The sequence below is a fragment of the Mastacembelus armatus genome, chromosome 4 (genome assembly GCF_900324485.2).
Source record: "Mastacembelus armatus chromosome 4, fMasArm1.2, whole genome shotgun sequence".
Lineage (NCBI taxonomy): Eukaryota > Metazoa > Chordata > Actinopteri > Synbranchiformes > Mastacembelidae > Mastacembelus > Mastacembelus armatus.
In genome coordinates this window covers 20752860-20810348 of record NC_046636.1, presented here as the reverse complement: position 1 = coordinate 20810348, position 57489 = coordinate 20752860, and the positions used below count along the sequence as shown (strand labels likewise).

The 57489-nt window shown below is 41.4% G+C and overlaps 1 protein-coding gene across 2 annotated transcripts; it reads left to right on the top strand.

Annotated features, from left to right (window-relative positions):
- Positions 1-26643: 26643 nt before the first annotated feature.
- lnx1 (ligand of numb-protein X 1) lies at positions 26644-56985 on the top strand. 2 transcript variants are annotated; one of them, XM_026305373.1, is made up of 11 exons: positions 26644-26931; positions 30642-31166; positions 45985-46232; positions 47994-48149; positions 50112-50320; positions 50409-50825; positions 51664-51798; positions 53520-53697; positions 54813-55059; positions 55654-55812; positions 55950-56985. In XM_026305373.1, the coding sequence occupies exons 2-11, from the start codon at positions 30652-30654 to the stop codon at positions 56083-56085; spliced, it is 2400 nt and encodes a 799-aa protein (XP_026161158.1). In that variant the 5' UTR covers positions 26644-26931; positions 30642-30651; the 3' UTR covers positions 56086-56985. The 2 variants fall into 2 exon arrangements, with proteins under 2 accessions (XP_026161158.1, XP_026161160.1); XM_026305375.1 differs by lacking the exons at positions 26644-26931; positions 30642-31166 and adding an exon at positions 36197-36288.
- The last annotated feature ends 504 nt before the right edge of the window (positions 56986-57489 follow it).

Genomic DNA, 57489 nt, shown 5'->3' with positions numbered 1-57489 from the left:
TGAATTTTTCATGTGTGTCTTTCTGCATGTTGTGTAACATTTGTTCATAAATGATTAAATCCTAAAAGTGATTACGCTATGGACATTATTACGCAATGCAGCATCCCTAGATAACTGGTGCTATATTCAGACATTCAGAGCTACTAGTCACAAGACACCACTCACTCTGCTGTTTCAGCTAAATCTAAAAAAAAAAAATCCAAATGATTAATCATTAAAATGTACTCCATATAGCATGCCAGCCATGTGAATAGTTAAAGGTATGCTAAGTTATAAAGGACACCACACAATCCATTATATCACCCATATTAATCATAGCTGACGGTTTGTCAATTTTATTTTTGAGAGCAACTTTAAGGTTAATAATTGCAATTAGGTTTGACATCTACTAGTTGAAGACGATCAGCAGGTTTAGACAGTGGATCTATAGCAGTGCATATGTAATTAATGCATTCAGCTGTGCCCAGGGCACCCCACTGTACAGAACAAGCAAAATGCAAAGGCTGCTGTAAAGCCAGGATTAGTACAGCTGCAGATGGGACAGCATTTTATTGAGTGTACAGTTTTTCTCTGTCACGCCACCCTTCCCTGCCTAGATCATTCTGTGGACTGCAAGTCAAGGAATTAACACTGAAGGTGAGTACATGCACTGATGTACAGTACTTTTGCGTCCCTCCCTCCCTAGGTATGGTTGGTTTTTCTCTGCATGTGCATTACTGTGTGCCTACAGTATGTATCAGGACCTGTGGCAGAGCTGACAGGCCATCAGAGCCACTGTGGCAAATGAAAGTGATGCTCAGTAGGAGAGATGCCTGGAGGAAGGCTGGGAATAAACAGCCGGATCTGTGACGCACTTTGAAGCACACATCTGAGAGGAAGGAGGAAGGGGGTGGTGGGGGGTAGGCAGTAGGCAGGGCTGAGTAGGAGGGTGCTGCTTTTCAAGCCCTTATAGAGCAGAATCTATAACTGACCAAACGGCAGGTCATCTTTCAAATGCAGAGTAGCTCAACCCTGCTTCCAGGAATCCTTTGAGCATTGCACACTTATATAGACACACTCAAGAGAGAGCTGTGAGGTTGACCTGCAGAGCACAGCTTCAGACTGTTTTCTGATGCCACAAATGTTCTGAACTTATTTTGTTGTAACCTGCACGAACAAAGCAGGTAACTGTAGCAGGAACAAGTTGACAAGATGTAGAAATATCAGATAAGACTTCCATGCCTATGGCAACGCCCAGAGGCAGAGGATGATAAAGTGACTACATTTTCAAGTTCCTGTCACAGAAAAGACAAGAAACTGAAGCTCTCATGAGGCAGACGTGACGTGATAAGAGAACTTGAAGGTTCACATAGTCACCACAGTACAAATGTAGGTTTTAAAGAATGTTTTACTGCAGTGTAGGATTAGGGTCATGGTATTGTAGCAGCTGATAAGAAGAGCTGAGATTACTGACACTCTTATCTGAAGACCAGCAGCACTATGGGCAGGACTAGTGTGTTTACAGAGGAGTGTGTTGTACGTACCGACACACAGCACTCTGTACTGAGTTTTCTTGTGTGTGTGTGTGTGTGTGTGTGTGTTGTGTCATTACACAGTTCCATTTAAATTTCTCTGAAACTATTAAATCTTCTCATGAGGTAGTGGCAGTAAAGCTGTGTCTACTGGACAACCACATAGAGCTAAACATGTACAGGGAACTTAACATGAAAGTATAATGCCTGATGACCATTTCATGATTTCCAGTGTGAGAAGTTAGATATTTACTGCATATAACACAAGGAGAAAGTGAAGGCAGATGGCAGGCATGCAAAGATTTCTGTCCTGCATGTGAATATATGTACACACCAAAAACTGTTTGCTTAAAATGAAGGGAAAATAAAGGCTTGCAGAAACCTCTCTCCATGGAAAATGAAGTATCAGTTTTTGAGAGCAAATGGCCAAAAACTAGTCAGAACAGAGAGGAGGCTGGGCTGGGTAATCCATCCATCCAGCAGCTATACCAATTTGTCCTTGAGAGTTGTTGAGGATGTTTTTTACTTGAACATAGTTTGTGCAAAACTCCAGTCATTAACTTTCCCTAAAGTGGTCACTGAAAAAGTCATTTTTGTGCCTTATTTTAACCATAGTATTGTCACATCATCAAACACTTTAATTTTTAATGACTTGTAATGGTTTTGGAAGGCACAGACAAATTATGTCATTTTGCAGATAGAAGCATCAGATCATAAAAAATTTCTATGTGTCTTTCTTACAGGCATAGACAAAAAGTGTCATTTCATTTGTGCTAATTAAATGTTAATAAAAATGTTTTTGAACTTATTATGCAAGTTTGGAACAGGTGAAAGATACAAATTTCTTTATACCCAGGCCTTGACTCACACAAGAAAAAAAACTTCAGTATTACTCTTTGCTAATAAAGATGTGGTATGTAGCTAACACTGCTCTAACTTTCATTGTTTAGGTGATAGAGTTTCTAGGCGCCAAAACATGCTCAGCTTGTCTGTGTGTGTGCATGTGTCTCTGTGTGTGTGCGTGTGAGCATGTGTGTGTGCGTGTGAGCATGTGTGTGAGAAACATTCCTCCCAGGTCTATGGGTTATCTTAATTAGGTGGCTGCTGGCTGCAGAAGTGAATTATAAATAACTTTGCAAAAACACAGCATACACACAGATTCATACACCCACACCCACAAATATACTTCAAGCAAATGCCTGTCCAGTTTCTGTGATGAATCAGAGACAGTCTTGATCATTTCAGGGATGTGCTGGTCTGAGGGTCTCCCATTGTTGTATAGTGATGCTGAGCACAACCCCACATTAACATTAATCGCTTCCATGTATTCACCCACACATTCTGAATGATTAAACCAGGAAGGATCCGTAGCCATTCTCGATACCATTTAATACCATAAAAGTAAGCAGAGATGCTGGATGGCTCGGTAAACACCATTGTAATCAAAGGCCATCATTCAACATGGATTATAAAAAGGAGAAAATACAAATGTGAGTGTGTATATGTGTATGTGTGACTGGCTTTGTGGTGCTCTGAATGGCCACCTGCAACAAACACGTCAGTGTTTGTGCATCTCCATGTCTATGTGCCTGGACCAGCCTGGTGATAAGTGGTAAGGGTCATGGAGAGTGACAGGGTGGACAGCCAGCGGGAGTGTGTCAGTGCGCGGGCAGGGTGAGCTCTGGATTATCTGACAGGGATATCAGCTGGCACTCAGGACACAGCTGTTTCTGACAGAGCAACAGCAAGATGGCAATGAAAACCGTGGTAGGCCACCATCTTTAATGTGGTCCTACTCTGACCACAGACTTACAGCACTTACAACTCCAGGCTGAAGGGTTTGTCCCAGAATATGAGTGATAGTTTGTTGGGGGAAAACATTAAACTTCTACTAGTTAAAGTGAGGGGGAGGCCTCATTTCTTAGTGTGAATTTTTTTTTTTTTTTGCATGTGATTATTTGATTATCAGCTACTAGTTCCAGTTTCATACAGATGTGATAACAGTATAAATTTTCTCATCTAACTTTTGGCAAGAAAGTAAATAAGCAAATTTATATTTTCTCTCAGTACTCTTATATTTAGTTATTTGGCATTGCAAATGCACTAATCCCAGTTCCTATCCACTGCTGTTGTTTTTAAATCTCCTCCTTGTGCCTTACAAAGGTATTGCATCTGTGTTTCACTCTAAAAAATGCCATTTCATAACATTGCATCATCCCCTAACTTAAAAAAAAAAAGGGATAGTTAACATTACCTGTGTGCCTCTGTGCTCATGATGAAGGTAACAAAACAGTACTTATGTCAAATGTTCTTGTCATCACTTTGCCAGATAATGTGCCACAGGGAACGCCTCAACTTGCAGAAAGTTAGCTTTACTCTAGTTTAAATCAGTCGAGCTCACAGCATGACTGTATGAGTCGAACTGATTATGGTGAAACGTGTGGTGATGTGACTCAAAATCAGTCATCAGTAGATAATTTAATGTTCATAAGAAAAACATTTTAAGATATGTAGGTAAATATGATAAAACTGAACTAATTCTATTGGAAAATAGGACAATTTAAACAACAAATGGTAATAAAACAGAAATAAAATAATAATAACATAAGAATATGGTTGGCAGGTATTATCCAAACATTTGAAGGTAGCCTCTTGTCCTCACTGTTGACACGCATGTTCTGTCTGACCGTCCTGGAGGATCAAACCCGAGGCCCTTTCTTAGGGCTTCTAATGCTGTTGCTCAGCAACGTACCTGTAATGGAGTCACACAGGGTCACGCAAACTCAACTGAAGCACCTGAACCTGCAACAGGCATTTAGAATAGGCAACAGGTAGAACGAAGCAAAACCAGCAAAAAAGCTACAGCAGTTGGGTAACATAAATTGGAACACCACAGTGCTAACTGCCCTCCAGATATCCTGGGAGCGAATGAGTAAAGGCACAGCAGCTGTTACGGGCAGGTGGCTGATCACAAGAGCAGTCAGGTGATTTAACAGAGGCAGGTGATTTCTGGGCAGGTATGGCATGATTGAGTCTGAAACACAAAACACAAACTGGCTGAATGCTCAGACATTTCTAAGTTAGAAAACATAAGGTGGCTGTCCCATCTGAAAGGGGAAGAAATGCAGCCTTCTTTTACCTGTGCTGTGAAGCCAAAACTTTAAGTACTTTCAAACAAGACTTCTGTCTAACAAATATATATCAATTACCAGTATGTACATTTTGACCACATGGAAATTCAGAAATTATCCATTATCTTCGCTCTCTCACTTTCTGCACTACTAAATACGTCCACCATATTTGACCCATGTTAAACAAAGCATGCCTCCATAGCTTATGAATTCTGTCAGAACTGCCCTAATGTTTAAAATGCATTTATTTAAGCTGCAGTTTGTGCTTTTCAGTTACCAAACACCTTTATCTTCAGCTCTCTTCTGCAATGAACACGTCAGAGCATTTTAAGCTCTGCGATTGGATGTTTCTTCCCAAAGTGACCACTGGGAGTTGTAGTTAACTCATGTCTTAAAATTTATATGCACACACTCCTCTGGCTTTTCATTGAAGAACCAGGTATTTTGTAACATACTTGTTAATCATTCGTACTGATGACTGAATCAAGACAGTTTTAGCCGTAGAAGCGTAAGTCACATCACATTTTCTGAGGCAAATATTAATAGGACTTGTATTTCTAGAGGCATGAGTGTTTGAAAGGCCCACTACCACTATGCAAGTCTATGTATATCAAACAGCTGGAAACCATGGTAACATCCCCTTGTAATTGTGCAGCTTAACTGATGACCTTTCACTGGTGAAATTGGCCTTACATGAGTTAAATTGACTGTAAGGAATATGGATAATACTCTAACAAAGCTTCTTTGTGGTAAAGTGACCATGATACAAACACAATTATATACTCAACATTTCCTGACATAAAGAGTAACTGGGTAGAGCATATTGTGAAGGCTGTCATTGCAGGTCTATGCAGCTGAATTAAACTGTGGAATGAAAATATACTTGAGAAAAGTCATGCTGTGGTGGAAGGACACTGGTCCCACCTCACCTTCGTGCTCACTCAAGGCCACCATCAGAAGCTGTTGATACTTGGGCGGCTCAAATTTACTGGTTTATGGAGAGTCCAAGCTGCTGACAGGGAGCTCCCCACAGTGCCGTTAACACTGTCAGCAGCTGCTCAGCAGGAAATGACCCGGCTTCAGGCCTATCAATGGAACCTTTCAGCAGATGAACACCTTCCCTGTTCAGGCTAGGTGAAAACACTATGATTCACACCTCTCATGAAAACCACAATAAATGCTGTCAACACCACAACCAACCTGTGCGATGAGGATTTGCTTGTTGGGAACCTTTTCATTTTGATGTCACTTTTTGTCACACCTGTAAAACAGAATAAACTGGGTAATAATCATGAAGTTAGTGCTTAATTAAATGAGACAAGGGATGCAGAGAGAATAAAAAATGTCTGGGACGAAGACAAGATGACTGAGAACTTAACTGAGGGCCGAGACCGAAGGGGATAATAAACAGATTTTGAAATAAAGTAAAATGAAAGCTCTGTCTTATAATGATGTAGATGAAATTCAGTATGACTCCTTTTTTGCTGTCTTGTTACTTTATTCATGAGAGGATATTAGCACATTTTAAGAAAAAAAGACTTTGAAGTTGCTATTGATAAAAGGAAGGAGAAAAAACAGATTGTGTATATGTGCGTCTGTGTGTTTACAAGACAGAGACAAGAGACAGAGATGGAGGGAGAATGAAGGGAGGTAAACATCTCCTCCAGACAGCTGGTTTTTATCGCTCTGCTTCATGTTCGGTCCGTCTTCCTCATTAGTGGTGACTCATGCATCTTATGTCAGGACTTCTCACACATCGCAGAGTTTGGAAAAATCACTTTCTCTCGTCGTGCAAGGCTCCCAACTTTACATAAGTCACCTACTAGCTGCCATGAACATCGACTTTGAGGCTGCTGATGTGATTCAATTCGACTTGCCTTAAAAAAGGTTTGCATCAGATGAAATATTAAAGTTACACACAGGTAGACTTTGAGTGTTGCTAACTAGTTACCTTGGTGAGCCTAATGATATGAAGCAAGACTTTTAGATCATCTGATTATCATACTGAGTCATCCCCCTGTAGGCTGTGAGCCTTTCACATAACCTTGTCTAATCACTGATCTCTAACATCAGAAGTGTCAAGCTTCTCACATGGATTCTGGCAAGTCAAAAGTCGGCACATTGAATCATAAGCAAAGGGTGTTGCTTCTCCTAGAACAAGGTGTTCTTCCCATTCTTTTTTTTAATTTCTTTCTCTGTTGGTCTGCCTCCTTCTCCTCTTGTACTTCTCCCACACGCCCTCTCTCCCCCTCTCGGTGCACCCAGCTCTCCTTGCCGCACTGATAAGAAGACAAAAGATAAACAACCCCACCAGCATCTGCCATTGATCGCTCCGGGGTAAATGCTTAATGGCTTGGCTCAAAGTAATAACACTCCTGGAGTTCTCTCAACTGATGGGAATGATAGATTTTCCTCCCATCAGCCTCATCTAGAGGCTTCCACATAGATTTGGTATGTGGAAGGGGAGATGAAAAAATGGGTTGAGATCCAACTCTTTGTATTCATTGTGGTGTGCTGTCTACATTCAAATAGTCTAGCTTGTGACTGAGGCAGCCAATATCTCTGTACCCATTTTCTTATCTGCCCATGTCGAGCTAAGCTGTTGTATTTTTCTTTCTCACTGATTTCTAATGTTGTTTGTATTGCAGCTACCCCACTCAACCCAGCTTACTGCTGGGTATGCATGTCCCCACATTAAGAAGCAAATACTATGTAGCAAAAAAAAAAAAAAAAAAAAAATCCCCCAAATAGTATTAAAAACCCAGTTGCAGGCAAACAAGGAAACTGAGGGAACACACAGCCCGATAATGTGAAATAGGATTTCATGGTAATTTTGCTGTAATACAAAGATGAGTGAAGTCTCATTACTGAAGACAAGCGTAACATTTAATTCAGAAAAACATTTCAGAAATACGGCTTCTGGTGCTGTGATTGTGTTTGAGTAAGTCAACAGTTTATTTTATTTACCCCACTGGTTTCAAAGGTTTTTCCAGTGTTGGTTTTTTAGAGTAACTATTATAGATACTGTAGCAGATGTCCTTTCTGGGCTAGAATCTCTTCCACTGGCTTGTTATAACTCAAACAGTCTCTCATTAGCATTAGTCCATGTGAAAAAGCCACAGCTTTTCCAGGGGTTAACTACAGTATATTGAGAAATTCATCAGTTGATTACATCATTTAAGCTTAGCAGAGAGAAACACACCAAGACCTATGAAAAATACTGTTTAAACGCTTCTAAAGGAAATACTGAACAAGCAATTGTTTTTGATTATCAGTGACGTTTTATAACCTTTCAAACGCAGTAGTGAGGTGGTTGAGAAGTCACTCTTGGTTCTGTATTTTAAGTTGTGATAATGGTGATAGGAGGAAGAGGAAGGTAGAAGGGGAGCAGAACATTTCTTCAGGACCTCTTTTTTATAGTAGGCTGCCTCTCTTGTTTTAGAGGGGTTTCCTTCAGCATTGGCTCTGACTCTTTCTATAGCTTTTCCCTCCAAACTCTCCCATGAGATACTGCCTGCTGCTGGTCTGTCCAGTCAGCGACAGCTTACCCTCCTCTAGAGTATTTAAAGCATTTCCGATGGTCCCAAGTTACTGCAAACATGTCAGACTCTATCAAGTTCACTTTGTAACTCCTGTGTGATAGTCCACAGTTTCAACTGGACCAAGAGAGCTTTCGTCCTCTTTAGCCTACAGCCAATAACAGTGAAGCTCAGTAACCCACACTTTGGGTAATTTAGACAGTCAGTTAAGGGACTAATTAGACATTCACTCATTACAGTTACTTATTAGATTGAATTGTGTCAGAGACTGAAACAACAACGTCCTTGGAACTAAAAATAATCTTTGCACTCTGGATGACTTCAGTAATTCACGTGGACTCACAGAGCAACCACAGCGCACAAATGAACTCTCCAATTAGAAGTAATCTGCTTAAAACATTGTGTTTACAAGGCACTCTTCCATGTATTTATACTGAAAAAAGGCCTACCCTGTCTCAGTAATTCATGGGGGTCAGACGCTTTCAACATGTGTTGATGAGGTGACAAGGAACAGAGACGAGCCCCCTCTGCTACTGTGGGAACAGGCATGGCCTTTGACCCTCTGACCACACCGCTGAGGCTGTCTACAATTGGCTGTCTCTGTCGCCACCCAATCACAAACACTCACCTTGGGCATGATGGACTGTGATGGATGGTAACATGTGAGCCATTAGGTCAGTTGAGCCAGGCCCATTCAGAGTCAACCAGCTGACCTCACATAGATGTGTTTATGTGAATGTGCATCTCAATAATTCATTCAGTAATTCTCGGAGTTTTGTTTGGGTTAGGTGAAATGAAAAGTGGAAAAACTAAACATGGATTGACAGACTGAAATTTGAAACCTGCAGGTGTGAGGTGGATATTGCTTAGCAACAAGAAGAGCCTGCAAACTGTATTTGTTGGATTTGAGAGCACTCTGTTGATTTTAACATTTAAACCAGACAAAAATTAATTAATATTCCCCCACATGAATGTCGATGTGTGCTGAGTATTCAGCTGATGGTCTTGAGTTTCTCCTGCAGACTTGCACTGCAGTAGCTCCAGTTCCCTGTGTGCATGGCAAAATAATGATATCTCCCCTCTTAATCTTTAAAGTGAGTCCTGACACTCATGAAAAAGTCCCTCTGCACCAACCTGAACACCCTTCTTCTTCTTTCCTCAGCAAATGTGTACATAGATGCATCTATACATATGGGAGGTGGAGATGTTACGTAAGTGATCTGTAATAGGTGGGAGCGCTAGTGTGGCTGACTAGGACGTGCTGTGTGTGAGACTAGCAGGAGGTAGCTCAAAGACACTGTGATACGGAGAAGATAGCGACGGGGACTTTAAAGAGAGAAGCGCAGAATAACTGGCGGATATTACATTATCAGACAGACCACTTTGTAAATTACCCTCTCCTGGAAGCTGGTTCTGGCTAATACAAATCTAGGGCATGATTTCACAGCTGCATCTGGGTAGAGAAATAAACTCAGTGCGGGTAAGTCACACATATAGATCATTAGTGAGGCAAAGATGAAGAGAAAGCAATGGAGGAAATCATACAGGCTGTCATAGGATTGCTTGATTGCAATTTTCCTATAAAACCCAATGCCACAGAAACACAGAAGAGTCCACCTTTCATTGTGAAGGGCGTCTCGCTAATTGCTGATATTTCCAGTGGTAAAATTAGTCAGTGGGCTGCTCTAAAAGCCCTATAAATGGAAGCAGCCCTTTTGTTCTTCCTCCAGAGAGAAAGTCACACAGTCAAACACGGAGGCAGATTAATTGATTTTGGTGCCAGAGTGGAAAGACTCTTACCGGGCCTTTAACAAACTCTCATTAATGGTTTGCTGTCATGCGGGAACTCACTCAAATGATGTTTGTCTACAGAAATATTAGATTTGCTTTGGATAAGGAACATTTTGTTTTCTATTTCATCTTACAAATGTCTCTCAGAGAACATTCAGGCCCATACAATCAGAGGTGACCTACACTGGTCCTTGTGCACTGGCTGGCAGAGCAGTGGCTCTGAGCAGGAGAAAGTCACTGGAGTTAATCATGAGAAAGGTCTGTTCTTTGCAAGGAGGAGAGACAACAGGCCAACAAGACACTGTTAAAATAAAAATGCAGGGAAAGACCAGGTGAAAAAACTAGAGATGATACAGTTGTGAGGACAGAGAGGAAAGACTATAGGGGTTGGAGAAAAATGTTTGTCTTACCAATCACAAGATTCTGATGATCAGTGAAGTGTAGTCCTTGATTCTTTGGTCAGCATCCAGTCATCTAAAGGTTTTAGCCCTTAATAACAACTTGTTGACATGACAAAACCCAGACTCTGAAGTCACATTTCATTAGCTGGTATTAGTAGAGACAAGGCTAGAGTGAGCAATTATTCCTAACCAAGTTAATGATTTTATATTTGAGCAGGGAGGTCTCTTAGCAAATTCAGAAATAGCACCTATTGCACTGAAAGGCTGTTAAATTCTACCGTTAAATTTAGACAGAAGTCCACAGACAGACTCAAGCATCACACAGCACCTCCTCAGAAGATCTCTGACACACTCACACACATGTATGGCCATCCCGAAGCACGAGGAGAATAATATGTGGTTTTAGGGTCTGACATGGATCAAAGGGCACATATTGAATCTGTCCTCACAGTGACGTTCATCTCTGACACCTTTGAAGAGGGATCGTACATCATGGTGGGGAGTGCTGCGTGTCAAATGAAGACCTTGTGTAACAAGGACCATCCTTCCTGTTTGTGTGTGTGTGTCTGTGTGTGGGTGTGCGTGTGTATGTGCACACGTGTGAGCGCCTGTGCTTTTGTTCACTGAGGGCACGCAGGGGTGGACCTCACCATCTCATCTACAACTAGGTCCTATAATGCAGGGATGTGTCTTGATATCTCTCCCCTTGTTTCTCTGTGTAACACAACAATCTCTGTGATCCTATGATGAGGCCCAATGACTAAAGACAACTTCCTTCACTGGTCTATTTTCAGCTGTCTGATCTATGACCCATGTTTGCAGTTGTCCAGGTTTCCATCATTTCCTGACAGATGATCCACAGATTCAGTGACTGCCTTCCTCTCATCCACATTTGACATTTCTCTCCCCCTCTCCAGTGCTTTTTCCTCCTAATCCCTCTATCTCATTCTCCTCTGTCTATCTCTTTTGCGCTCCCTTACAGTTTCTCCTTCCCTCTTGGCTTTCCACTATCTCATGTCACACTCCCTCTTTCCCTCCCTCTCATTGACTTTGTGGACTTTTGCATCTCTGTTACATAATGACACTCAGGGGACAAGGCCACTTCAATCAATACTTCAAACAGCTCAACCCCGGAGGACTCGCTTCAAATGCCACGTGACAACATGAGAGGATGACATTTGAAGAAGGGTGGGAAGAGAAAGACGGCCCCGAAATACATACTGCTCCCAGCAGTGCTTAAGCTTGGGGTAGGGGGTGGGGGGGTGTTTATACTGGGAAGAAGAAGAACGAGAGCAGGAACACTGATTAGAGAGATTAGAGACCACTGGAGAGGAAGAAATTTCAGAAAAAGTAAGAACAACAGGCAGATAAAAACATGTTTGCTTGGGGACACAAGCCCAGGGTGATTCATATGTCTCACTGAGATAAAAGCCAGACGAATGACTAGAAATAGAATTATTCATATTGTGGCATCAGAGGGCTAGCACAAAGTTTATTTTAAAAAGACACTAAAGTAGCACACACTTTGTTTGGCAAAACATAACTTTAGGGACAATTGTGCATATGTCCCTTTCCAAGTGGGCTGCAGGCTAGCTAAGGGCTACGTATACAGATACATTTCTAAATATGTATATGATAAAAAAGAATAATTGCTTGGTGCCTAATGATCTACTGTTGTCTGGTATTCCTGCTGATGGTGCAGGCAGGCAGCATCTCAGTGATGAGCCGTTTGAGTGGGATTCACTCTGTGCTTCCAGCCAAGAGGAAGGTGAAGGCTCTGGGCTCCATAAATCTCCCACAGCTGCCTAGTTCATGCTATTTCAGGCCTAAGTAGCCACAGGGACCTGAATGCAATTGTGCGTTTCTCGTTCCATAAGTCTATATTTATTTGATCCAACCCCCTGTGAAGGTACAGTGTCCTTGTGTTTGCATCGAGGACAAAAAAAGAGGAGAAAACTACACGGAGGCAATCATTCATCCATAGAGTTATTACAGTGAGACATTTAACGGTTAATTTATTACGCTGAAGCAGAGAGAGGTCTTTTGTGCTTTAGCTTAAATGTCAAGATAATTATATGATTACAGATGGCTGGTGCAGTCAAGTAGGGGAAGTGGGAGGAGTTCATATCTGCACATGTCATATACACAGTACATACATGTGAGAATGGGTGGGGCTTCACAACGTATGACACAAGGAGATGTGTTATTTGTTTAAAAAATTTAAAAAAGTCAATGCAGGATATGTGCTGGGATAAAGGATATGGGTTTAGGATATGGTGGGGGGGGGGTTGCAGTTGGGATGACTTAACTGGTTTATTTCAGGAGAGCACAGCCTTAGTGTTACATTCTGTTCTTTGAGGCCAGTGTGTGATTCAGATTCAGACCTTGTTCTCTCTGCATACCTGACCTGAATATCTCAGCTTCTGGACAGGGGTTTTTAACACAATTGTGTCCCCAAATGTTCTAGACCGTCCTGGCAGAAGAGGTTTACAGTACTAGAACAGTAGTGTACGGGGTCACAGCAGGTTGTGTGTCTGTGTACTGTACGGATTACATGTGTGCATGTGTTTTCTCTGTAGAAGAGAGCATGTAAAGTAAACTGTAGCCTACAAATTATATAATTGTGCCTACATTTCACAGGTGATAGTGCAGCTTACACCATCCTCAAACAAATAACTGTAGAAACTGTATCTTATAGAGAGCTCTGGTGTCCAAACCTAGTTTTAACACTACAACTCACATTATGTTTACATACTGAATAGTCTTAATATATCTGCATTTCATTAAATTATAATCACACTGACTTGGAGGTAAAAATGGTGAGCTCTAACTTGGGGCCCATATCTCTTTTTTTGCCCCAGGGCTCCTGTGTGGGTTAATCCAACCCTGGGCACTAAGACCCAAATCAAGAACACACTTTGTGTATATTTGCATGTAGTGCTCTTCTTCTTACTCCCTTGTAGCTCCCCCTGTTCTTAGTTGAGAGTGTTAGATCATTTTTTTCTTGCTAGTGTAAAGATATTATGCAATTGTTGATATATTGTGTTAAGTAATGCTGTACATAACACAGTGAGTAAGCAATTATTGTTTCTGATTTTCTGTTTCTGTCTTTGCCAGTCAAGTTTCCTTCATTCGTACGTCAACTCTGTGTCAGCTTGAGATTCGCTGAGCAATACACATGAATTGGGAGTGATTCTTAAAAGCTGTTGCTGTTGATTCAAGCCCGAGATTGCTATCACAAGCTCATTTATATCATGCAGAGGCGGGAGGTGCATTTTAAAAGTGTATGTGTTATCACAACACGCCAACCACAAACATTAAACATTTAATCTCTGATTCATAAATTGCTCACAAAGAGCTGTTCCCAGAAACAGAATATTTAAAAGTCTGTACAGGAATTAAATAAAATAAAATAAAATAGTGACTGCTTTTAGAGATAAATAACAATAAACATAGCAGGGTTGCTATTTCCAGTAAAGTCAATGCAGCAATTTCACTTTGCCTCCACGTACACCACAAAACGGTCAATTAGTGAGTCAAGGTAGGCAGAGTTTCAAGTTCTTAGTCACTGTGGGAAAAATCCCAGGTGGGTGAGAGTGAAAAAAGAAATGAAGGAAGAAAAAAGGTCTTGATCGCTTATGCAAGATTTTTAACATGCATAGTTTTACAGTCCTTATATACTGTATAATACTGTATATTTGCATATGTACATATACAAACAAATTCAACTCTAACAACTCAAGGCATATTAACACGTGGTAAATATTAATAAAAGTTTTTTCGGCAGCAATGCATCCCTGGGCCAATATAATCTATGCTGGCTGACATTTTTTTAAGAGAATTGTGGCAATACCTGAATTAAAAAAAAAGGCATAGAAGACTTAACACAGCCGCATTTCCAAGCATCTGTTGTGCACCTGATGCTTAATGCTTTGTTGTGCACCTCTCTGGCTCTTCCACATATGTCTCCCCTTATCTCAGTCACATTGGCTGTGACTCAGATAGTCAGAAACAGAAGCTGATCAATAACTACCAGCACTGACCTGTAAGGATGCTATCCATCATATGCTTCTGGGGTGTTTGTGATGGCCTCTTCAGTGCTATATGCCCATACTCAAAACACTGGGAGGCATGAACAAGTTCCTAGAATTCATTTCGTTTAGATGGAGACTATTAGGATAATGATGATAAGCATTGCTAATCCCCCTGTGTGCTTTGTTCCGGGTATTAGAATTGCAGAGTAGATCCATTGATCATTTCTCAGGGGATCTGGGGAGAGTGTGACAAAACACTAAATTTATTTTGGGATCCACAGGGCATTGTATATATTATCTGTTATGTAAGATAACTCTTAATTGCTCTATGTTTAATTAATCCTGATTTTATGTCCCACAAGTCTTTTGTTAGATTAGAATTTCTTGGGTCTTTAGGGTTGGCACAATCATATCAGGAAGAGAAGTTTTTTTGAGATGTTTGTTCTGAGTAGCTCTTTTCAGTTTGACTCATATTATGGGCTTGTCATAATGTGGCACTGATGAGTGTCATTTCCCATGCTAATTTTACTGCATCAGATGTTCACATGTGTATCTCCGGTGTCTGCTAAGCTACCTACAGCATGATCCGATCTCTTTGGGTTTTAGCTGTGTGGTTAATTATCACAGATGACACTCACAGAGCTGAGGGAGCAGGCTAAACGGTTTGCCTGCATTCGGTCCCAGTTCATTTAGCCACTGCCTGTGGGACTGAGGCTCTTTATTATGAATGAGGCACCTCACTGATGTGGCTCAAAGTCAGAGGCTCATTAGAGCTAAATACTGTGTGCTGTCTGTAGTCATATCCCAATGACTCCAGCAGCAGTACACTACCATTCTGTCCTAACTCCATCAGACTGACACAGCTGCTTTTCAAAAGCATAAACTGCATATTTCTTAACTCAAACCGAGAGATTTATCATGAACTCTGCATATATTCTGTACTTTATATCAAAATTCACCAGCTGGCTCATTTAACATATATATGATTGGGTTTAAGATATTAAATGTGTAGAGCCAGCATCAAACATATAGTATGCTGTCTGCAAACTAATCCCAGCTCTATCCATTAAGTTTCGCCTGCAGCTGCTGTTAATGTTGCAATTTTTCACACTTTGCTGAAGAGCTCAGTATTTGCTGAGGTTTTAAGACCATATACTGTATGATATTGAGCTGTGTGCCAGTGCATGTGTGACAATGTGTGTTCAATGTGGTTATTATTTCTTACTTCGGGGACATATTTGGTTTCCAATTGGGAGTTGGATGAAGCTCAGGACAGTAGTACTGTACTGTAGTAGTACAGTAGATTGTTAGCTTAGCTTAGCAACAGTTATTGTAGCTGGGCATTGCCTGAAGATAACAAAATCTGCTACACTGCACCTTTAACGCTCACTTTCAATTAACAGCTTTTTCCAGTCTTTGCACTAAGCTGACCTAATCACTAGGTTTGCACAAACATACCAATAAGTGTGTTTTTCAAAATCTAAATGTTTTCCACTAAAGGGAAAAAAATTTAAAAAAATAAAGGTATTAGTTAAATGAATACTGTCCCAGTGACACCCAGGCTGCATTATTAGGCTCCTAGCAATTTAAATCCATTTTTACTGCATTAATAAATCATAGAGCAACAGAAGCCTAACCAAAGCTTTTATTATGACAGGGCCACTCACTAGAACAGTAGGCAATGAGACTGTGCACCTCTAACCACATGCTGTGTTACAACTTTGTGTGATGTGTTACCTTTTTACTACAAGCACCCTTACATAAGCATTTTGTTGTCACAGTTGCCACTGGAATAACACATTCAATAACACTCCATTTTCAAATGAGTGAAACAGAGTACAGCACTAAGTGGAGCTGCTCATTGCTTTAATTTGAATAATTATGTATAATATGCATAATGGCTAAACACAGATGCTTTTTTGTCATGAAAATAACAAAGAGAATAAAATGAATTCGATCTGTAAATAACTCCCTGCCTCATCAGTTCACTGCTTCGCTTTTATTGGTCTGAGGCCACTTCATGTCTCCATTCTGTTGCTGCTTTTACATGTTAAAATTAAAGTTATCCTTGATTTCTAGCAGCTCAGTGTGCAATAATAATAAGCAGGGAGTCCTAAATAATGTTTGTTTTCATGTGTGTCTGCATCAGATGCGTTTGAGATAGCGGAAAGGGGTGTTTATGCTGATGAAAAGTAAGTACATGTACACAGTTCCCTTAGGGGATGCTAACGTGTTTTTACGAGGTCTATGTCTACTCCTCTTTCTCCTTTACTTGACTTATTGATCCGCTCTTTATTACGGAACAATTTCTGTTTAAAAATAGTTCTTGGCCGGCAGGCTATACACTTCAGCATTTGCCTCTAGTGCAGTCTCCCTCAGGACCATGGCCTAAGTAAATGGCGTTACCACAAGTCCACCAACCCCTGTGTTATTCACAATTTCACCCACTCTGAGATTAATATACCACTTTAAATTCTAGTGTGACATGGGGTAGTTTTAAACACACAAAGCTGAAAATCTAATTCTGTACCTCATTTGTCACAATTACTGCTACAGGGCCATGGAAAGGAGGACCCAAACACAGACTCACAGGCAGGACACAGCACAGATAGAAGCTGCAGTGACAATAAAACCGTACAGGCAGACCAAAGACAGGTGGCAGGAATTAGTCATAGACTCAGGAACAGATAACTTTCAGGATGGCTAGATGAAGCTTGATGGGCAAATTACGATTTGTAGGAGAGATGATCAGGAGATACAGTTTATGAGAATGCCATATAAATCCATAGGCCTGAGCAAGTGAAAACATCGCTGACGAATGCAGAGGAACTGACAAGAAAGCATTAACAAGAACAGCGCAGGAGTCATGACATCATTCATCCATGGCACGCAATCTTTTTCAGCTGTATGAGTGTGTGCGTCTCCTCTCATCTCATGGTTTAAGCTATATGCTCTGTCACTGTGCAGCACAGGGCTGCTGGCAGATAAAGCGGAGCACGGCTATGCTGAGCAAACCTGAGATGTCTGATAACGATTTGTGGAAGGGAGACTGGCAGTAGAGAAGCCATCTGAAGCCAGGACATCATCAGGGGCATCATACTCTGTTAAGCTTCTTGTATTTTTCATTTCATTTATCATCCTCTAAAAATAGATGAATGTTAAAAAAAAAAACTTTTCTAAACACAGATATGTGTGCATTAATGTTGATTATATTCTGCCTGTTCGTGTGTTAGCGTTTGGTAACCGTGTCTAACAGCGTGTGTTCATGATAGGTCAGTTTCTATTTATGTCCTAGCCCCCTCCCACTATCAGCCCCCCTTTCTGCCTTCCTCTCCATCCTCTCAGTGATGCTAACCTGTACGTCTGCTCCACGTCACAGGAGCGCCACAGGGGAGCTTGATAGACAGAGGGAGGGAGGGAAGGGGGGTCAGTGGGAAAGAGGGATGATAAGAGCGGGTCTTGGAAAGACTACAGGAGAGATTGGAGACAGAAAACAGGAGGAAGCGACAAAAAGAGAGCCACAGATTCAAGTGTCCCCCCTGGCCTTCTCCTGCCTGAGTCTCATTTTCGATGAATCCAGTAAATGACTCATCTGACCATCTCCCTTCTTCTTACTCCATCCTTTGAACCATCCAAGCTTAAAAAGTCTCTCACTGCTCCACTTGTCCTCTTCTCTTGTTTTTTAGTCATGTCGGATTTCTCTTTGCTTTGTGATGTGAAAGCTCCCTTACTTTTACAAAGCAGCTCTCCTCCTCCTCACTGCATCATAATACCTTCAGATTTAAATACTGGTATTCTTTGTCTCTGCCCCTGTTTCTGCTAAGCTTGACCGGTGATGCTTGAATATCTTACAGATACCTTAGGTTAATAAAACTGTATCCATAACTATCCATAACTGCACAAACTATAATGTATACTACTCACTGGAAGACAAAGACACACTGTTGCAGAAGACTGTGAAAAAACCTTGTGCTGCTAATTTATACTTCTCCTTCAAACTGCATTTATTTGATGGCTAGTTCCTAGTCAGTTTGTTCACATTCAGAATATGATGAGCTCAAATATAATGGAAAGGCAAACCAAACACTACATCAATTAGTTAACATTAGCACTCCCCCAACTACAATAATATACATCTTGACATTAGCCGTAGATCACATAGGATACATTAAGAATATAATCAGCATAGTACAAATCTAGTAATGACAGTGAAACTCACTGAAAACATTTTAAGTGTAGTTGTAATGGCAGAATTGAAATCAGTTTTAGTGTAACAATTCAGATATATAAGGTACAATGTAAAATCCGTCTTACATTGGAGTATTGTGTCATTGTCTGCATATTCCTTTAACATGGCTGTTGTCCAGGTCAGTGTGAAGCTGTAGAGTTGAGCCCTGAGGCTGAATGAGAGACATCAAGATGCTTCACATCAAAGACTGAATTACCCCACTGGTGGCCAGCTTAAGAGCACAGTAACTGCTGTGACTGGAGCAGTAAGGACAATGGCAAGAGCAACACATCAGACTATGTTATAGCAACACGGTAAGACAAGCAGTGTACTGTATAAATCAGAAATGCTGCAGCAGTGCCAAGGGATGTGAGGCTTTACATGCAAATCATCAGAAAACAGGGGAACAGAAAAAAGACCTGTGTCAGGTATCATCGCTTCACAACAGACAAGTAGATTGTGCCAAAAGTTATGAAATTAGAAGCCTATTTCCATAGTAACACAGGGAAATAATGACTGTCAAAAATGGATGTCAGATCACCCAGACAGAACAATTACACTGATCTCCTAATTATGATTTTAGATTAATGTGATTTGCTGCAGCATGTTCCCAGTAAGGTGTCATGTGTCATTCTGAAAGCATGAATATTTTTTTTTTCGCAGAAAAATACATACTGAGTTTCAATCTATTCATGTTTTTAGAGCCTCATTCGAAAGTTAATTCCTGCAAAGATCTAAGAATCTTTTTGGATGTGCAGCAAAGTGATCACAGTAGGGTAGAGCAAGAGGAGGAGAGAGCTGTTTGTGTTCATGAAGTTTAATTCATTCACCAAGATCTCTTCCCAAAATCATGTTTGCTTTCAGAAACACTTAGAATTTTAAAACACCATCTTTTCCTAGGTTTCCTAGGTTTTTTGCTTTGGTACCATGAAGCATTTGTGAATCATTTTATATCATTAGTGACTGTGTGTTGCTTTCATGCATGTGGATGCAGGGTTGCATGGCAGCGGAGTGCAGTGACTGTCTAATAAAAGGATGAGCGGATTATGGCTATGATGAATGACTCCGTCTGTTCAGATTCTTGTAAGTCCTGGTCATCTGGACTGTTGCATCATAAGCCCAATTTAATCACTCCAAAATACTACGAAATGCAAGATGCAAATGCAAACATGGGCCCTAACAGGCCTCTTTTGATTGTATGCTACAACCTTACGTGACATTTACATAACTGTTATTAATGTTTTGACAGATGGACAGAACGGGGATTGGAAGAGATGAAATGACATTTTTCAGGTAAGGTTTTCCTGATTGGAGAAGATGCCTAAGAATTACACAGAAGCTGTCATCACACAGATCCTGATGTAATTTCATGAAAACTAGGCTGTGGATGCTCCCTATTTGCCATTTATTCTCAGTAAATGTGAGTGAGTGTGATTTCACAGCTTTTCGGAGGCAAGGAAGTCCTGCTGGGAGATTTGTCAGGAACTGGAATAAGGGGCATTCGATAAATGCAGTGAGTGATCTTTGCGGTTTACCTGCAATCGTTAAAAAACCCTGGAAAGATCAGAGGAAGTGTTGTATGCTGCATGCTCACTCACACACGTCTTTCGTCTGTGCATTGTTGCTGCTAGGTAACATCCAAACATTTTCTATGTAGTTCCACATATTCTCTATGTGGTTTCTCATACTACAAGACATTTTAATCAGCCTTCTCCCGTTACACCATCCACATCCAATCAGGCTAATCTGTTGCTACCAAAGGTGACTTCTGAGTGACATAAGGGGATGGCAGGGGTCGCTGGTAGCTTCTCACGCCGGACTGGGATAATGAGACTGTCCTGCTGTCAAGCATCTGTGGCACTGGTCTAGTTTTTCTTCAACACACACTTCAGCACACGAATCAAGTACACACACGTTTCAAGCTTTGAGTCAATAAAACTAAACCAAATTTTATTCATGCGGAGGCAGATATATTGAAATGAATGTAAAATATAAACATTTCAGCACTGAAGCCTGCCTTGGATTTATGGTTAATGTGTGTCTGAGGGCGTGTGAGTGTGTGTCTCAATGCTGAGGTGCACTTTTGGCAGCCGAGAGATTAAGTGCATTCATCTTCATTTGCTGGCTGGCGTTAGCTGTGTTACCTGCTAGAACAGCAACGCTCTGCCTCCCCCCCCGAGACTCAGACCACCAATTCGACACTGAAAACTGAGCCAGACACGCCACTAACTCCGTTATCTCTCTCTCCCCTCTGCCTCTCTGTGCTCTCTTTTATCGGTCTGTTCCTCGCTCCTGATTCCGTATTCTGCTCAGCGCCTGTCCCTCTTGTCCCACGTGTACAAATGTGTCTGTCTTTTGTTACAATCTGGCTTGGTGTCACTGTGACATTTGACAAATAGCATAACAAATAACACTGTGCATCTCTTGCACTATGAATAATGATGTTCACACTATTTATTACCGCCTATAGACATGCATGTTCTGCACCCACACACTCACAAAGGACATTATCCCACTTTTGACACTAGAGTAATGATTTATTGATTATTTCATTATTGCAAGACATTATTTTGCCAGATCTGGAAAAATGAAAATCGACTCTGCCACTTTATCACCATGCCATTTTGTGCAAATGAGAATAGCGGTGATAAAAGAAAAGTGCAACACTTAGATGAAAATGCTTCAAAACTCATCCTTTCTGATGTCCCAGTGTCTCTGTGTGTGGCTTGGAACTGAAGCGTGTTAAAAGAAGCTGGGGTGCGGGGAGGTGGCAATGGGCCAGATGTGTCAAAGCACAGACTAATGGATGAACTTCTGTCTGAGCTCGTGTGGCGTTTTTGTGCTTATATCTGTGTGTGTCACATACATTTGTATGTGCGGCTCTGGGAATGATGGAAAGACACATTCTATTACTGTGTACTGTGAGTGAAGGGCGACAATATGAGACAAGAGCACTTGTGTATTTCAGATGCCACTTTGAGTTAGGTGGCTGAAGATTACAGGAGAAAGAGAACGTGTTTGACTCTGAAAATAAATTCATGAGAAAAAAACCCCCCACAACAGTTAAGGTGAAACAATACCACTCTTTGATAAGATTGAATAAAATGAGGGACAATGGAACAGGTGGGATAGAAGTGGCCTGAGGGTAAAACACCAGAGAGATGGCGAAGTAAGATTGTTTCTTTTCTCAAGCCATGTATGACGTCATTTGCCTGCAGTACACAGAGAAAGAAATGTCAAGTGTTTGTCGTTTAACTTATTATTTTAGAATAATTCCACAGTCTGTGACACAGGGGGTGAGCCTTAAAGCATTATTAGGTTTTTTTTTACTGTAGCAATCGAGATCAGGTAACCCTCTCCAACAAATTCAATCTAAAAATAGTCACACCTTGTCACACCACCACAACATGATTAATGAATGAATCATGCTTAACCTGTTCAATCAGAGTCATTGTAGTGTCTGGTCTAACAGTGTTAAGGGAACTTCCAGTATTTGTCAACTCAATAGTTGTTTTCTATTTTTGCTCATTGTGAATACTGGTGATTATAATGCTTCACTGGCAGCTTTTATTATTAAGGCTTGGGAAGAATAATGATGATCTGTGCGTGGAGTTTGAGCCTCTTGCATTTTATCAGAGGTGTTCAATTTAGAAAAAATTATCCTGTGCACTCAGAGGTCTGAGCGCTTTAGGTGTGAGGCAGCCCAAATAGCAGAGCAGCAGTGGATCAGGATGTTTAGTCTTTACCTGCTGTGGTTACATTTCTTCAGCCGATCAGACCATTTGGTCACTTACCTTTGCTTATTTCCCATGGGTCTCTTCCAGTGGGCAAAATTCTCTGTGACAGACAGGGGGCCTCTTGCCGATAATGCTTGTTAGTGCTTCAAAAAAAAAAGGTCTGTTTGCAGAGCACCTGCCAAGTTTGGCATTATTACCAACTGCTTATCTGCAATTATCCCTGAATCAATTCTGAAAAGGCTTATAAAATATACTCTGAGCTGCTGCATAGCAAGGAACTAAATGTAAGTAAATGTAAAAAACAAAACAAAATATATGTATGTTGTAGATTTAGTCAAATTGTAATAATTTTGTTTTTGGCTACATGTAGTGTGTGTAATTTTAGTCACACAACCCAATAGCTATTTTATTCCACTTTTTTTTTTGTTAGTGATATTTTAGTATAATTTTTGTCCTTCATTTTTAATATTTATATCTCTTAAGTATTTTGAAGCTGTGGCTCTCCTCATCTTTGTTGAGAACAGTTACCATGGTTACATGTATTATTCTCATTTATTGTGAAGTCAGTGGTAAAAGCTTTGTATTTGCCCCCCCCCCTGCTCTGCACAGCAGCAAATGATTCAGCAGCTTGATTCACTCACATTTTGACTAAAATCCTGTTCACTGGGTTTAGCTGGAGAGGAGAAGCTAAATCATCGAATGACATTAGTACAGTGACATGTCTGCAGCAAGCATTGACAGGAAGATTTAGTTCACTACCCGCAGTAATCCTGGAACTTACTTATTCGTTTGGATAGCAACACAAAAAATATCTGACTGAAAATATCAGGACGCTCACATCCAATTATCTTACCTTTTCATAAATGTTGATGAGCTGTGATTGCACAGGTGCAGGTCATTGCATAAGACTTTGCATTCACATGATAATTACACCATGTCTATTCATGTCTCACACAGAATTGTTTAGTTTTTATTTAACAGAGAATGCAACATATTTTTCTTATTTTGATACATTAGTTCTTGTTTTTTTTTTTTTTAATTTCTTCTAATTTAGGTTTAGTGATTTTATTTAGAATATTGTTTATAGTTTGTTTGTGTAGAAAATGAACACACTACAGTCATGCCAGTGGGTCTGACACTGAATGTGCATTGAGCTAATATGCTAAATGCTAATGCTAGTAATATAGATAGATAGATAGATAGATAGATAGATAGATAGATAGATAGATAGATAGATAGATAGATAGATAGATAGATAGATACTTTATACATCCCCCATGGGGGAAATTTAGATTGTCCTGCAATGTGAAGCTGGTATACTGTAATGTTTGCCACCTTTGCCTTCCTAGTTTATCATATTATCATTATAATATTCACTAATTAATACCAAACACTAGGTACAGTTCAGGCCAATAGTAGTGTCATAAATTACAGTATTAAACAAGTTAAACATTTTGACTGGAGGGTGGATCTATAAAGTCAGTAGGATTTATCCTCTGTTTATTGTGGGTATACATACATGATGTTGTGGAAAGCAGTGGTGTAGATGTTGACATATTTAACCGAAGTGCTGGACCAACATTTCCACCCATGGAATGCTTAAAACTGTAGACTTGTCATGTGATGTTTGCAGTTCAGAAATGTGCTCTGAAAGTGAAATGAAACTGAAAGTGAGCCATTCTAACAAATCAGCCAGAAGCAATATACCAGCTGCCATGTATTTCGGGGAAATTTTGGGCCCAACAACAGGTGATTATAGTGATTCCTGTTATTGTAAAACATGTCATGAGTAATGACAGTTAATAATGGACAAAACATCCTGGACTTTTCCCTTTAACGCTGCACACCTTTTCTTGTTAAATATTGTGCATTCAGAATAACATATAAGTACACATAATTACAACAAGAGGAACCGAATGCAGGATTAGTAAATAAAATGCTTAGTGGAGGTACAGAAATATACACTCACCGGCCACTTTATTAGTTTCACCTCCTCAGTTGCTTGTTAACACAAATAGCTCATCAGCCAAACATGACAGCAACTCATTGCAGATGACTTGATGACGTTCAGACCGAGCATCAGAATGGAGAAGAAAGGGGATTTAAGTGAGCTGGAACAGGCAAAGGGGGTTAAAACCCAGTACTAGCAAGATGTACCTAATAAAGTGGCCAGTGAGTGTAAAATTTTGTTGATATTTTATTAATACTATATAGTAAACATTAAGCAATGCCTCATTTTGGTGTTTTTATTGGCCTTTGGGTAAATGCAAGGGACTAAGGTTAAGCATGTATTGCTTTTTTGTTTGACAAACCTTGCTTTTCTGTTGGACTGACCTCAAAACAAACATTCACAACACACAAACAAATGCATCTTTATAGACTCACACATGTACCCACCACCACAGTGTGTGCAGGTGTTGAGTAATCACATTAGAAGGACAAGAAGGAGGCCATCTCCGTGGTGATTGTGGAGGCAGCTCAGATGTGTCTCTTTGACGACCTTCCTCCTGCCGTTTCCCCTCTTTAATATTCATGCTATGAGAAGCATTTGCATATTTATTCCATGAAATATGAATGCTGTGTGGAAGGAAGCAAGACGACCAACCATTCATTGCCATATGAGAATGGATAGAAAAAGAAATTGATGAAGGGTATTTCAAAAAGTTAGTTAAAAAGGAAATATTCCCTCTTTCTGTCAACTGGTTCTTTTGCATTTTCATCTGCCATCTGAATTCAAATCATTGCTGGCGACATGACAGTGGAGTGTGAGGCACAGCTAAGCTGAGAAGAGGTGGAGGGAGCCAAAAAGTGTGTTTAGTGTATGTGTGTGTGAAAGAAGGGAAAATAAGAGAAAGTAGAGAAAGTGTCCCAGAGAGACAGGAAAAGATTGGTTTCACCTGCACTACAGTGCTTAGATAACATCCAGCAGGGCGCTGAGGACTCAGCAGAAATAAAACCGGATGCAGGTTCAGCTCAGCACTTCAAAGAGAACTTAAGTCCAAGAAATCCAAAATCTTCCATGGGCATTTCCTACCAGTTAGCATATCCTGCCATATTATGCTTTTTATAGTAGTAGTATAGTATAGTAGTAGAAGAAGAGGGAAGAGAGGAGGACAGTGGCTAAGTTTATGCTTCACTGGTCAGTGAATGACAAGTATATGACAAACACCTTTTACTCTTCAGGTAAAAAAATATGTATTACAAACATAATCATTTGCTCAGTTCAGAGTTTGTGTTTAAAATGTATGGGCTGTGTCCGATATACACGTTGAAAATGAAATAAAATCCACGTTGAAATAAAAATGTTTTAAGCAAAGCAGCACCTCAAGGTTACATGTGTGATTAATGATAAATGTCAGGAAAAATTACAAGCAAATCAAAATAACTTGATACAAGAAGGTTGTCATTACTTAAATCGTTCGGCCAATAACCTGTGGACCATCTGAATCAAGTGCATATATAAATTGATTTGACTGGAAGAGTGGGCCGAATTCTAAGTGCTTCGAGAATGACCTCTCTATAGGGCAACTTGTGATTCGTCTCTGCTTGCATCACAGGGTGACTCATGAAGAACTGTAATTTTGTGTCTGTGGTTGTGTTTGTCTGGTGCACCTGTGGCTCGCAGTCTCCGGGTTTAAAGAGGTAGGAAAGGCAAGAGGAAAAACCACATCTGAAAATGACGATAACGACTGTTTTTGTACAAAGCCGGAGTCACACGCACAGCTTTACAAAAGAAGCTCTTATTAAGAAGGAAAACCACAACAAAAAAATGAGGCTCGATACAAGCAACAAGTATTATAGTGAATGGATTGTACACAGGTTTCAGTGCTTGCTCTAAATGGTAAGATTATGTAAGCCTGAGACATGCTGTCATTTACTCAGATTCTGAGCATCCTGTTTAAAGAACAAAGCACAGGGCTTGTGTTTATGCAAATACAAATCTGCAGGAAGTCAATTAGTTTGTATATGAAATGTTTGGTGAGTTATTCAGTTTTTTTGTGTGTATGTACGGAATGGTACTGTCAGGACTTGTAACTCAGACTGCTGGTGCCCTTCAACATTTCAATATATCTTTACAAAAAAACTGATTTTGTTTTCTGGTGAGCTTCTAAAAAAAATGTCTCCACTGTTTTTCATATGGTAGTTTCTTTTGCTCCACTCTGTAGGGAATGCCAGCTTCTCCTGAAGTCCCAGAGCAGGTTTGGGCAGTTCTCCTGTTTACCTTTTCCCTGGCCACTCCCCTTTGCTCTACCACTTCCTCATCACCTTGGCCTACTGGAGCTGAGCTGCTTCTGAGCTCACACAGTTGAAGTCTTCCCTGTTTTGGGTTGGAGAATTCCCTAAAGGGGGGCAGAGGGATAAAATTTCTCCACTTGAAGACCAGCAACCAATCAGGAGACTTGGTGACTGGGACAAAGTCCTCTTCACTGAGTCATTTTACTCTCCTTTCCTTCCCCTCTACCTTCCCTCTGAGTGGTTTAATGTTACACCCTCTGCCTGGATTTACCTGTCCAGGTGAACTGCACTGAACTGAACGTCAACGTCGCTCATGAAGTCATGTAAGAATATTTTCTCTCCATGTTCATTTATTTTGGTAGAATTGTGGTTATTTGTCTTAAATGCTTCAATAGTTCAACTTTATGTACACTCATACAACATTGTACCAGTGTGTCCTGGAAGTCTGTGTGATTTGCATGGAATTCATTTGCATTGAATCTCTGCCTTTTACCTTCACTTTCCATGTGTTAGACAGTTTTTTCGTGAGTGAAGCTTATCTGTTACCTGTGTGTGCTGGTGTTCAGTACAGTCTGTGCTGATCCACTCAGCCATGTCAGAGACACTTCACAGAGCTTCACATCTGCCTGCAGCTGTCCTCCCAGACTGAGTTGTCAGGTCCTGCTCAGACTCACTATGCAGATTGCTATGAATTGAGAGAAGGGTCGGCATACACCCCACCTCACCCCACACACAAACACACATGCACACATGCACACACATACACAAGAGCCTTATGTAGAAGCCAGGAATAACATATAGTACTCTGCTGCTCCACATCCCATATGTTCATTCTAATTGGAACAAGTTGTTCTAGTTTTCAAGTTGTTGTGTTATGTGAGATTATGTGTGTGTCCTGTTCACAGTGAGTGTCTAAAGCCAGATAGGTTGATTTCTAAATTAAATTATCTATTTAATTAAATGCTCAATTCCTCTTATCAGGAAAAAAGATTCCTAGAGGCAAAGACATGAGTAAAATGACTCTTAATTCTTGACAGAATGTGTATTGTCTAACACAGGTAGTGTCATTTACGTATTAGCAATATAAAGGCATTTTATTTATTTGTCTCTGTTGCTGTTTTTTCTAAAGTGTTTTTTCTACATGGTTACGAAGCAGAAATGGAAAAAAATGACGTAATGTATTTTTGGGGGACATGTCTGAACACACCAGACTATGTTGGAGTCTGTGTGTGTTAGACTACACTCCTCATGTTAATTTGTGCCGAGGATTTATGTTTATTGAGCTGCATGCACTGATCTGGTATCAGCAGGTTCTTCTGGTACCATGGAGTGTTTTAACATTTTTTATGACCTGACGATGAATGGAAATGTTAATGAACAATTTATTGCTCAGTGCTCTGCAATGATTAACAAAGTGCTTATATAAAAGGTTGTGTTACAGGACATGGAATCCAGTGCGGTATGCTGGTGTGCATGTGTTTTATCTGATTTGACTGACTGGGACTTGTTCTCCAAGGGTGCGTTTTATTGATGCGCATATAATTTGATTTCTCCAGCTGAATATAATGAGCGGATATTCACATAACAACATGTTAGCTCAGTGTGCACTGTAAGAGTGCTGGTACAGACACAGTCACCTTGTCACTGTCACTGTTGTTTTTCCACTCCATTGTTAGGAAAAGCTGCTGAGTTGGCACAGCCGTGTATCATTATTAACCTGCCAAGTCATCTCAGATCACAGGAGAGTAACCTCAGAGTGTATCAACGGCCCTATTTACATGTTCAGTGTGTGAGGAAGAAGGTATAGGCTATCTTAAACAAACAACTCTCCCCGCTCTCAATAGCTGAGAAGCACAAGGGAAAGCTTTTTGAATGGAGGTTGGTTCATCTATCTGTGTCATGTTTACAATCTAACATCTCACAATGCCTTTTCTTTTAGCTTCTGATGAAAAAGGAATAGAAGTCTGGACAGAATGATTAATGTGCAGGCAAACTGAAAGACACACACTTGTTCGGCTATTGGACCGCAAGTGTAGTTATTAATATGACATCAGCAGTACGTAGTTAGGCTTCAGCCAATCAACTTTCTCTTTCTAGAAGAAAGCGCAGCGGTGAAACAGGACTGTTGCGGCACTATCGTCTTGTCGCTTCAGAGATTAGAAATGAATCAGAGAGAGCTGATGCTCCTGAGGCATAGGTGTGTGTTCTGGATGTGCCTGTCTGTATGAGTGGGTGTATAGAAGTGTGTGTGTATGTGTGTGTGTGTGTGTGTGTGTGTGTGTGTGTGTGTGTGTGTGCGTGTGCATATCTCTGCCTGTTTATACACGTATTTGTGTGCAGAGAAGTATTGTTATTGTGTGATCCTCATTCCAAATGCAGATTATTAGTTGATAGACCTGTATGCTTGTGGGTGCTGAAGATATCATCCATTTTGTTTTAGACTAAAAAAGGAGAAGATTCTAAATCCTTTATTATTCTATTTGTTAATGTGAAGATATCTTTTAACACCAAGGTTTCCCAGGCAAGAGGGGAGAACAAACCTAAAGGAGATTATGTTATCCTGTTCAGGATCAGGAGCTGGAGAGAATTTCAGTCACACCTTCATTGTTCATTTTCTTTAGCTCTGAATTCCTTTATTTCATTTTCACTTCTTGCTGGCAGATATTTGCTTTCTCTCTCCACGTATTTTTCTGTGCAGTGATGAAAGTGGTTTTTTGATCAGGCCAGACCAGCAGGTGCCACAGTGTGAGATGAATCAGCCATGTTACTGCAAGCTCTCGGTGGGGAAAGTTCATTTTGTTAAGACTGTGCCTGCTTGTTAGCCTCCTGCTCCCAGACTCACCAAAGACACTGAGTTTTTTTTTTTTTTTTTATGGCTGTCGCTACTTCCTGTGCACCATCTTCATACTGCTTATTTACTTTTGATTTTAGAAAACAGAAACAGTCTGGATGTTTTCACTACTCAGTGGTTACTCTTCAGAATTATGCTCATACATGCATTTTCAATGCATTATCATTTCTGGATGCACATCAATGTTTGTGAAGTGTTTGGGAATATCTCAAATTAAAGAGGGACTAGCACTTGGATTGTATTTGTATTTTGTAGACTCCAAACACAAGTTTTGTTGTTGTAGTCATCGGGTTTGTTTTTTTTTTTTTTAACAAGATCTAGTGTCTCATTAAGCAGCCAAGACCCAACAGTGGGTCCAGAAACAGAGCTAGTGGAGCGCCAACAACATAGCTGTTGCCAAGGTGACGTGTGTCTGACTGAGCCCATCTGTTATTGCTTATTTTGGATATGACATGTACCCTGGCGCTAATATCATGTCGAGCACAAAATAAAACTGCGTGGCAGAAAAATGTTTGAAATCATGTCACATCCTATAGTGGATTAACAGTGCTGTGTTTGTCATGCAGCACAGGTAGGGAGTCCGGCAGACTTATCTGTGTCTATCTGTGTCTGCACTTGCCTCTGAAATGACTAGTATTGATGTTCCTGTACCCAGAGAGGAAACCTAGGTAGTTTAATATCTCTTCTCTGTAGTAGAGAAAAAGATAAAAAACCAAGAGATTAAAAATTTTTGGAAACCTGCTGCTGCTATTGCTTATGTGGCTGTTATTTGGGTCCATTTTTTCAGAAGTCTGAGTTGTTAATATATCTCCCCTTTTAACTACTCAGATGGTTTCTTTTAAGTAACTGCTCAGATACCACAAATGTAATATTATCCTTTAGTTCACACACACACACACACACACACACACCCATCTACACACACACACACAAAACAAAGATTATAAAAAAACAGCCAAAAAATCAACACATATTTTTGTATCTTTTTCCTAATCATCACAAGGCTGCTCTTATCTATATGTTGACCCTTGGGAACCACTGGACTAAATTTCAGAATTGCAAAGTTTCTGCATATATAATAATATATCGGTGAAAGATACTGATACTGAGATACTTTACAGCAGAACCTGTACTTTTGATATTTTAAGTACGTTCCTTACTGTATTTCATTTCCTTATATAGTTCCCTACACATGTTGCTGCTAATGACCTCCTCACAAGAGCCAACAAGACATCACGAGTCCTGCCCTACAATGAGTATCCAGGAGGAGAACATAGAGCCTGAAGGTGCAACGGCCATGTCTGAACCATCAGCACCGCCTCTTTCCCCATCAGATTATGGACTGCTGCCTCCACCTCCTAATCTCTGCAAGTCATGTGGCCACAGTCACCAGCTGGAGGAGAACCATGAGTACCTCTACAAAGATGAGGTGGACGATGATCTTCTCTGTCACATCTGCCTCCAGCCACTCATCAGGCCCTTGGACACGCCCTGTGGACATACCTACTGTCAGGAATGTCTCACCAGTTTCCTGCTGGAGAGCGACTTCTGTCCTGTGTGCCGGGAGCCGCTCATGCTGCAGAGCTGCAGGAAGCCCAGCGTGCTGGTGCACAAGCTGCTGGACAAGCTGACTGTGGCTTGCCCCTTCACTGACCATTGCACTGAAATGCTTTCCCGTGGTGACCTCGAAGACCACATCAAAAGCAGGTAGGATGGTATGGTTTAGCGTGCTTCAGTTTATTCCAGCGCTGACACTCACAAAAGTAGCTGCAGGCCCTTAACTGTGTATTTTACATTAAAGAAATTGAGATATAATCAGTGAACTTACACAAGTAAGCAAGTACTTGAGTTTCTTTTTTATCTTTCTTTCTCTAACCCTTACTTTATGTGGTAAAAACTGCAATGACCTGCAGTAAACACACACTCAAGTTTCCCACCCTGCTCTACGAATTGACAATAACCCACAGCTCCAGTCCCAGATGGGAGAGGTCTACTTCCAACCAGGCTTTCATCTACACTGGACCCAGTTCCTCTGTTTATATATCATTAAAAGGCAGTACTTTGGGTTCTCCCAGACTAGGTCTGTTTTCATTAATGCTCATTAACACTCCCCTAGCCCACAGGCTGCTAGGATAATTAGTGCATCTCATCACACACACATCACACATAGACAGCAGAGTGTTTCCTATTGATTTGCATTTTATAAAAAGTCAAGTTGAATAAAACTCCTTGAACTAAAAAAAAAAAAAAAAACTTGTTTTCTGCCCCTTTCCCCCTGCCTCATTTCCCATCATCTTCACTACACGTACATCAATTTCTTCTGTTTCTTCTTTCACAACTTCTTTTCTACTTCTGTCTTTCTCTTCCCATTGCTCCATGGTTCCCCAGCCTTTTCCTTCATGTAGTGTGAATGTTATAATGAGGTGTGAAGCTCTGAGGCTGGCTCCCAGAAGGATTCAACTGCTCTCCCATAGAAGGCCTTATCTGTGGAGGTGAGGGGTCACATCCAGAGAGACGGCTGGGCACACTGTGTGCAGGGATGTGAAGAGGTTACACTGAAACACCCATTTCAACATTTCTATTCCTATCATTTATTTAGCATGGTCCTGTGATTATGGCAACTGCCATAATAGGGGAGTAAATATTTCTAGGGTTGAACAGATTTTATTCATGAATCTTGGATTTTATTCCTGAGTTAATATTTGTTGAAGTTTTACATGAACAGGTGATAAACTAAAGGAAGCAGATAGGAAAATATTGAAATATGTGATGTTATTATATAGTTATTATATAAAGTCAACAGACAGAGAGGTTTGGGGTGAAGACAGTAATTGCATCCCATTTCCCAATGAAAGTCAACATGTGTTTGTTTTAACCATAACAACCAAAGTAACAAAGTAGTTATCATTGTAACCATAAGCCTGTCAATGTCTCATAATACCATATTAATAATTGTTTCTCAAGCTTAACTACATCATTTTTGTGCCTAAACTAAGTCTACCCTTATTTACAATTTTGGCAGAAAACTGGTATTAAATACCATTGTCATCCATTGAATTCCATTAATTATGTTTCTCCTATCATTTATTCAGGATTCTTCCTAAATTCTGCCTCTGTTGGTACAGTCTCGAGTGCATAGCTGTAGTGCAGGCTGTGATTTACCAGCTGTAAGACATAAATCGGCTGTATGTGCCAGATGGACACTCAAAAGTATTACTGTGGTAATGGCCCATAATAAAAACAGGTCCTGTGTAGAACTTGTGATTTCACGTATATGACACCATTCTTCTCTGACCAGTCCTTTCTGTGAGGATATTTTGGTGCCTATGAAGGCAGAGTATGCTGTCTCTGTCCATACCCGAGAATCTGGCAGTGATTCAGGAATTGTAATGGCTGAGACAGCCACACCATCTGTTAAGAGCTGATTTCATACTGATCTAATCATTCATGACCTTTATTGGCCTTTGGGTGGAGAAATTGTCATTCTGGACAAATCCACTGCAAACAGGAACAAATCTGATCAGTGTGTTTTTTTTGTTGGCTTTGTTACTTTGTCCTGTAAAGGCTTGCATAGAATTTGGCCTTCCCACCCACTCAGGTATTTTCTTTCTTTTCTGTGTGTGTGTGTGTGTGTGTGTTTTTTTTTTTTTTAACTCAGTTACATGTAGCTACATGTGCATGTGCTGACTGTAATGCTTAGAACTCTACTTAGAATACCTCTCAGTCTCATATTTATTTGTGTTTGTCAAGTTAATTTACTTGGAGTTCCATGTGTATGTTTTACTGATGTTCTGCCTTGAGCAAATTTGTTTTCTTCCTCCTCTTTGTGAGAATTCACTTGTTTTTAAATGCATTTCCACTGAGTCCACAGAGGAACTCTTCAAAGCTTGTGTGAATATTTAGAAAAGAAATGAGAATCCGTGGCAGTTCTAATTATTTTCTATGTGTATAAATGTGCTTATAGTTTTGTTTGTTGCTGTTTGTTGTATGTTTGTTGCAAGAGATGCAAAGAGAGAAAAGGAGATAAAGCTACATTCTAACCAAAGCCAGCCATCAGATGGTTAAACTAAATGATTTTGCTACCTACATTATGAAATCAACTGTAATTTTACCCTTTGGAGCTCCATTTGCAAAAAAGAGATACCGCAAGCATTTTATGAGGAATGTCACCCAGTGCATCAGTTTGGCTTACTGGTATGTTTTTCATAGTTTTCAGACACAAAGGTAAACCAAATTGTGCATTCACAGACTTTACTGTGAATAGATGAAAATCAGTGTTGGCTTTTATGGAAAATGTTCATAAAATTGTCCTTTATAGCGTGTGTTCTCAAATCATTTCCCTAAAACTTGAGAAATTGGAATACACACATGAGACTGATGCAAATTCTTCCAGATGCTAGTATAATAAGAGGAAGCTATCATATGGCTAGGAGTAACGTTTGAAAACTCTGTATTTATTATTTGTCGTGCTATGTGGTCATTTCATTTACATACGAATATGTCCCGTGGTTATACTCACAATACCTGTCTTTGAAATGCAAAATTCAGATCCATATATTTGTGCCATATATTTGAAAATAACCACTCTGACTTCCCATCAATATGAAGAATGAGCTCCAGTGATTGGGAAATGAAAAGGAATAATGGGGTGAGAGCATGTGTGTATGATAGGATGGCGCTTTTGTGAGCGTGAGTTAATGTGTTAGTGTATGAAACGACTCCTGTGGGGCAGACTGATTTCTGTTCACAAACTGCATCCTGCCACAATCCAATTACATTTCCATTTCCTGCGTGCCCTGTGGTCTTGTTGCTGTGCGTACTGTTCAAATACCGTAAGACAACTTATGCCTCAGTATGCACGCATGCATGCATTAACACAGACGCACACACACGAAGACAAATTCAGCCTATAACCACTCCACCTCCTTCCATGAAACATTGAATCAGACAGGGTATTTACACCAGTTAATGTCTTTGTCGAGGGTAGCAGTCAGCTCAATGCTGCGAAAATCGGATAACTGTGGAAAAAAGGTAAGAAAAGGAAAAACAGGAAAGGTAAAAAGGAGGCAAGTAAAAAGCTGGAGGTTATGGTCAGGATAAGGACAATGTTACGCAATGCTGAGACAAACTTGTGATTTAGGTATGTATAAAAATGAATAAAATTATATTCGAAAGGTATTGGGGGTGACATATCACAGAATGGAGTCAAAATAAATTAAAGGCGCTGCAGGGTTTCATATTCAAAGTTGTTTATCCACCATTTCTCCCTCCCTCCTTGTTTACTACAGACAAAGACAGATAAGGATGGTGGTATAAAGACAGATGGAAGAGACAGAAACAGAAAAAAGAAAGTGTGCTCACGCCTCAAAACATGTCATTGCAATTAGCAGTTTAAATGTATTTTGCATCTGTTTTGAGAAGCAAATCTAACCTTCCAGTCAATGTCGGTTGCTTCCACAAAAGCCTGATAGTCCTTCAGCACACACCTCTCCCCCGGGTACTTCCCAGCCTCCTAATAGCTCTGCACAGCCAATCAAAACAGGTAGCGATGACAGGTTTAACCTATGTATATTCTGAAACTCAGTGAATGTGTAAATGAATGACTGAATGAATGAAATGTCTGTCTGAACAGTAAAAAGTCCAGCTTCTCTTTTTTTCCCCTCATCATTTTCTTTCATGTCACTCAGAATAACAAGCTTCCCTCCCTGCTCAGAATATTGATTTGCCGGTGTGTTTTGGTCATTGTCTGTTTTTTTTTTTTTTTTTTTTTTTTTCTTCTACACATGTAGGCAGATTCCTTTGAGCGATCAGACCAATCTGCTGCACAGGGAACAGTCCATCGTTGCAGAGGAGGGGTGAGGGTTTGGAGGCAACATATCTTGTCCCTTCCATCTATTCTCCCATTCACAAGCCAATGTATGTGCAGGCAGGGGGGAGGTGAATGCAGAGGTTGTGTGCGTGTGTGTATGTGTCTGCGTGTGTGCATGTGCGTCTCCATGTGAGGAAGGCAGAGCCAATCAGAGCAGCACCTGGTACCTCCCCCCATGCTCCTGTCTTTGTTTGGTCTGCTCCGTCTCCCCCCTCAGTGGTTTCTGCTGCAGTATAAGTCACAGCCTGCGCTGTTCTCTCTGACATACACATGCGTGCACAGACACGCACACACTGAGGGAGACAGACATGCACACACACGCGTACGAGAGCAAATCCTCTTACAACTCACCAATGCCCAGGGCAGATTAGGGGCTGCACATCTCAAATTGTATTCCAAATGTTCCACCTTTGCATGGGTCTCCTTCCTCTACTTCTTGCACTTTGTCCTCTTCCTCCTGTGCCACAGCGGGACTTTTCTTCTGCACCTGCTTCTGCTGCTTCTTCCTCCTCTGCTCTGTCTTCAACCTCTGGCAACTGGCCCGTTTGCCTCTGCAGCTGAGATGACCAGGCAGCCAGCCTGAGGCAGAAGAAACTCACACAGTCAGAGGTAGAGAAAGGGGGAGAACAGAGGGAAAGAGAAGCCTGAAAAGGTAGGAAGTGAAAGATTAATTCTGATCTGAGAGCGCCTCTGGAGAAGGAAAGCAGGCAAGGAGAGGGGTCAGCACGGCCAGGTTTGGAGAATCGGAGGTGGAGGAGGAAGACGGGGAGGTGGGGGGCATAGAAGCAAAGAGAGCTTTAGTGCAGAGAGGAAAGAAAGAGGGAAAAGAGAGGGGAGGAAAAAGAGGAAAAAGAGCAGAGCGTTGACCATGAAGGCTCTGTTGTTGCTGGTCCTGCCCTGGCTCAGCCCGGCCAACTACACAGACAATTTGGGCAACCTGCACATCCTGTATTCTGAGCTGTGAGTACAACACTGAGCCTCCACCAGCATCATTTCCACCAGCATCACCCTATCTCTCCCCTCCATCAACTGTCCATCCTGCTTTTAATGTGTTACTGTTGCATGTGTTTCACTTTTTTCAGTTTTTGCGATCATGCACTACATTCATGCATATTTATGTGGGTATAACTTAATACCATTTACTTTTGGACCATGAGTTCAGGAGTTGAAGTTAAAGTTGTGCCTGTATGTTGTTGAAAATTATCAGAGAATTGCTTGCTGATGCTGTGATCATTGGTTGTTCTAACAGAGGGATGCAGCAGAGGCAGCAGGTAGGGCTTTGTGCTGTCCAGGACAGTTTGGATGCTAGAGAGCAGCACTGCAGCACGGCATCTCTCTCTCTCTCTCTCTCTCTCTCTCTCTCTCTCTCACTCTTTAGCAGCATGTGCGAGTGTGTCTGTATCGATTTGAGGAAAATGTCAGCACCTATTTGTTCACAGTCGCCTTTAAACACTGTGTGCGAGCGTCAGTCTCGATGAGCATATGGACAGTTGTTACTATGGTGCGTTTGTGGAAAAGACTTAACATCACAATTTTTTTTAGCCTTAAAAATTCATGGCTGGCTGCTCTTGGATCAGATCTTTTCAGTATACAGTATACGTACTTCTAATCTTTTTTATATTTAATGTAAACAAAATCATCATCAATTCATGTAATAACACAAAACATAAAAACACACCTGTTGGTGCACAGTCTCACAACATTTCCTTTCAGTATGTCACCATTGGCAGACAGTCGTTTGGGTATTGGGTATTGAATTTTGACACCATGGAAACAAACCTCTTCTTTTGGCTCTATCAGGGCTGCAGCTAATCATTAACTTTATTTTTGAGTAATCTATTGAATGTTTTACTCATTAATATTAATTTCCTTGAAAAGATGTGCAAGATATTCTGAAATGCACATCACAATATCACAGAGCAGCAACATTTTTCTTTGGTATTGCTTGTTTTGTCAGTTTACCGTGATATTAAAACAACAAGATTTTTTTTGTATTTTGTAAGAGGGAATCTGGAATGTTTTGACCAGAGATTTTTATCAAAATTGCTGTCAGTAAAAATCAACCAAACAACCAGAGAAATTATGATCTTTTGTCTTTTTTCACTACACTACATGTCACACTAGTTTTGTTCTTGGTTCGTCCTCTTCTGATCTGTGCTGTTTGTTTTGTACTGGCCCCCAAGACTCTCTTTGTGTGGGAGTTCATGCTGATATATCCAGCAGCTCCGTGTGAAGCCAGGGCTCTCTGATCCTCAAACCGGGCTACCGCTCCTGACGGAAATGTCCCATTATATTGCATGAATGCATCGAACAATGGACCGCCTTGCAAATCCCCTCATTTCATTGTATGCTTTCTCCACAGAGTGGGGCTTTAGCTTCTGCAGACACCAAAAGCACATACTGGACAGCAGTTGATGCCAAAAAGGAGAGGAGAGAAATGGAAAAAGGGCAATGTAGGCGATTGTAAGAGGTTGGACTTAGAGAAGTTGCTGAGATGAAATACTCCCGTTTGATTATATGCAGAAAGATGGGTGGAGGAAAAGAAGGTCGGAAAATAAGAATAGAAATCAAGTGTATGAGCACTATAGCAGAGAGGACAGGGGAGGTGGGAGGAGAGAGGAGCTTTTAAGGTCACTTCCTGTCACCTTCCATCTGGCTATATGTATGGCTGCCATGGTGATGGCACACAGTACGCCAAGTACAGTATGTGGGTTATTTCAGTAAAAGCTTCATTGTTGATAAAATGATCAGAGTTCTTCCTGACGCTCACTACACAAACTGAGAAATACTGACAGGCAGACAGATAGTGTGTGTAGTACCATGTTCCTCTGCTTTGACACTGAGTTTTTTTGCTGATTATGACCTGACAGAGAGGGAAACCAGGAGCAGACAAACACGGACATGGTGGTTTTCTGCCTGGCCGAAGAGCAGTGGCACGCCATTTGTCTTTATCCATACTGTTGACAGATGCAGCCTCCATCCAACCACCATCTCTGCCTGCCCCTGTTTTTTGTACGCTGTCTCACCACCCATCTTCATCCCTTAGCTTATTCCTCTCTTATATATTTTTTTTATTTTATGTGATTACTACAATGAATACATGTCATGTGGGCAAAATGAGGGTGACTGCAATCTGCCTCATTCGAACATCAACGTGCAAACACAGTGATGCATACAGACCCTGAGGGCTGTGTGGAGGGTGTAGATGGACAAACATGTCATTAGACCTTGCTTATTCCTTCCCCCAGCCCACATGGCCTCCCCTGGTAATCACAGTGCAGTGCTGTAGAGCATTAATGATTAATCTATGTTCATTTCTGGGCCTGTGCTGAGATGTATTAAATACTATGATTAGCTTAGCTTCCATCCTTTCAGCCCTCATCTAGGTGGTGTTTGATCACCAAGAGCTGTGTGTGCTGCTAGTGCTCCAGACATCTTCAGCATGGACGCATCCTAACGGGATTAGCCACCCGCCTGCCATGCAGTCATTGGATCTGAACAATACCATTCATTTGCTTATACGAGATTCATCTCAAGTCAAAGGCAGAGCACCATGACATGCCCTTTTTGGCCTCAGAGCCGCTCCAAGTGTGGGGCAGGCTTCACTAATTAGACTTTTGTTTGGATTAAAAATTAATCCCTGTTTTGTTATGAGGCAACTCTTGCTGTCTCATTGTATCTAGTAAGCCAGAAATACAGGGAAGGCCAGGGGAGAGCAGCTGATAAAAATCAAGCTACCAGTCTGCTCACCACCCTCCTGAACAATTTGCACAGCTCTATAAAAGAGATAACATAAAATCATGTCATAGGGGATCATTTATTTGCATAGGTGGGCGAAGTGTAAATGTAACAACATTGTTAACAGTGAAATGTGACAGTAAACATGAGGCAAGGATGCATATAGAGGACACACCTAAGTTGTTCAAAATCAAACAATCCAATATTTAAATTTAATGTTGCACATTTTACGTCACATAACACAAGTATGCACCAAACAACACACCAAAACAAACATTTGAATGCGTATAATTGAAGGGTGCAAAATGCTTGTTTAATTACACAGCTGCAAAAGAACTTATAAATCATAAATGTATTTGTTTATTCATGAAGAAAATTCAGTAGCAGAGCCTTCCTTTCAGATGTTCAAGCAACAATAATAGCAAGGTAAACAGGTGCTGGTGCCAGCATGCAGAGGTTTAAAGTTGGATTTGAGCTGAGTAAATGCATTGCCTTTTTATTAAACCTAAATATATGGTATTTGTTTCCTCTATGCAGTGCACTTATATGTCTGTACTGAATCATTTACATCAAGTGTCCTAGTTTCCATGTGTGTGTTAACGTTTGCTTCCGACTCATTCAAAGTCTGGCTGTTGTTTAGGGTCTTTGAGGCTTGACATGTTTAACAAAGAATATTTTCTTCAGTCTCCTGTCTGCAGCAGGCTAATCTGTAGAAGGGTGGAAGCCAATAGGGTGTGACTAACAGCAGAGAGAAGAGCAGTGTTAATCTCTCACGTGAACAGTGAGTGCCAAGGCTTTAGGTTGGGCTGACCAGTGCTGGCTATGTCTCAGTAAGTTGTACCATGGCACGTGGAGGTAGTGAAACCAGGACACTGCCAAGGGCTAGTGTGGCACAGAGTGACAAATATAGGCTAAAAGGTGCCAAGAGTAATGTGGGACAGCAGCCTAGTGGGGATTCTCTGATCATGTACTGTAGAGTAGAGGGAATTATAGTTAGAGTTGTCTGCACTTCAGTGAGAGAAATATACACATAGTATTTCACTGCAGGGCTGGAAAACAGCCACTGTTGAGGTAGACATCCTGTGTGTAAGTTGCATTAGTAAGCTACGATCCAGCTCAGCGGGAAAGCAGAAAATAAATCAGCTTTAGTACTGCCCATGCCCTTCTTCACTGTTGACAAAAGGCGTGTGAGATTGCCCTCTTGGTTGAAACCAGACACTGCCACAATAAACGCAGCATAAATGTTCTTCCAGCCCAATCATGGGGTCAGGGCTCAACTGATGATCGTATATATTGATTGGCTAAAAACCCATGACTCAGAGTTTGGGCCATTTCTAACAGACTGAATCAACTAACACTGTGCTGACTGGAGGGCGCCATCCCTGCGCTCTTAAACATACAGATGCATCAGGCACGCCAAACCTGCCACTCCTCCCCATGCATAATTGCAATGGAAAGCTCTCATTAATCTACGAAGGCTATAAGAAGTCACACCAAACTAAATGCAGCATCTGTCTTAGATGTTTCCTCCTATAGCAGAGACTGTCCCCTCTAGCTGCAGCCTCACCCCATCCTCATGCAGCAGATGGGGTTACCCCTCACAGCGGGCAGATCCAATCAGCACACCAGCATATCCTCTGATTAACACTGTTCTAGTTAATCATTAACTGGATTACTCTGTCTTTATGTCACTCTCTCATTACTCTTTCCATAAAGGTCTTTGTCATTCTTTTTTCTCCCTCAGTCAAACTTTTCTTTATGTGCTTGACATGTGGCCCAAGTGCTTGCTAAAGGAGTAGTTGATATATAGTAATCTGCTTAAGAAATAATGTTCAATTCAAGCCTTTGTCATCATTCACTTAATCGACACTGCACCAGCAGTCTTGTTTAGCTGCAGCAGTTTGTGTGTGTGTGTGTGTGTGTGTTATGGGCCACAGCTGCTTCCCCAGAGCGCTGTCTTTTTTTTTTTCCTCCTGCTAAATCAAGTATCTCTTGTACCTTAGCCAAAAGCTGTTATGGACAGACAGTTTTCTCTGAGGAATTTCATCCCTACATCATTTGGATTAGATGACGAGTTTCTAATAATTTGTAAGACTTTTCATTTTTTTGGTATAAATTTTTTTTTTAGATACAGGCATTTGGTTAAAGAAAATTGGAACTGTGTTTTTCAGTTTGTAATTCACAGGGATGTTTCTATGACCAAAATAGATCAGAGTGACTAAGTTGGTGAATATTGCACTGCGTCCGTGCATTCCCATGTTCATTAGTGCTCCAAGAATAAACCCAGCCTTCAAGCTTCTCTCATATTCTTTGTCACACAAGGAAGCCAACACTATGTATATCACACATACACAATGTGTATTTCAACACATCATTCAGTGAGAACAACCTGCAGACTACTTTTAAGCTCACGGTGCAATCAGAGATTCTTTCCTACTCTCCTGGGTTCGTACATGTCAAATGTTGCTGGTGCATTTTCACGAGCATCAGAAAGTTGCCTGCCGTAGACAGAATCCATGAGGAACAAGCCTCTGTTGCTGCTTTCAACCTAAAAACAAGAGTAAGTAAGCAAGAACAAAGAGAAAATTTGCATGATTACAGATTACATGTTACATGCCCACAGTGTGTGAAAACATGCAGCCTAGCTTCTGTATCTGGCTGGAATTGTCACCTCAGCTGAGGTAATTTGGGATGTATGCAGAGTGAGGCCCAACACAACTGTCTGTGGCAGTCAGGGAGCAGAGGGAGTATTTGGGTTAGGAAGGATAATCCACTCACCCCTAAAGAGGATTGGGGAATCTCCCAGGCTTTGATGAGTTGTGACCTGGTGTTTATTTCACATCACAAGAACGGAGCTGTTTGTGTCACATCCAGGGCGCATCAGCTTGACCGCCATGTCACCGAAAGCATCATGGGTAATTGTTATTGCGCTGGAGAGGGTGAAGAAAAGAAACAGGAAAGGGAGGCAGAGGAGGGAAGGGAAGAGTGCTGAGGATGTTTTGGTGTCTTCACTCCTTATCTTGCCATGGATCCCAGGGTTTAAAGAGATGATGTGATAGCTGAGGCTATGCTGACCGAGACGAGGATACTGCAGTTCTAATGAGCACGCTTTGAGCTCAGTGATCATCCCCTGCACAATGATCACTAAAACCTCCATCATTATACACAGGAGAAAGAAAAGAAGAAAGGGAAACATGGATGGTGAGTGCGTGGACATGGATGTCTTTGCAAGCACTTCACCTCTCCAGTGCAGACTTAATTGGCTTGGCTTACCTTGGCTCTAAAGCTCCAGGACCACCCTGGTTTGAGAGGCAGGGGGTTTCTGTCATGTCTCCCTGCCTACAACCTCAGACAACACAGACTGTGGCCTTAACATTAAAAGTCGGACAGTGAAAGCCTAAGCAGCTGATGGCTACGGTGTTAAGGCAACTCTTATCCTTTGGAAGAAGGAGATTTTAATTAACGTTAGACAAAGCCTTTAATAAACCAGCTGCCCACTAAACAATAGCAGTGTGCTGCTGTCACAGGTGTTCTGTGTTGTGATGGCCTTTGTGTGTTTGTGACTTGCCAGTATTTCATGATATTATGTCTGGTCTAGTTTTCTTTGGTTTTATTGTACACAGAGCATCACAGGATCACAGAGCACATTAAAGAAATAAAGGTCTTACCATCTGCAGCAGTCATCCTCAATTACTCTGTGTAGTGTGCATTCAGCAATATTTGGATGGACATTTTTCTTCAATTTTGGGTGGTCTGCAGATTTATGTAACTGAATGAACCTGTATTCAGTAGTATTTGCCCACCGCCACTGACTGACTGACTGTGGTTTTCCATTTTCCACTACCCATGGTAAAACAGAGGAATGTGTGTGTGTATGTGTGTGTGTGTGTGCGCGCGCGCGCATGCGTAGGTGTGCGTGCGTGCGTGCATGCATCTAAATAAAGACTAAGCTAATGTTTCAGTCGGAAACTACAGTATAATTGGTGCAGATACATGCGACTTTGTTAGGGAGTGAATCTTAAAATAGATGAAAGTATTAACACCAGCTGGGAGGAAATAAAGTGAACAGTGACATTTTCCACAGGAATGGTCACAGCAGCTCTACACAAAGATATGTAACAAGACAGACAATGAAAGCTGACCTATGTAATTTTTTTTTTTTTAGTTAAGGGATTATTAATATATCTATCTGTAAACTACATTGGAGTGGCACATTGTGCCACATTGCACAAGATTGAGAATCCACAGCCATGCCAGCTATATTACTGAGGCTATGTTACAGCAATGCTTTAAACGTTACCTTTAGTGTATTAACACAATCCTATTGGGTTCCTATGTTAACATGCTAAGGTTTAGCAGGTAACATTTACCATGTTTACTATACTAATTGTATGAATTATTGAGAGCACTAAAGTCATTTTAGCTTTTTCCCATGTTTTCTACATTTGTCACTTTTAGCAAAAAATAACCTCTTTTTAATGTGATCTGTGAATATTTTAGACTGGACCAAACTGTCAAGTGACAGTGACAACTTAATATTGCAAGAGAACCATGTGGCAAACATATTCCAAACTGTTTTCAACAGAAAGTGGCTACAGCCAACTCATGAAAGTCAGTAATGTCTCATGCTAAAAACACCAGTTGTGTCTGGGTATTTTTGAAAAAAATAATTTAACTTTATTTAAAACAAAGGATAGGTAGTTTCCCTGGACAAACAATAGGAGTTTGCATTAGGCACATTGACGGCTCATTTACGATTTTCTCTGGCTGCTGATTGGTTGACTGACTTCATCCACTCACACTGAGCACATTCACTGAGAAATACTGTAACTTCTCTTTAAGTAAAATGAGTTCAAGCCTGCCCAAAAAGTCCTCAGACTTATGGGAAAATGTTGAAAAGAGTTTTAAAAGTAGCCAAATCTAGTTCAAACAACACATGGCATATGATGTTCGCTGTGCAAATGACAACAAAGTGCATAAATGCAACACTAGATTCTCTGTCTTCCTCAGTGCAGTTCAACTATAACTAAAGTTGCACATTGTATGTGAGTCTGCATACGTTTGTCTGTGTATATTTATGCACACTGGCCTTTGTTTGGGGAGTTACTGCTCTTCACAATGAATTCTTATGAAGTCACTTAAAGGCTATGATGTGAAGACCAGCAAGAGTTTTCAAGCTGCATTCAGCTTTCATTCTTCTAATTGACAGTGAGTGACACGGAGGAAGCGTCTGCCCCCTTGAGACTGCAGTGTTGCCTTCTCTTCCTGATTGAAATATTGCTCTATTTAACCACTTCACTCAGTTAAATGGTATGTTGCTGCATGGACATGCTTGATAGCATTCAATTTACTGTTTGAGTGAACATGAATAACTCACAATGGCCAATGCCCACTCACAGGTACAAAGATACACACATGCAGAGACACATGCACTGTATTGTGGTGTTATGTCAAAGAGTGCGGCGTAAGATCAATAGGTACTTCAGCTTTGTGTACTGCTGCATCTGACTGTGAAACTGACCCATGGCTACAAGTGAGATATAGAGCCCACTTTGGGATGAAATGATTTTCCCTGTGAATTATAGACAAAGTGCAGGACCAACTGAGACAGCTCTGTTATTGAGACAAAATGCTGCTTCTAGTGATGTGATGCCATAACGGGGGTCAATTTATTCCCTCAGCTCAAATGTCTCACTGGCATATAATGTTGTTTCTGTTGGGTCTGCAATGATGGCCACTATTTTTCCTTGGCTTTTGCTTAACCTCTCCTTTTTGGTTTTTTGACTCCATGTACGATCCAGTGGTACCCAGCCCATTTTACATCGTGCAGCACAGGAGAATGGAGTCCACTCCTCTTGTTTTTCTGAGCTACCGTTAAAGCAGACCCTGGGTTTGATCCAGCTCATTAAAACCCAGTTAATGTTTGAGCTGATGGCTCTACAGAGACAGCCGGAGAGACAAGCCAGTGTTATTCCTGCCTCTGATGAAGCATCAACTCAAAGCCTTTATGACTTACAGATGGAAGAAAATTCTCCAACAATACAATACCCTCCTCTGTAGGGATATCTTTAATTCAAACACAAACATTCCCAATTTAATACTGCAAGTGTAAAAAGCCTTTTATGGTGTGTACTGTATGTGCATGTGTGTGTACACGGGCGTGTATATGTACGTATGTGTGTACAAGAGAGACTGGAAACGTGTTGTGGTTTTGTTGACAGCAAGAAGACATCTGGAACTTAGAAATTAGATTTGGTTTTGAGAAAAACAACTTTCAGATGATCTCTGTTTTATATTCAAACATTATGTCTCAGCTGCCCACCCTTTCTCCTCTCGAATGACTGTTGTCTTGCATTTGTATTCAATCATCTGTCAGGAATGCTCACAACCACAGAGAAAAGCCATTCTATGCAGTATGTGATTACAGATGTTGTTGGAAAGTAGGTGTGGAAACCACAGAAACTACTTTTTTTTTTTTTTCTTTACTAGAGAAAACATGACATTTCTGGCACATTCTCAGAGAGGTGCTGTGTGAATTTGAAGCAAAAGCACTGGGAAATATATTTGGCCACCACAGTTATTGTTGTGGTTTATTGTACAGGCTGTAGAGAGGTGCTGTTTGAGCGTCAAGGTCAGATAAGCAGAAGATGGAGGTCAGTGTGCGGAAAGCCCCAGGCTCACAATTGTCTTGAGAATGTGACCTTTTCGTTAGCTGTTCACATGACTGTTAGCTTTCACTCCACTGTGATAAGCAGTATTGTTAAAGTCGGCCATGGCTGCTTCAACATGTAGCTCACTAGAGAACTGAAGCTGTTTCAGATCATCACTGTCACTATTTCATCAGCATGTCTAGTATTAATTGCACCATGCCAACTGTAATTTGTATTTAAAGCTGACCTTTTTGACTTCTATGTGCAGGTGTAAAGGGGCCTCTCACTATGGGCTCTCAGCAGACAGGAAGCGACGCTCGCAGGAGGGCGAATGCACCGACAGCACATCTGAACTCACCGTTGCCACTCTGCCCGGCGATGGCCCCACCTCTGCTGCCGTGGCCCTCCTCTCAGATGAGCCCGGTCTGGTCAACCCAGCGTTTGACCCCAACATGGAGGACAACAGCCAGTCAGGCAGCACAACCAACCTGGCTGCCCGCAGCAGCACCAAGAAGGGTGAGTGTGAGCGGGCGATCAGATGTTCGTGTGTTTGCATGTGGTCACGTGCAGCCCTGCGTGACGTCACCCTGAAGTTATCTATGAGAGAGGGGTGAGAGGGTTGGAAGGAGTGTGTGTTTGCCACAATGACAGACTGAAAATCAGTAGAGAGTAGAGAGAGTTCTAGTCACAGTTACATTGGTCTCCAAGTCAAAGTACATGCCAGTGATCTATGTTCAATCATACATTTACGCTTGCAGACTCACAGCATACTGTATAACCCAGCCTCTCGTTGAACCTCAGATAAAATCTTTGTTCTCTCTAATGGTCTTTGATAGAAATCCTATAGGCCAATTAACTTTTGTTCCTTGTTTTTTTCACCAATCCATAAAATTGCTCTTTGTGTAAAACAGTAGAGAAACAGAGATACAGTAGAGAGAGTGAAAGTCATTATGCAGCCAACAAGAAATGGAAGTAGAGGTAGGTTAAATACAGCAGATGCAAGTGTGTGCTATTGGTTAATGATATGACTGCAGTTCTTTTTCCATTCTCCATTCCTTGACCTCCAAAACCAGGAAGCAGTTACAAGTGTTCCTCCCTAACCTCCCCTCCCCCCACAGGAAGTGGGGACACCAAATGACGCTGCACCAGCACTTTAGGTCTGACCGGCTGAGCACCCACCACCGCGAGCACCACTATTGCTGAACAAGCTGTCAGCTCCAGAAGCGGCTGGCGCTTTTAAAGAATAATGTGGCTGTCAGGAGCCCTCGCATCACTCTGGGCCTGCAGAGGGAGGGAGGGGTGCCGCAGAGGCCCCATGCCCTGTGCTCAGTGCAGCCAGGCTGGGGCTGGTGCCTCTTCACTGCAGCCTCCTGCAGCCTGTCTGTCTATTTCCCAGAAGAGAGAAAGTGCCAGAAAAGAGTCTGTCTGGGAGGCTCTTTTGGACATAGTCTCTAGAATCCATAGTGCTTTACATCACAGCTGCAGTTATGCAGCCATGTAACTACTCAGCATGAACTGGTTTTATTAATTAAACAGGCACTGATTGAAAACTGCTCCTCCTCCAGCTACAAAGAAAACACATTATTTGAACTTGCTGAAAGTTGCTCAACAGTAAAGCTCAGAAGAAAAGGATGAACTGGGTGCGAAAAAGCACAGACTAGTGCGGTGACACTGTGGGTGGCACTCCAGAACAAAAAACATGGTTTTCTATCAAAAAGCTAAACTACATTAACTTTTGCCTTAAAGGTGAACTGTGTTTTCTTGTCAACAAAATCAAGCTTACACCCAGCGTTCTATATGAAAATGCCCTGTGTCTGTGTGGGCTGAAAAGGTCATTAAACAATGCCGATTGTGTTATATTTTAAATTCTGTTTTGTTTAAATGTACCCAATAGGATACCTTTAATGTAATGCAACTGTGGTGACCACTTAAATAGTTGTGTAACAGTGTAATTCTACTATTTACCATACTATCATCAAGATGAAGGGGAAAGTGATTGCTGACGTTGTAAAATCTTGCTCCTGGTATTATAAACCACTGTACACTGCTTTAGCATTTCATAAGCCTAAAATCTCTGAACTAGTCCAACTGGAACTCCTGGATCATACATGTAGCTTCTCTTTGTTACCTACAGCCACACATTAACACAGATCTCAGTCACTGAGCCCAAAGAAGCATCTGATTGGCTGTGAGGAGGCAGATTCAGACATGTCTGGGCATGTTCAGCATGAAGTGATCTATAAAGTGCTTCTGTTTCTCCCCTTCTCTTCCTTGCAGTCAGAAATTTTGACCGTTCTTCAGTGAGAAGCCGCTCCTTCAGGAGATTAAACCGGGCATTCAGTGTCCTGCGGAGGACCAAGAGTGGCAACGCAGTGAGCAATGAGACGTCTGAGGAAAGAGACAATGCCAGGAATTCCAGTGTGCCACAGGAAGGTACAGCCCAGGGCCTGTATATCAGTCTCTTTGTTTCTTTAATATTGATGTTGTTTTGCTTATGTTCTTCTTTGTGTCTTCATCACATAATGGCACTGCTGCACTTGCACTTAAGAGAGGCTCAGTGTGTCGCTGCGTGTGTTCCCTCAGCCTTGTGAGGAAGGTGACACTGCTGGGAGCCCACAGAGTAACAGTAGCATATGTTTCTTTAATAAGTCAGCTGCAGATTACATAAGTCCACTGGTGCATCAATAGAAACAAATCAGAAGGAAGAGTGGTAGCCTGAGGCACTCTGGACAGTGATGGGATACAAGAGGTCACAGGAGACGAGCTGATGACATCTCTCCTCTCTTCTCCTCTCCGCCTACTCTCCATAACTTCTACTATAGTACCATCTTCCTCCTGCCAGTCTTCACTTTCTAATCCATGTCCTCTGTATCCCCTCCACCTCTCCTTCTCTCTCCAGCAGTCAGGGTCAACAGGTTTGCACCAAGCTGATGGAGTAGTCCCCAGACGGGGAGTTGTTATGATATCGTAGATCCATAAAGATGTTATAGTGCACAGAAAATGCATTGTAAAGATAAGTGTAGTCGAGCATAATGTTGAAGCTGAACTGCAGCATGATGGAAAGAGGAAAAGCAATGTGGTATTGCGTAACAATGAAGAATGATCAGGGACTGAATTATTCTCTGAGGCCATCAGTGAGGAGGTTGAGAGAATAGATTAAATATTCATTGCCTGCCGCTGGAGAGACAAAGACAGACAGCGACGATGGAGAGTCAAGTAGAAACAGATCCATGCCAAAAAATGGAGTAAAGAGCGGCTCCAGAAGAAAACCAATAGATATAAGGAAAGAATTAAAGGCATAGTAATGTCCCCATGAAGGAGGAGGTGGCTGGAAATAAATAAAGATGACAGGATGGAGAAAGAAAGGGTCAAAGGGTTTGTGATGGAGAGATTTGAGTCTTACATAATAGCTACAGGTCTCTGTGTTAATGTGCTCTCCACCCTTAAAACAATCTGCTGTGATGAAGACAAAATATTGACTTTGGAAAGGAGAAATGCAGCATGGGTAGAATGAACCACTGAAGCTACAGAACTAGAGACAGCCCACCGAGGAATAAAGAGAGCGAGACATTTTTCATAACCAAAGAAAAGGAAATAAGATGAGGAATACATCTTTTCTGTCATTTATTGGCCAAGGCTGTTGGCAAAATAGTCACAAAATATCCCCACCCACGTCCACATTGTCCAGGTCAGGATATGTTAAGTGGAATTTACCAGTGAGTATGTGGGGAGGAGGACTCACATAGCAGAATCTGATAAAACTAGATGAAACGTTTAGATTTCTCAGCAACATTGAGGTTCACAAGCCATAGAAATATATTTTATGGCCAAATAAAGTCCTGCATGTATTGTTAAGGCAGAATACCACACACTGGTTGAGTGTTGAAGTTAAAACAAGGGACAAAGGCTAAAGCTTCAGGGATCTTACCTTTACCAGATTTTTCTTCCTTGTTTCAAGAAAAACTACGAAATACACACCTTTTGCGACTTTTTGGACTAAGTGAAATGCACTGTAACTTTCCTTGCATCTCTGCCCAAATAACTTTGTGGAAATTTGTAATGTAGTGTTTTCCCAAGCATACTTGCTACAGATGTATGTGACTAATGATACAAGCATTGCGCAAGATAATAAGCCAAGCAAATTTTCCCTCTTGGCTTGTACAAGTTTGTTTTAGTAACCTGAGGGAGTAGAGACAGCTGGTTCCACTGTTGAACCTCTCTACCACAGTCTACCACGCTTTCTCCTTTGGTGTCTTTCTTTCCCTCCGCAACACTTTCTCTTTCTCCCATTTCCGCTCCTGTTTTATTTGGCTATCCCTCAAATTTGGTTTTTGCTTTGTCGTCCTACAGTAGAAGAAAACTCAGCATTTTTCTTCTTCCTATCTTCTCCCTTAGTGCTGGCTCTTCCTCAGCTCCATCACCTGATCCCTGATGGTGAAGTTACCAGTATTAAGATCACACGGGTGGACCCCTCAGAACCGCTGGCCATCAGCATTGTCGGTGGCAATGAGACCCCCTTGGTTCGCATCCTCATCCAGGATATCTACAGAGAAGGTGTCATTGCTCGAGATGGACGTTTGCTGCCCGGGGACATGATCCTGAAGGTATCAAACAAACAGTTAAAGTAGGATCCAATGTCAATGAAGAGTGCTCAAAGTTAGAATTTTTCTCCTGTCTCCGCTGTCCTCTCAGGTAAATGGCATTGACATTAGTAACGTACCCCACTGCTATGCCGTGGCAACCCTCAAACAGCCCTGCCAGCTCCTCCGGCTGACCGTTCTCAGAGAACAGCACCATCGCTACCGCTCACACAGCCACCAACACTTGCACGGCCATGATGTTGCCGGGGGCCACCTATTGCACGGCCTTCCCCACCATCCCATGAGGGATGATAGCATCCACGTGGTCCTGAATAAAAGCACTCCAGAGGAACAGCTGGGCATTAAGCTTGTGAGGCGGCCGGAGGAACACGGAGTCTACATCTTTCACCTGCTGGAGGGTGGCCTGGCAGCACGCGACGGCCAGTTGTGCGTTGGTGACCGAGTGCTGGCCATCAACGGGCACGATCTACGTTACGGAGCACCAGAACATGCTGCTCTCCTTATCCAGGTTAGTCAGCAGCACAAATGCCTATGTCTAAACAAATCAACTTAAGTAAGGCAACAGGTTTTGTAATTTTATAGAGAGTTCATAGTTGTGACAAATTAGTCCATATTGATACAAATCACATACAACCGTGTTCTGTTCTTACCCCAGGTCCCTGAGGTATTAAAGATAATTGTGGTGATTCAGGCTAATTGTGTTGTGCTGTGCTGTTGTGTCTGCACTCACTGCAGTTAATGGTACTTAATTGTGGTGATTCCCTGATGGACTGGGCCATGCGGCTGACTCCTGGTTCCCGGTTGATACCAGTCAGTGGTGGTGTGTTTGTGGTTAATGGTGGTTAATTTTATGGCTATCTCTGCGGACCCAAGATGGCCTCTCAGAGCAGGCACTTTCTGTCAGAGATTAAGAACTGGCAGAGAAGAAATTAAATTAGTCCAATTAAGGCAATAATGGGCTGGACAGGCTAATTCAGGAGTCAGCTCTGTGCTACAGAGACCAGGGGAAATCTCAGAGGAATGAGAGCAGGGGGAGAGGGAAGCAGCCAGCCAGTCTGTGTGTCTATTGGATGGCTTGCATGTATTAATGAAAGTAGCTAGACCGGTAGTTTGGTAGTGGAACTCTGAATTGCAGAATAGCTTGCTTCTGGATGGAAATCAATTAAACTATGACCCACCATGAGTTTCCCACAAATTTCCCCAACAAAAGAAAAAAAGATGTAGCCATGCAGTCCAGAAGTTAATGTGAATGCAGTCCATTTTGTAATGTGAATTAATCAGCTTCTTTAATGAACAGTTCTCTTCTCAGTTATTTTAAATACATCTCCTGCCTTTCTGTTCCCTAGGCGAGTGAGGAGCGTGTCCACTTCATAGTCTCTCGTCAGATCTGCCTGCCAGCCCCAGACATCCTACAAGAAGCTCCATGGGGCATGGATGGGCCCCCACCATATTCCCCGGTGGACATAGAGCAAACACTGCTGGTGAGCAGCACATACAGACACATACACAGGAGACAAGAGCAGTCCTAATACACAGAGAAGAGCTTTGTTCCGCCATCTCCCATTCCCATGATAAATATTCCCTTTCAGGTGCAAATGATGCGTGGAAGTATTATTCTCCCCTCAAAGCTGAGCATGTCATTTAAACAGTACAGAGGACAGAGTCCTTTCCTCTCACACTCACTCCACAGGAGAATCTTTCACCATCCTTCTCCAAAAGCTCCTCCTCAGCTCTTTACTGGATTTAGAGATCTTTCATCTTCTAATAATATTCGATTTGACAGCTCCTCCTTGGAGTTTTCTATAGCTCATAATCTCTAAAAATGACTTGTAACACCTCTTTTAAAACTCTATACACACTAAATATCCTGTTAAACTAATAGTTCAGTATTTTGGGAAGTAGACATATTTGCTTTCTTGCCAAAGGGTGACTGAGAAGATATCACTTTTATATCTATATGATAAATATGTAGCTGCCTTCTAAGTATTCGTCGCTTTCCATTAAAAACTAGAGAGCCAAAAGAGATAACAGATATAGCATGTTAATAACTGAACAGCAAAGTGCTGACAGTTACCTTCAGAGAGAGCCAGACTACTTTCCTTGTTAGCAATCTTTCTACTAAGCTATTGTCAGCGAACCAGCTACTGGCCATAGTTTCATGTCTACTCTGCAGACATGAGAAGGGTGTCCACTGTCATGTCTTACTTTTGTCAAGAAAGCAAATAAGTGGATTTCCCAAAGTGTCAATTTATTCTTGAATACACAATAGGTGCTACTGAATAACCTCAGGTCTTTTTTGCTAGAAGGGTTCCATAACAGAAATTAGTAATTGCCATTGATGAAAAATGACCTTGTTGGAACATTTGCAAAAGCCAGCCTATCTCATGATGGTGTACATTACTGTACACAGAATTGTACAGTTGTTGTATCAGAAAATACACAACATACTTAACCTATAGTGTAATGTGTGGGTAGGCAGCAAGTGGGGACACTGGGCCGATGCACCCAGTGCCGTGCCCTGAGGTCACTCGTGCTACAAGTAATCTCATGCTGTGCACATAGCAGAAATGTGTGAATGCAGCACATTAGTCAAGTAGTGCAAGCTACATCCCATCAACCTCAATGTGTGCATGTGTTATTCATTACCAATGCACTCTCCCTCGCTCCCCCCCATCTGACTCACAAACAAACTCACCATAAATAAAATCTCACTCACTTTATCCCACACACAGCCTTGTTCACCCAGCCAAATGGCACATCACGACTTCTATGAATAAATCAGTTTCTCTATATTGAACATGGAAACAAAAGAGGTACATGAGCTGCTGGATGTTCCACCCTAATAAACGATATTCTAAATTACCGGTTATAATAGTGATATACAAATATGCTGCTCCAAAATCAAATTACATTTTGTGGCCTAGAGAATTGCCTTGGTATAAAAATTATGTAAGTTCTTATCATGTTTTATCGTGATGTGTTTTGTAAGAATGTGGATATACAAAGAAAGCTTAAGATAATATAATAACGGCATTGGTTATGAATATGTGGTGAGTTCCATATGGCAGTGGGATCTAAAACCAGTAGACTACATGTTATGAGCACAAAAAGGAACCTCTTGCTATTAAAATTAGGCATTTCCAATCATAATCATTTTACCTTCCACTTCAGTTACTCTCTCTATGTTGTTTCCACTGTGAAGGACTCTTGTCAGAAGCCTGCGTGCTATGAGAAGACAGTTACTCTGACCAAAGAGCCGTATGACTCCCTGGGTATGACGGTGGCAGGGGGCATGTCCAGTCGAGGGTGGGACCTCCCCATTTATGTGACAAACGTGGATGCTGATGGGGTGGTGGGACAGGAGGGCTCCATTCGCAAAGGTAAAATTAATCACTAATAAATCTTTAATGTCTTATTGTATTAAGTGCCTGTACACCCACAATTACAATTACAAGTGTGTCACTTAAATTGATATGTCATGTTCAGTATTTCAATGCAAATAAATTCTCATTTAGTGGATGAAGTATTTGTGTTGTGTGGTTGCCAGTGACAGCAAAGAAATGGCGCTAAGATTATGGCAGGCAGTGCCGTGGCTGTGGCCTGGGTTATGAACACTTAATATAATAGACAGGGTGATTGATGAACAATTAAGTCTCGTGTTTCATTATGAAGTTTATTGCAGCAGAGTAGTCAGTGGTGCTGGTGTGGTTCAGTGCTCCAAAAATTGGCTCTAGCACACTTAAGCAAAAACACAAACAAACATTAGTTTGCTCAGGACCTATTGTGTTCCAGACGAGAATTTTTCCTTAATTATTATCTTATGTGAAATCAGTAAGCTCTGAAATGGGGAAAAATATGGAGTGGCACTGAATGTAATAGCAGCCGTCTTTGATATGCTATGATGCAGCTGAAATCAAGGGGAGCGAGAGATTTTAGCCCTGACTGCTGATCCCAGTATATCCATCTTAAAACATAACTATATTAAGCCTGTCATTACACCCTCCCCTCCAACCCCAGCCTGAGGCTCTGTTTATGAGAGAAATGAGCACTATGCTGTGATAGAGCATAACAGTAGCATAAAGACTTCATAAAAACAGTCTGTTTGTCCTATGCATGGTTCAAAGTGCACATTACTGTATTCATATGGGACATAGCTGCAGCAGCTGTGTCTGTTTGTATGGTTATGAAACATGTTTGTGTATTGTAATAGATGGTTCATTTGCATATCCTCACAGGGCACATGTGTCCTTTGAGTTGCTTACTTGCATGCGAGACTGAGCCTTCTGTTTTTCTTTACACGACTTTCATCACTGGGACGCTTTTTAAAGCACAGGTGGCACTTGCTTTCCATGCCTTTGTGTTCTAGCAGGGAGGTTGTTGAATATTAAATAGGCAGATGATGAGTCCCTGTCCTGTGAGGTCTTTTGAAAAGATAATGTCAGGGCAACACCCCTGGGTGGATGATGAGCTGTGCTGTCCACTTCCTCCCCATCAGGCGACATCTTGCTGAACGTAAACGGGGTGGATTTGACGGGGGTGACAAGAGGCGAAGCTGTGGCCAACTTGAAGAACACCTCCTCCCCTGTTGTGCTCAAGGTCCTGGAGATGCGACATCCCGAAGAAAGCCTGCAAGAGTGCACGTTGCCACCCTGTCTCACACCTTCGCCCACAGATAGCACCAAGAGCCTGCTGCCCAATGACGATTACTCCCCACTGTGGGTGTCATGGCTGCAGCTACCCAGGTGAGCACCCCTTGATGTCGCAGTACCCATCCCATATAAAACGTTATACTTTTCTATTACATATTCAAAGCCCAGTATAAATTACCTCCCCCTCATACTGGTCCCTCTCACCTCTATCAGCTGTTGCCAATTTACATTTGACAGAACCAGCTGGGAAAGAAATCTTATTATGCTTTCTAAACTACCTTTTTAGCTTAAATAAGTATCACTTTTATATCTGAGAGTGAAAAACTTCCTGTCAGATTGTAGCATGTGTTTCTCCTTGAACAGTGAATTCATTAGGACTCAAAAGTATGGGGCCACCATGGGAATGTAGTCTAGACCAGTGGTGAAACTAAAAGAATTTGAATGCAATTTTCACTCAGCCCTGGGCTGTCTGTCTGAGACTGATATAGTCCCACTATTCTCATTGCTTCTCATTTCCTGGGGGGAAAAGTCGCACCTTAATTTAAGGGCTGCCAGACCTTTGTCTTCTGAGTGGGGCTGGCAGCGGCAATCTAGCCTCTGCACACATGCTCAGTATGAATATATACATAGAATTTAAAGATGCAGTTGAGATGTTAGTGTTTTTCATCTCCCTCTTTGCTCATGCAGGCATCTCTACCCTTGCAAAGACATTGTCCTGCGGCGGAGCACTTCAGGAAGCCTGGGCTTCAGTATCGTGGGAGGTCAGGAGGAAGTCAACTGCAATCAATCCTTTTTTATCCGTTCCATCGTAGAGGGGACGCCGGCATACAATGATGGCAGGATAAGGTATTCAGCTTATGCATATCATTTTTTTTTGTTTATATACACCAAATAATTGCTTGGTAGTGTTTGGCATACTATTCCGAAAATTCAGGTGCACAGTACATTTCAGTGTAGTTTTTTCATTGGCCATCTCTGTCTAGGTGTGGGGACATCTTGCTTGAGGTGAATGGGAAGAGCACATGGGGGATGACCCACACAGCATTGGTGCGCCTCCTGAAAGAGCTTCGGGGGAGAATCACACTGACCACTGTTTCCTGGCCAGGCAGCCTGCTGTAGCAGTGCCCTAAACCATCCAGTGCTGCTTTTACTGGCACTGACCAAGGAATGTGGAAGGCAAATCTTTAGACTGACTGACTACCCTAAGCTTGCTGTGGGAGAAGCTTACAATAGTGCTGTAGATATATGAATATCTCTCACTTCTGATGGATCAGTGAGACTATGCCAAGAGTTTAAAGAGGGGCAAACAAAAGACTGGATTGTTACCAGAGGTTAACGTGCCCCTCCAAGAACGCTGAACTGGGAGGATCCAGAGCCTGAGCCACTTCTAACTAGGATGTTGAGTGTTATCTGTTTAGAGGACACTGTCATTCTCTGGCACAGCATCCAGTGAGTGAGTGTGGTAGGTGGATCGGGTGCAGACACAATATGTTGCCAATTCCAGTAGTTACATATTAGGGTATGCATTAAGTTGGACTCACATTTCTTTACTGTAAATGTTGGGTGTCTAAAAAAGTACTGATTCAAGCACTTGTAGTATGTTTCTTCTGTTGTTTGTGGTATGGCCTTTAAATATAGGCTCCATTCTGTTTGTACTGACAGTGGTTGTCATCATCCGTTGACCTAAGGACATGTTGCCAAGTAGTAGTCTGTGTTGAGGTTTATTTCTTTTATTTCAGAAGCTAAATTATCAACCACTGGCAAGAAAAAAATCTATTAAAAAAAAAAAAAAAATCAATGTGTTCACAACATGTTAAAAATACAATATTCAATTAGGTGACATTGTGGAGGCCTTACTAATTTTCTTACTTTTAAGAAGAAAAGAAAAACGACTTGGTTTCTCTGTATCAGTGGATGGTCTGGAGCCCGTCTACTCTGGTTCTATCTGTCATGCTTCGGCCTGTGTAGTATATCTGATGGTACATTTGGTTAAATGATCAATAAAGTAATTGAAAAAGAGTTGTGTGAGAAAGCTCTTACTTAAAAGTTATAAGAAACAACAACTAAAGGCTGATGCGAGATAAACATTTTGTATACAAGATATGCATAAAATACTCATTAGTCTCTTGAAAAAATGCAACCATTTCTGATGCATTGTACTCTAAGATGCCACAGGACAGGTAATTAAATAGAATGGGACGCTGATGGTCAGTTCAACTTGGATTTCCCGTTACTGTTGACAGAGAACATTTAGTTGATGTCCTTTTCTTTTCTCTTGGCCTTTTTGTGTTTGTGTCTGCTCTGACTTTCTCTGTCCTCACCATCATCCCTTCTACTTCTGCTGCTGTCAAGGACACGGATGAAAAACAACCACATGGTAATTGTTTTGTTTTTTTTTTTTTGTTGGTTTGTTTGTCTTACGTATTTGTCTTACATATCTGTCTATGTTTCTGACCTGTGTGATGATTTTTTCCGTCCCTCATTCTTCTGCCTCATGTCTCTGTTCTGTTCTTTTACTCCACT

Excerpts from the sequence above, each read along its gene's own strand:
- lnx1 (XM_026305373.1), top strand. The coding sequence starts at position 30,652 with ATGTTGCTGCTAATGACCTCCTCACAAGAGCCAACAAGACATCACGAG. Across the intron at positions 31,167-45,984 it reads GAAGACCACATCAAAAGCAG|GTGTAAAGGGGCCTCTCACT; the intron begins GTAGGATGGTAT and ends TTCTATGTGCAG. Across the intron at positions 48,150-50,111 it reads TTCCAGTGTGCCACAGGAAG|TGCTGGCTCTTCCTCAGCTC; the intron begins GTACAGCCCAGG and ends CTTCTCCCTTAG.